Source organism: Hipposideros armiger, unplaced genomic scaffold (assembly GCF_001890085.2).
Source record: "Hipposideros armiger isolate ML-2016 unplaced genomic scaffold, ASM189008v1 scaffold_505, whole genome shotgun sequence".
Classification (NCBI taxonomy): Eukaryota; Metazoa; Chordata; class Mammalia; order Chiroptera; family Hipposideridae; genus Hipposideros; species Hipposideros armiger.
The window spans coordinates 590,804-662,736 of NW_017731855.1; the positions used below are offsets into that span (position 1 = coordinate 590,804).

At 41.8% G+C, this 71,933-nt stretch overlaps 3 protein-coding genes across 4 annotated transcripts; all 3 read right to left on the reverse strand.

Annotated features, from left to right (window-relative positions):
• Positions 1-5,256: 5,256 nt before the first annotated feature.
• Positions 5,257-34,203, reverse strand: VGLL1 (vestigial like family member 1). 2 transcript variants are annotated; one of them, XM_019667777.1, is made up of 5 exons: positions 34,155-34,203; positions 26,258-26,476; positions 13,183-13,608; positions 11,354-11,413; positions 5,257-6,494 (listed from the first exon to the last, which is right to left on the reverse strand). In XM_019667777.1, the coding sequence occupies exons 1-5, from the start codon at positions 34,171-34,173 to the stop codon at positions 6,454-6,456; spliced, it is 765 nt and encodes a 254-aa protein (XP_019523322.1). In that variant the 5' UTR covers positions 34,174-34,203; the 3' UTR covers positions 5,257-6,453. The 2 variants fall into 2 exon arrangements, with proteins under 2 accessions (XP_019523322.1, XP_019523321.1); XM_019667776.1 differs by having other exon boundaries at positions 26,243-26,476.
• Positions 34,204-42,439: 8,236 nt separating this feature from the next.
• Positions 42,440-59,996, reverse strand: HTATSF1 (HIV-1 Tat specific factor 1). Its single transcript, XM_019667810.1, has 10 exons — positions 59,817-59,996; positions 59,367-59,588; positions 56,906-57,086; positions 56,205-56,252; positions 55,582-55,736; positions 53,490-53,653; positions 51,803-51,902; positions 46,306-46,395; positions 45,263-45,400; positions 42,440-44,646 (listed from the first exon to the last, which is right to left on the reverse strand). The coding sequence occupies exons 2-10, from the start codon at positions 59,550-59,552 to the stop codon at positions 43,420-43,422; spliced, it is 2,289 nt and encodes a 762-aa protein (XP_019523355.1). The 5' UTR covers positions 59,553-59,588; positions 59,817-59,996; the 3' UTR covers positions 42,440-43,419.
• Positions 59,997-65,694: 5,698 nt separating this feature from the next.
• Positions 65,695-70,109, reverse strand: BRS3 (bombesin receptor subtype 3). The gene is made up of 3 exons (XM_019667779.1): positions 69,536-70,109; positions 67,657-68,008; positions 65,695-66,292 (listed from the first exon to the last, which is right to left on the reverse strand). The coding sequence occupies exons 1-3, from the start codon at positions 69,967-69,969 to the stop codon at positions 65,882-65,884; spliced, it is 1,197 nt and encodes a 398-aa protein (XP_019523324.1). The 5' UTR covers positions 69,970-70,109; the 3' UTR covers positions 65,695-65,881.
• Positions 70,110-71,933: the final 1,824 nt, after the last annotated feature.

Here is a 71,933-nt window from a genome sequence, read left to right on the forward strand (position 1 = left end):
CAATTCCCCAATAAAAATCTTTAAAAAAAAAAAGGTATTTGATACATTTTGAGTTAGTTTTGGTATATGGTGACAGATAGCAGTCTAGTTTCCTTCCTTTGCATGTGGCTTTCCAATTTTCACAGCACCATTTATTGAAGAGGCTTTCTTTTCTCCATTGTATGTTTTTAGCTCCTTTGTCAAAAATTACCTGTGCATTTATTTCTGGGTTCTCAATTTTATTCCATTGGTCTATGTGTCTGCTTTTCTGCCAATTCCATGATATTTTATTATTATTGCTTTTTAGTATAAATTGAAGTCAGAGAGTGTGATACCTCCAGCCTTGTTCTTTTTTCTTAGGATTGTTTTGGGGTCTTTTGTAATTCCATACAAATCTCGGGATTTTTTATTCTATTTCCTGAAAAAAAAAAGCCATTGGGATTTTGATGGGGATTGCATTAAATCTGTATATTGCTTTGGGTAATATGATCATTTCAACTTTGTTGATTCTTCCAATCCATGGACATGGAATATCTTTCCATTTCTTTGTGTCTTCTTCAATTTCTCTTAATAATATCTTATAGTTTTCAGTGTATAAGTCCTTCACATCCTTAGTTAGGTTTATTCTTAGGTACTTTATTCTTTTAGTTTCAATTACAAAAATAATTTTTTTCACTTCTTTTTCTGAAATTTCATTATTAGTATATAGGAACACAATGGATTTTTCTATATTGCTTTTGTATCCTGCAACTTTACTGTATTTGTTTATTGTTTCTAATAGTTTTTTGGTGGAGTCTTTGGGATTCTCTATATAAAGAATCATGTCATCTACAAAAAGTGACAATTTGACTTCTTCATTCCCATTTGGATGAAGTAAATATTTTTTAAGTTAATGGTTCTTTAAGAGACTCTTTAAGAGCTCAGGTCATTGTAGATTGTTCCACATGTAGATTATAGGTGCAAGGAAATGATCAGCTCCCTCACCCTGCTGTTATTATGAACTCTGTGCCTTGACTCTTCACTTTGTCATGAGTACAATAGATTCACATCTGTAATCTGACAATTCTAGGTCTGCATTGACTACAAGAGTAAGAGTAAGCAACACACTTACTGTTAGAACAAAGAACATAACGTGTTCATCCTCTCTCTCTCTCTCTCTCTCTCTCTCTCTCTCTCTCTTTCTTGGACTTTGTTTCAAAGTCCCCAGAACTCTCTAAGAATTGTTTTTATTTCACATGTGGTAAAAAGCACATAACATGAAATTAACCATCCTATTTCAAGTGTACCATTCATTAGTGCTAAGTACATTCACATTTTGTGCAGCAGATCTCTAGAGGAAGAGAGGGGAGGGAGATGGGGGAAGTGTTTCTTATCCCCAGAGACTTGCATTCAGTAAGTCTAGGGCAGAACTCAAGAGTATTCATTTTCACAAAGCTCCCCAGGTGATAATGATGCCTCCAGTGGGATTTTGGGGAATCATTGATACAAACCCCATAGGTCCGCACAAGTAACCATCTTCTGTTATGTAGACTCATTTGCTGGCCTGGAGGATGGTCCAGGTAGGTGACTGAAGATGTGGCTGGAACTGACCTAGGGCTCCACTCTGGCACCAACCTTAACTCTATCTCCTGTGTGACAGTGTCAATCGACTTCACTAATCTGACCCCAATCTACCTTTCCAACTTAATTTTCAAATGCTTATCAAACTGAATGCTTCACTCCAGTTGGATTAGTCTAATCACCATCTACTATTCCATGAGTCTTGAGATTTCTGCATCTTTGCTCTTAAATGTTGCTATGTTTGTCAGCTGGGTCCTCCAGGAAGCAGGCACTGAGAGTTAGGGGTATGAGAAGTTTATGGGGGCTTGGTGAGAAACACCCATGAACGATAAAATGGGGAGGAAGCAGAATTAACCGGGGAGAGATCCAGTCCACAATGCAGAGTTGGCAGTTTCAGACAACTCAACAGAAACTGGATCATATATTGCCCATTAGAGGAGTACTGTGTTGGGCAGAAATGACCAGGCCCTCGTACCCTCATAATGCTTAGTCACTGGCTGGGGGCTGCCCGCAAAGTATACGGCTTAAGCAGATCCTAAGGAGCTAACAGGTGAAGGCACTCAGCTAACTTCACTCTTTACAGCTGAATGGCAAATCCAGGGCTGTCAGTTCCTCCTTCTGTTCTTCAGTTGTCCAGACACTGTCTGTCCTCTTCTTTGAGCCCAGTATGGTAACTGTTGATAGGCCTTGTCATAACTACTACATTTATTTCAAAATGCAATTAGAACCTTAGGGATCATCTCAGTTTATAGAGAAATTGAGACCCAGGGGTGTGTGTGTGTGTGTGTGTGTGCGCGCGCGCGCGTGTGTGTGTGTGTGTGTGAGAGAGAGAGAGAGAGAGACAGAGACAGAGAGAGACACAGAGAGAGACACAGAGAGAGACTCATTCATGATGACACAGCTAGCTAGTCGCAGAGCCGGACTGAACTCAGGTATCCTAACTCAGTTCAGGTTTGCAGTGGTATTAAGAAAACACTACTCATTTTGAAAGATCAGTGTGTGTGTTTTTTAGTCTTCATCTAAAAAATAACTGTAACTGCTGTAAATACATTCAACTTGCATCCAGGCATGCAGAATCATTAAAATGAAGAAAAATATAACAAAACTTCTCTTTGAGATCTTTGAGGCTTATTTTAATCTTTTTTGTTTTGTTTTGTTTTTTTTTTTAGCTGACCCATCCTGCTACCTGTTGGCAGCTAAGCGGCTGCTCAGCTCGGGCTGGACTCGAACTGCTGTTGCTCAGAGCTCAAACTCTTGAGCAAGCTCTTAACCAACTGAGCCACTCGGCTGGCCCCTGAGGCTTATTTTAATCTTAATTAAATTTATAAAGAAATAGTGAGGGCCGGCCGAGTGGCGCGTTGGTTAAGAGCTGGCTTTGGGACACTGGAGGGCCCAGGTTAGGATCCCACATATAAGGGCCAGTGACACTGCCCTCTACAGGTAAGATGCTGAACAACAGCTCAACCTGGAGCTGGGCTGCCGTGAGTCGCCGGCGACGGCGTAGGCTGCAGCCCCTGTGGCAGTGGGTTGCCATGGGCTACCGTGTGTAGCCAGCAGCCAGCGTGAGCGGCCAGCAGCCGCAGTGAGCAGCCGTCCAGAAGCCGGTGACTGATCTGCCTCGCCCGGGAAGGGCGCAATGATGGTGCCAACTTGAGCCAGTGAAGCAACGTCCTCCACAACTAGACTGAAGAACAAAACGACAGCAACTCGTCTGTTCCCCTTCTCCCAATTCCCCAGCACTGTTCCCATCCCCCCAATTCCCCAATAAAAATCTTAAAAAAAAAGAAAGTGCTATAGCCCAGTTCATTTACATAAAAATTCAGTGACATACTATTTTAAAATCTTACACATTAAAGGAATTGAAATGGATCATTGTATTATTACTTCACATTTTGAAAATACATATGGTTTACAAAATTATTTTTAAGTAATTATGTCAAACTAGGGAAACAATTACGAAAAGGGCAGAGCTTATTGTTTATATGGCAGAAAGATAGCTGTTATATTCTAGTTAACATGTATTTGTGGAGGGAGGACTTTAGTGTTACATGTAATACTGATTTTTAGAATGGGAAAGTGTTTAAACACAAGTCTCCACTGGATCTACAAACATTCTTATTTGAAATTCTTAGAAGATAGTCTGCTACCATAAAAAGGATATTGTCACTTTTTTTTGCTTCTTCAAGACAGGAAAATCATTCAAGTATGTGAGTTAACAGCCCATATAAAGCAATCCTCATTCTTCTAAATTGTAAAGTTCAGGAATGAGAGTGTGTTGGGGAGGATGAGGGCAGCAGCTGGTGAGTCAGACTCGATTAGGCTATTTGTCAATTTCTCAAAACTGTGGAGAAAGATGTGAATGAGGTTTATGGGTTCCTGCCCACCTGAGCTCCAACTTTCCTGTTTCAAACCATCATTTCCAGTTTCAAACCTTGATCGATCTGCTAATTCCACACCCCCCTTCAACTAGTATCATCTCACAAGATCATCAACTAGGCATGTAGATGAAGCCATGCAGACAACACACAGGGGCCAGCTACCCCACCTTTGTGTGTGAAGGGTGGCACACATCTTACAGGGTTTTTTTAAAAAAAATTTTTATTGAGGATCAGAGGGTTTCCCAGGACCCATCAGCTCCAAGTCTAGTAGTTCTCTCAATCTAGTTGTGGAGGGCGCATCTCAGTGGCCTATATGGGGATTGAACCGGCAACCTTGGTGTTATGAACACTGCGCTGTAACCACCTGAGCTAACCGGCTGCCCCACATCTTATACTTTTAATTGCAAGAGTAAAATGTCAAAGAAATGATTTTCAAGTTAGCTTTTTGGAAAGTGAGGTGGGAAAGGAAAAAAAATAGGATATAGAAAGCCAGAAATCTAAGTCTGGGATTAAGTAGTTGATCTGGGTAGGGATTTACCTGTCAGAGGAACAGGGGTCTCTCAGAGACTGAAGGCCTTTCCTTCCATTTATTAAAATGGAAAAGTTGATTACTGCCTTCAGCTTAATCGAGAGCTTCCATTCTGAGGGATTTGCAGCAACTGTTATGAGATTACCCAGGCTACATAAGATGTTGGCCCTCTTGGAATCACTTCTTTTTCCTAAATAGTATATTAAGAGTTCAATTCTGATGGTACATGTTATCTGCTTACACAGATAAGTCTGTCTAGAGTGAGCCATGATAAACGTTCTCTTGTATAATTGTGTCACAAGTGCTAGAATCAGCCTTCACCTTGACTATTCCCAACCATCACCTAAAAAAGAACAGGGTTTTTAAAGGTAAATAACCTTGAGAGGAAATGTACCGGAAAATTTCCTCTTACTAAATCTAGGAAACACACATATGTAACACACTGGAAAAACTGTTTGAGATAGGAGAATTACTGTATTACTGCCAAAGTCACCAAATCACTCATGCAAGAGCTGCAATCTTTATTTACATAGCAGATGCGAGGGAAAAAATCTAAGAGCTATCCTTATGTTAAGTATTATAGTGGAGAGAAGAGCTCTGAGGTCAGAGACCTGGCTTCGGCATTGGCTCTGCTCTTGCCTGGCTATTTACCAACTGGGAGCCTCAGTACTCACAGGTATTATGTAAAGATAATAATGCCAATCCCAGGGCCCTTGGGAACTTGGCATGAGATCACGATGGAAAAGAATTTAGAATCATGACCAGCGTAATCCAGAAAAGTGAAATTTTATTATTCACCCTGAGCTTTTATACAGGAGCAAGTGGGATGTGAATGGGGAACATTGACAGCAGGGGTTTCTGGGGTTGTCACAAGGTAGGTACCAAGCTCACAGTGGCCACAAGGCTGTCTACTAGATTGGAGAGGTAAATGAGTTTGGAGAAACTTGTCATTTTATCTGGAGCAATCCGCAAAGAGGTCCCAGTGCCATGTCTTGGACCAAGCCTTGCCTTTCATCTCTAAATCATCTAAGATGCTGTGGGCGATCCACATGGGTGGCCCCAACGGTTCTGTGCTGAAAAGAAAGTTAATATTTCCCAGATGTCACTAACAGTGAAAGAACTAAGTGAAAGGTTACGATGTTTATGGAAGCCAGGTGGGCCCCTGTGGAAGGCTGCAAGGTGCCGCCAAGATCCAGATGAACACGTGTGGGGTGTCAGATGCCAGCATCCCCACCCTCAGAGTGAGGGCAGACAGTAACTCATGGAACTAAAGCTAAGCAATGCTCTGGATACAGAACTTATTCTATGCCCAGTTTGGAATGAGGCAGTTTGCTTACTAACTAACTTCTAATAAGTTAGTTCTCAGATTTCTCAGCAATTCTGGTTGGAATCATTTTTTCAGAATTAAGGAATCACATTTGCCAAGCAAAAGTATTTCATTCATCAGGGCCAGCCTGAGATCTTTTCGGCTTCTGTCCAGAATTTAAGGATGCAGCAAAAGCCCAGCCTCAACCCCTTCTCAATGGGTATTGCCCACCCCATTTTCACTGATTTTGGTAGAGGCAGGAGTGAAGTTGGCATCAGTCTGGTGGAGGCTGGAAAGCTTTTCAGCTGGTCCTGGTATTTCTATTCAGTTGGAAAGTGGGACAAGCCCATAGGATACTCCACAGTCAGTTCTGGTTTGAAGGACCCTGCTGGTGGAGGATAAGGGGACTATGATTTCTAAGTAGGGGAGCTGTGGGTGGGTGGCAGGGTGGGATAAGCAAGCAGGTGGGCCTCTATGCTCTCAATCCCTGAACAATTCTTTTTATACGCTGGGGGTTCACTTAACAAGATTGAAACCCCTGCCATAGGGCATAGAAATCAAGGAAGAGAAGTATACAATTTTAGGGAAAACAGAAACTTGCTCCCAACTCAGTGCTCTCTAGTGGCAAAAAGAGAAAAGGACGCTGGTGTTGCTAGACCATCTGGATTCACAGTAGAAAATCATCTTCTTCAAAACAAAGTTCAGTAAAAGAATAGATCTTTTTTCTCTGAAGACTGGGTTCCTGAAAAACAGGATAAGCATGATGAGGAAGCAGCTGGCTCTGGGGTCAAATGAGCCCAGGTTCAAACCCTGACCTCGCCACTGCCTATCTGTGTGACCTTGGGCAAGTCACCTAGCCTATCTGGGCCCAATTTCCTCATCTATTAAATAGGGGTACTAATGATACGTACCTCTTAAGCTTCTGGTAGGGATTAAGTGCGTTAAACACACATAAAGCCCTTAAAACAGTGCTGGGCACATATATGCTCAATAAATGTTAGCTATTATTTTGGCAGAGAGGCAGTGTCTTTATTTGAAGTAGAGTGGAATTACTGTGTGGTCACACTGCAGCTTAGCTTAGTGGGTACCAAGGACTTTGAAGTCAGAAGACAACAGACTGGCACTTAACTCACCTTGATTTTGGGCAAGTTACTTAATCGCCCTAAACCTCCATTTTCCCATCTGTAAATAAGGATAAAAATAGCACCTGCGTTGTAGGTAGATACTGGTTCTTATTTTGCTTCCCTTCCATGATTCTTGTCATCTCCTCAACTCCAGTGACCTTTTACCTCACTCTATCTCAGCCAGACACTGCCATGGTCACAGGCTAGATTTTGTCATCACCTACACAGGTGGCACCCTTGTCATCTCAATTTCAAACATCCACTCTCCAACCACCACCTCCCATGTCATTGACTTAAGAGTCTTATTACTGCATTTTTACATAACCTAATCCTTCATTCCATTACTTGCCCCTACCCATTGCCCTTCACCAGTCTCCATTTCCTTCTCTGTGCAGCTTAGATACAATGGTCCTTGATGATACTCACTTGCAAATACCCTCAACTCCTTTTCCTCTTCACCGTGCTCACCCTGGTTGAGCCTCACCATTTGCCTTCTCTGTGCACTACCTACACTAACCTATCAGCACTGATGAAAATCACACAACCCAGCTGACCATTTCCACTTGAAACATGATCTCAGACTTGAGCTCAGCACTCAGAAATCCTGCTCATGGTTGTCTATGAGAAAGCTCGCTTTTCCAATGCCCAAGAAGACTGACTTTCTCATACTTTCCCACCCTCGTCAACACCCCATATTCTCACTCTCAGCTGATGATCTTGTCTCATACTTGACTGAGAAAATAGAAATCATTTAATTAGTACTCTGTACTAATGAACAAGCCTGCAAATTAATTTTTGTTTTGTACGTGTTCAGTGTTAGAATGTTCCCTCTTCCTAGCAAATGTCAGTGCTTCCGTACGTCCCTTCCATCTTCTCAAAGACTTCACCCATTAAGTTATCCTCATCTTCCTCCATCATCGAGCTCTTCATCTTTGCTGGATCATTCCCATTACCATACAAATAGTTCTATCATTAATTTGCAATAAAAAAAAACAAAAAAACTGCCCTACCCTACTAGTCTCTTTAGCTCCTACCTCATTTCTATTTACCCCTTCAATGATAAATTTCTTTAAAAAGCTGCTGGCTGGGCCAGCCAAGTGGCTCAGTTGGTTAAGAGCACGAGCTCTGAGCAACAGGGTCGCTGGTTCAATTCCCACATGGGCCAGTGAGCTGTTCCTGAGCTGAGCTGTCAATGGGTGACAGGATGTCTCAGCTGGTGAGAGCACATGCTCCTAACAACAAGGTTTCCAGTTTGACTCCCGCATGGGACGGTGGGCTATGCCCACCTGCAATTAAGATTGAACACGGAACCTTGAGCTGAGCTGCCTTGAGATGCCAATGGGCGGCCGGATGGCTCCCACATGGGACAGTGGGCTATGCCCACCCGCAACTAAGATTGAATACGGCACCTTTAGCTGAAGGGCTGCAAGCAGCCAGATGGTGACTGGACTTGGAGCTAAGCTAGCTGTGCCCTCCATAACTAAGATTGAAGGACAACAACTTGGCTGTTCCCCTTTCCCAATCCCCCAACACTCTTCCCCTTCCCCAATTCCCCAATCAAATGAAATAAAAATTAAGAAAACAGCTGGCACTTACTATCTCCCTTTTCTCATCTCCCATTCACTCTTCAACCCACTCCAATCTGGCTTCTGTTCATATCACATAATGAAAACTATTCTTAGTAAGGTATTCAAAGTCTACGATGCCAAATCCAATAGAAATTTCTCTGTTCTTCTCTTATTTCATCTCTTTGACAAAGTTGATCACTCCCTCTGTTTGGAAACATTCTCTTTTAGTTTCTGTAACACCCCACTCACCTGGTTCTCCTCCTACCTCACTCACTAACTTCCTTATTTATATCCTCTGTTGGTCCCTCATGTCCCCAACCTCTAAATACTGGCACCTCCCAGGACTCTGTCTTCTGCTCTACACCCTCTGCCTAGGTTATCATTCAATAGCGTTACATGTCATTTACATATCGATCAACCTCAAAAGTTTACCCAGACTTCCATTCTGAACTCCACACTTACATATACAACTGTTTAAAAGATATGTCCACTTGTATATCTTATAGGCACCTCAGACTTAACATGGTCCATTTTCCTCATTTTGATACATGTACCACTATCTACCAGTTGCTCAAGCATGAAACCTGAGAGCTAGTCTGAATTCTTCCTTTTCCTCACCACTCCCATCCGGAGTATTAGCAAATCCTGAGTTAAACCTCCCAAATAGATCTCAAATACATCTACTTCTATCTCCCCAGCTGCTGCCTTGCCCAGGCTATCATATTCTCATGCTTCTTGCCTCCTAACTGGTCTCTTTATTTCCATTTTTGCCTTTCTCCAATCTATGCTCTCTACAACAGCCTATGAGACCTTATTAAATGCACACTGGACTTAATAAGGGCATTCCAGGGATCATCAAGTCACTTAGAATATAAAATCCAAACTCTCAACATGACCCATAAGACCCTGTGTCACCTGGCCCGTCTACCTCTCCAGTCTGGTCTTGTGGCACACTCTCCCTTTCTCACTACACTCTGGCCACACTGGCCTTTTTCCCATTTTTCATACACTTCCGGGACTTTTCAGATAGACAGTGAACCCATATGCAGTGAAACAATCTTACCAGTTGCTAATTTCCACTGTTGTGCACTTGATTTAAGGTGGAATTGTTTTTGATGATTTCTGTTTATTGTAATTTATGATATTGATGATTTTATGACACAGAACAGAGAGATAACACCTCTGCATTGGCTGGAATCCTAAGGCAAGTCCTTTCACCTGTATGAGATTCAGTCTCTTCATCTGTAAAATGGGAATATTTATTCATTGATTCAATCCCTATTTACTGAATGCCTAATATGTAAGGCGCCTAGGGTATGCTCACACACATATCCCAAGGTCATTGTGGGGACTGAGCAGGTTGGTATGTGGGGTATCTGGCTCATAGTCACCACCCATACATGTCGTTGCTGTTATTTTTGGTCTATGAACAACTGAAAGCCTCAAGTTTTCAGTAATTCCAAGGCTTACAATTTTAAAAAATGTATAAACTATTAATAAAGATGTGGGAGACTTTATAGTCCTGAATTTCATTAATTAGAAGACCAGCAGAGCTCATTCCCTTGGGCAGAGACTGATATGAAGCCAGACTCAGCCATGCTAAGCCTCTTGAACCAGCCCTAAATCTATCTTCTCACTTGGGCATGGCCAAGTGATCACTGAGGCTGGTTTGTGGCTTGTTTGCCTGTCTTACACAAGGGCTTCAAACAAACAAATAAAAATTGTGCTACATTGGCAGATATATTTGTATCACTTCCTTCTTCAATATCTTTATTGTTTCCAGCATTCACTCATTCATAAAATATGTGCTGACCTCTGTGCCAGGCACGGTCACAGGCACCGGGGATGTGGTGGCACACCCCTCAAAGTCCCTCAAGGAGCTGACATTCTAGTCCGCTCCATCTATTGCCCTTCCCCACCACTCCACACTAGACTAAAGTGACTGTTAAGACATCAGGGTGGCAGCCGTTCCTTTTGTTCCTCTCAAACACACAACACGGAACACAGTCAGAAACACACAGGATACCCTTCAAAAAGGCACTTTCCGATGGTTTACTATGTGCCAGGCTTACCGTGTGTTTGGTGGCTTAATTTTCATGGCTTACTGTGGCTGATTTACATTAGGATCTACATTCTAAGCATTTACTTACATTATTTCACTTAATCCTCACAAAAACCCTATGAGGTGGACCCTATGTTAAACCTCAGTTTACAAAGGAGGCAACTGAAGTATGAAGAGGTTAAGTAATGGAATCAAGTTCCTGAAGCCAGTAAGTAATGAAGCCGCCTTTGAACCCAAGCCATGAAGAGCTTCATGTCATTTCACCCAGATTGTCCTCATTTGGAAGTTCCTACTGACACCATTTTCAAATTGAGTGTGGACCCCACAGTCCTGGCCTGTGGCCTCCAGTGGCATTTTCCCTGACTGCAGAGTCCTGGGGTGGCCCTATGTTCTAGGCTGAAAATTCGACATCTGGGACAGAGCAAGCTAATCCTCATGAACTTGTTCACTTTTCTGAGTAACCTCAGAAAAAAATCAATAGGGTTGCTTGTACGGCAAAAGAAGAAAATGGTCAATACGTTTTAATAAGATACTAAGTGCATAAGCTCTTCGAGACTAAGATGAAACAAATTATAACTATAGAAAACTAAATAATAGAAATGAGGGTCTTTTCAGTTGTTGGAGATCCTGATTTTTATGCTACAAACTTCTCAACTTTGTTCTCAGGACACAGAGACCCACTATCAAAAGCAGAAGCAGGGCCGGCAGAGTGGCTCAGTTAGTTAGGAACTTGCTCAAGAGTTTGAGCTCTGAGCAACACCAGTTTGATTCCCGGCCCGAGCTGAGCATCCAACTGGTGGCAGGATGGCTCAGCTAAAAAAAAAAAAAAGCAGAAGCAGACACTTACTTTCACTTGCAAGGCTGGTACTAGCAGGTCCACGATCTGGGGGGAAATATCGTTTCTTGCCTAGAAAAGAAACATGATTGAAAATGAAATCGCTAGGGCTGGGTTAGTAAGTGCAAAGTTGCACCCCAGGGCCCCCCAAACACTGGCCCATCAGTTTGTGGACACCTGGCATATGTTCTTAGATGTTACGGAAACAGAGAAGCTTCTGTTTTTAAGCCCCTTGGGCGTTGTTCCCATCTTATAGGCAGTGCTCCTGATTAAGGGCTGCTAATTTCATCAGCAGATCCTGAGCCATCAGTCGCCAATTAATATGACTAATGTCAACATTAATAGTAGGGTGTGAAAGAGTTTGCAGCAGTCAAGACTTCGGTGATAAACATTTGTTTGACAATGACTCTAGAGGTTTTGGGACTAGGATAATGCCTGCATTATAGTTTTGCCATAATGTACCTGGCATACAATAGATACTAAATATTTGCTGATTAGATTTGAACTATATAGAGTTGTTATGTTTGGGAAGGGATAATTTGAGCCATCTGTATTGTAACCCACTGTTGAAACGGAGATCTGCTGTGTGGATGCACAGGGCTATATACAAACACAGTTGGCCTAATTTTTCCCTCTGAATCCAGTAGGAGCAGATTTTTGAAAAAGAGTACAGGGTAAGAATTTTCATCGGTTTCCCAGGCATGACATTTTTATGATTTACTCTTTTAAAGTACATTCCTAATCAAACTCTGGAAATGATGGAGCGGTACTTTAATGGGAAATTTGTTTTCAACATTAGGATGGAACACAGTGCCTGGCTTAGGGAGGCTATGCTGAACAGGCCCTTTGTGTACCATATACTTAGCTCAGAGTCAAGGCAGTGTCTAGCAATTTCTTTCAGGCATAGGACACTAGAACCACAGATATGTTATGGACTGCGGAGCTATGAAAGAAAATTCACCCAGAGCACAGAATGCCAGAGGATGTACGTTTGGCCCCATGAAACTGTAAAATACGTTATTACCAATATTTCCTATGAATGGCACATCTTGTAGTACAGTGGGTTCTCTTTTGGTGAAAGCATACCTCAGGTCAATTCTTCCGCATCCTTTTACAAAGAAGGGAGTCTTGTTTTTTTGATGGGTATTTTGTATCTAGTAGGCACTAATTAAATATTTGTTGAGTGAGTGAGTGAGTGAGTGAGTGAAGAAGTGTTTTAGTTCAGGGGGACGGGTGATGGTCAGGGAACAGAAACCCAAGGGAAAGCGCGCACGAGGAGCCCAGTGTGCAGGCGCGAGCCACATATAGCCAGGCACTGTGCCGATCTCCAGGCAGTAATGGGGCTGCCTCTACAGTCGCTTTGAATTTTAATGTGTGGAGCAGATGGCTGGTATAGATTGCCCTTGTTTTTGCCCAGGAGCCTGGCATCATTGCAAGTTGCCAACCTGTTTGGAGGATAGAGTTTGAGCCTGTAGGTATGCCACTGAGTTCTGTTTTACAAATGGATTATTTGGTGGCTCACAGGAGGTGAAATGCCCACCCTACAATTGTAGGCAGCAACCCATCATTTTTATAGGATAAGTCCAAGTCAATAGACTGGGTGAATAGTCCTGGCCAACTCCATCGATCTGGCTCTCTACGTAACCCTTTAGTCATTAAACTGTGAATGTCAATGAAGCTTAGTGAAGATATATGGAACATTTAAGCAGAACATTCTGTCCCTCAGAAGCCGCACGTCCAGAGTGGCAGCAGTTAGTCTTGACACCCCATCTCATGCCAACTCACTCTCAACCCCAACCAATCAGAGGCAAGTCCCCAAGTATCTGGAGGCATTTCCTTACAGTGGCCTGGGCTGGAAGGCAGGTTGAAGGGAAATCCCATGCTTCCAGCTATCTGGGCAGAGTCGCAATTCTCCCACATGTCCAGTTGCTGACGATGGGCTACACATCTGTCTTGCTGGAGGACACTTAGGAGGGGCCCATGTTTCTCATCAGGCTGGTCCTCTGCAAACAGTTGCTCAGCAGAGAAGGCATGAGGGTAGTCAAAATCAGGCTCTGGGGAGCTGGGGCTGGCTGGGGAGGAGAAATGCCACAGCTCTCCTGGCTGAACAGAGGAGCTCCCAGGCAGGGGCAGTGAGTACTCATCCATAGCCATGGGATCAAACCCGTTCATGCTGCAGCTGGCGGCACCATCTGCAAAGGACACTTCTGGCTCTGGCTTTGTCCACTGAGAAGAGAAACGCCACTGATTTGGAGGCATGTCAATATCTGGGGAGGGAAGATTTAGAAGACATATTACGTGTTTAGTGTTTTTAAAATGCAAGTAATGTTTTTCTGGTTAATACATACTATATTTTTTAATGTGAAGAAAATGTAGAAAAGGTAAGAAAAACAACAACAACCAAAAGCACACTCTAATCATCATATCCAGAGACCACCATTGTTCACCTTTAGGTGTGCTCCTTTTCTAGGATTTGTTTCTGGTCATGTTAACATGTTTTCACACTATTTTCATACTATTTTTAAGACAGCTTTCGCATCATCAGAATATCACAAGTATCCTCCCCTAACAATGAATAGAGCCAACACTAGTTTTCTAAGTGGCTGCACAGTATTCCATCAATAAGGAGTACTGTGACTAACGAACATGGTATTTGTAGGCAGCTCAGTTATTTCCATTTTTCTATTATATTAACAAAATTACAATGAGCACCTTTGTGTGTGTATACATACACACACACACACACAGAGGGTGCGAAAAAAATATATACACATTTTAAGAAAGAAAAACTGTATTAGGATTGTAATACTGGATATATACTGGTAACAGAAGATGAATACAAGTCATGTTTGACTTCTGCAGTTACAAGAGGTGCTCAAAGTGGTTATCATCAGTGTCCAGACACTTCTGATTATAGTGAGCTACTGCTTGAGCAACGTTGACCAAAGTGTCCACTTGTATACATTATTTTTTTGGTGCTCCCAGTATATCTTTGTACCCTTGTCCAACTAGCCCCTCAAGGAAACATTTCTAGAAGAATTGCTTGCTTAAAGGTGATTTGTGATTGATTGTTGCTGTTGTTTGGCTTTATTTTAAAGCTGGTGTTTTGAGTACACAGAATAGGAGGATGCCACCAAACTTTATAAAGGGTGTTAACACTTGCCTTTATAAAGGGTATATCACTTCGGTATCACTCACTGAAGTCTAGGGATCGAAACCCCATTTTCAAGAGAGATCTGGGGCATGGGGTTATTAAGAGACTGCACCAAGTTAGCAAAGTAGGTTAGCCAAGTAGGGATCTAAGCTAGAGTGATAAGAGATGGGGTGGGGAAGTTGTTCTTTGGACCTCTTCCTGCAAAAGCACAATGCTCAAGGTCAAGCAGTAACTCCGTTTCTTCTTGCGAAGTTCTTATGGACTGGCTAATGGGATAGAGTCTCCTTTGGTCTCAGACACTATTTCTAATTGTGCCTATAGTACTGGCTGAATCTGAGTTCTCAAGAAGTCTAGGCTAGTTCATGTCACAGATGGATGTTTTCCCCATTCTCAACACTCACTCAGGCAAGAGGGGAGGAGGGAGAGAGCTCTGGCAGATGATACTTAAAGCCTAGAGCCTCTCATCTAGCCAAGAAAATGAGGGGTGGGGGGCTTGGGTGTACAGACAAAGGAAGATGGTCTGGTCTCCTCCTCCTCCAGATGTGCCTCTCCTAACTCTCCTGACTGTTCAATTTGCCTGGATTTGGCACATGATAAAAATGTCAGAGAGGTCTGCCCAGGGATACTGGTATGCCCCCACCCATCACCATAGCTTCTCACGTCATACAGATGATAAGAGCAAAAAAAAGAAGCCCTAACTTACGTGGCACAGACATTCTGTCCAACACTTCACATCATTCACAATGAACAACGGGTAATGGTTGGCCTCTTTTAATGAAATCAAGAGCAAGGAAACATATATTAAGATTTGTTCCTGGGGATGCATGCTACTTTTGAAAACTGATTATCTGCAGACCAGTAGCAATTCAGGGCACTGTATAGCACAAATAGAGTTAATCAGCTGACTTAGTATAATCACTGTCCATGTTTCATATTCATTGAGGGTACTGCATGTCCTAAGTACAAATTAGAAACAATGTCTAGGGGTGACCGGTTAGCTCAGTTAGTTAGAGTGCCGTGCAGATAACACCAAGGTTGCCGATTCGATCCCTGCAGGGGCCACTGTGAGCTGCACCCTCCCTGAAAGAGTCAACTATGCTATTGTAGCATGAAAGCAATGTGTAACCAGTGACCATGGCTGGTCCCCAATAACATTTTTTTACAAAAGAAACAATGTCTAGCCTCTGACAACTGGGCAGTTTCCATCTGAACTGGCCTTACAGATATGCATATGGCCTAGGCACTGAATGCAGGTCCCCAGTGTGTTTCAAATATTTCTTTTAACTGCTTCCTTTCCAGAATTCTCTGATTGAAATGTTAAGGGGAGTGGGTTGTGAGCCACCGTCCAAGGTCCCATTTGGTCACTGAATGCACCAGGGCACAGTTTGGACAGTACCATGTGGGGAGGCACAGAGTATCCTAATCCCAAACTCACAGGAAGCCAATAATGGGCCTTGGGAAAGCCACTTTTCCAGGCCAGGCTTGGGTGTTGGTGTCCCGTGGTGCCCACCCTGAATTTGTTGGGTCACTCTTTCTGAGGCTTCTTGAGCCCACTTCTCAATCATGCCCCTCTACCCTGTGAACCAGTGAAGGTTTCCTAAACCGCAGCCTGGACTGGCTCAAGGTTACTGCTGCTGCTACTAGAAGTGGCCCTGATGACACTTCCTTATCCAAGTTTCCCCTCTTAGTTACCTCTGGAGATGAGAGAGGGAGTCCCAGGAAGACTCTGCTGCCTTCTAAAACCCCCAATTACATTCATGAATGGAGAACAGGTAAGGAACACTTTGATTCTAGGACACTTGGGGCAGGGTGGATTTTTCTTTCAGTGGGAACACAAAATGTTTCCACTCCATAGACTGCACCTCTTGAGCATCTTGACCCTGCATCTTAGTCCCATCCAAGCCTCTAGAATTCCGGAGGCCTCTGGTATGAAGACCAGGTCCTGTTCAGAGAGTGCTAGTTTCCATTTTCCACTCTGTCCCTTTAGGGTAAAACTGGTCCCCTGCCTAAGCACACCCAGGGGCACCACCCATTCTTACCCATATACATATCAAAGAGCTCCAGAACCTTCTAGAAAGCATTTGTAGGCACTGAAAAGTTTGTTTCTACCCCAGAAGACTGTCTCTCCATTCTATTCCTTTTGTTTGTTTGTTTTGTTTTGTTTTTTTGTTTTTTTTTAAGATTTTATTGGGGAATTGGGGGATGGGAACAGTGCTGGGGAATTGGGGGAAGGGGAACAGACAAGTTGCTGTCGTTTTGTTCTTCAGTCTAGTTGTGGAGGACGTTGCTTCACTGGACCAAGTTGGCACCATCATTGTGCTCTTCCTGGGGGAGGCAGATCAGTCGCTGGCTTCTGGACGGCCGCTCACTGCAGCTGCTGGCTACACACAGTAGCTCATGGCAACCCACTGCCACAGGGGCTGCAGCCTACGCCGTCGCCGGCAACTCACGGCAGCCCAGCTGCAGGTTGAGCTGTTGTTCAGCATCTTAGCTGTAGAGGGCAGTGTCACTGGCCCTCATATGTGGGACCCGAACCGGGGCCCTCTGGCATCCCAAGCCAGTTCTTAACCATCACGCCACTCGGCCGGCCCTCTCCATTCTATTCTTGCATGGTGGCCCTGCCTCCCTATTCCAGACCAGTTTCTGGACACATAAACTGAAACGTCAGCCCCTCAGAAAGGCTGTCCCTGAACCTCCAACCTGAAGTTTGTTATCCTGCTGCTCCCTGTGATGGTGCTGTTTATTTGCTTCATAGCAGGAATCCTAATCTGTAATTTCTTCATTTCCTCATTCATTCACTCACTGCTTGTCTTCCCTGCTAGCCAGTAAGATTTCAGAGGACTGAGATCATTTATCTTTTGTTTGCTATCACATCCTCGGGAACTTGTAGTGGCTAGCACGTAGTAGGCCCCGACTTAATATTATTCTAATAAATACACACACATGCATGCATGCACTCACATGTGCACACATGTACTCACACACATATATGTACACACAAACATGTACGCACTCTCAAACACATGCACAAACACACCCCTACACGATAAACCTTTCTATATGAGGAGAGGAGCATGCAAAGTGGTTAAGAGCAGACTGTGAAGTCAGATAGGGTTGAAGTCCCATCCCAGCTCTGCCACTTTCTAGTTGTGTGACACTGAGCACGTCCACTCCCATCTCAGAGCTTCTTGGGACTGTTGTAAAATTAAATGGGACAGTCCATGTAAAGGGCTTAGCACAGTGCCTGGTACATAATAGGCACTCAATCAATGATAGCTATTGTTGTTATTATTATGAATCATTGTTTCGGTTTATAAATCCAGTTTGAGCTCACAGTCATAGGTTTTCTTCCTAGTTTGCAACATCCCATGTAATCAACCCAGGAAAAAGCAAAATGGTAATGTATGAGGCCTGAGGAGCCTCCCTGCCATCAGTCACCCAGTGCCAAGAAGGGAGGGGAGGAAAGGAATGAGTAGAGGAGCCCAACGCAGCAGCACTTCAGGGCTGATGTGAAGGCTGGAGTAGACACTGGCTCTAAGAGATTTCAGTAACCTGTGCTCAGTGTGTGTCCATTCCCAGGGAAGAACACATCAATGCTGGGCAGGAATGGCTGTAAATCTAGAACAGCTTTGGTTTATTGAGCACTTACTATGGAGGCGGCACTTTGCTGAACACTCCACATACATGATCTTATGTGATCCTCAAAGCAACCCAGATGGAGAAGACTCAGAGTGGTTGAAGTCACTTGCCTAAGGCCACAGTTAGCAAGTGGTAGAGCTGTCTGATTCCAAACCTCATGCACTTACTGGCTATGCCTCCCCAGCATTTCAAGGAGGTAGTATGCTTTCCCCACACTACTGGGGTTCAGGGAGTGGCATATGGGCATGACATTTCTGCAAAGCAATTTGCCAGTAAATGTCAAAACCCTAAAATTTGTGCATGCACTTTGATCCAGTCATTGTATTGATAGCAATTTATTTTAAGGATATAATCAATGATGCATGTAAAAATTTTGCTACAAAGATACTCAAAGTGGCATTTACAAGATAGTAAAAGATTGGCAATAACCTAAATGTCCAAAAATTTTAATACATCTATAAAAAAGGGCACTCTTGTGCTATTAAAATGATGTAGAACATGTAATGGCATGGAGAGATGTACAACTATTGTCAATTAAAAATATTTACAACCCATTTGTACAAAATAATGTTATGTTGTAAAAGTTAGTATGCGTGCATAGATGCACACGTGATTTTATGTCCTGATTCTTTGTTTTCTAAAATTTTTAAAAATTAACACATTATTTTCCTCATTAGAAAAGGTTATTTTTAAGTGAAAACTTAAGAAATCTCTTGAGGGCCAGCTGAGTGGCATGTTGGTTAAGAGCTGGCTTGGGACGCCAGAGGGCCCCGGTTCGGATCCCACATATGAGGGCCAGTGACACTGCCCTCCACAGCTAAGATGCTGAACAACAGCTCGACCTGGAGCTGGGCTCCCGTGAGTCGCCGGCGACGGCGTCGGCTGCAGCCTGTGTGGCAGTGGGTTGCCATGGTCTACCATGTGTAGCCAGCAGCCAGCATGAGCGGCCAGCAAGCTGCAGTGAGTGACCGTCCAGAAGCCGACGACTGATCTGCCTCTCCCAGGAAGAGTGCAATGATGGTGCCAACTTGGGCCAGTGAAAGTCCAAACTTTGGCCTTCCCAGTCTACTTGCATTGACTCTCCCCTCTCTGCCTTCTTTGTATTATACTGGGGGGGTGCCAAAAAAATGTATACAAGTGGACACTATGGTCAGCGTTGCTCAAGCAGTAGTTTGCCTTAATCAGAAGTGTCTGTACGCTGATGGGAACCACTTTGAGCACCTCTTGTAATTGCAGAAGTCAAATGTGACTTGTATTCATCTTTTATTATCGGCATATATTGAGTATTACAATTTCAATACTTGTTTTCCTTTCTTAAAATGTGTACACATTTTTTTGGCACCCTCTACATTCTTTGTATTAGCGGAGGTCAAAATAACACTGGAGGGCTGGCCGAGTGGCTCAGTTGGTTAAGAGCTCGCTCAAGAGTGCGAGCAACAGCGGTTCGATTCCCGACCTGAGCTGAGTTGCCGCTGAGCTGCCAACAGGCGGCAGGATGGCTCAGCTAAAAAACAAAAAAACAAAAACACTGGAAACAGAGGGCCAGCTTACAGGAGAGCCTCACCTCCTCCTTCACTCACCTCCCTGCGGTACTTAGCCTTCTAATGATTATCCAGATTCCTTTTCCCAACTGAACATGCAGATGAAATACAGAACTTGTGCTAGTATTTCAAAGTGGCTAAGAGCTCAAGATCTGGAATAAAGCTGATTCGGTTGTGACTAGCGGCCCCTTATTAGCTGTGAACAATTCACTTGACTCTCTGAGTCTCAGGTTCCCTGGGCGGAGTAAGAGTTAAGTTGGTGTGAGGATTCGGTGAGATAATCCACGTGACCCCCCCACCTCACCTTACCCCCATCCCACCCCCCCACCCCGGCTCACAGGAGTCTGTGCTTGATAAATGTTAGCCATTGTAAACAGCATTAGCGATAGTCCTTGTGGGCCATATTAACGTTCTCGCTAGGGTGTTGTCAGGATCACAAAGGCAGGACAGTGAAATAATTAAGAGACTGGCTCTGGAGTCTGACTGACCTGGGTTTCAGTCACTATCACTCACGTGCTGTGTGATGTGCCTTGTCATTTACCCTCTCTGGGCTGCAGTTTCCTCCTCTGTAAGTGAGGATATGAATAACCACTGTAAAGTGGTTTTGTGGAGTACAATACGCATGCAGGAAAACGTACCAGTATAAAGTGTGCAGCTGGGGAATTTTCACAAACCGTATGCAACAGAACAGGACCGCCACCCCAGAAGCCCTCCTCATGCCCTTGTCTAAGCCCTAACCACCCCATCCTCGAAGAAAACCACTCTCCTATCTGCTAATACCATAGATTCGGTTTGCCAGTCTTCGACCCTTACAAACCACTGAAGTGGATGGAATAGTTGTAGCCTGGTGTCTAGCATCCATTAGGAGCTTAATAAGATGTTGGCAATTTCCTCACCCTGACTGGAAAGGAAGACACCAAGTGTTTCCAAGGGCCATAAACAACTAGCATGACTATCTCACATAATATTGACTCTAAAGAAGAAACAGATATAGAAAAAAAACTGTTGGCTGTTATATGGGAGGGGGTGGGGTTGGGAGAAAAGGTGAAGGGGTTAGAAAGAACAAATTAGTAGACACAATACAGTCATGAGGATATGAAATACAGAATGCTGAATATAATCAACAATGTTGTAAAGATCATGTAAGGTGCCAGATGGGTACTGGACTTATCAAGGGGATCACTTCATACACTGTGTAGATGCCTGACCAATGTGCTGCACACCTGAAGCTGAAGTAGAATATTGTATGTCGACTATAAGGTGGAGTACAGCATAAGAAAGATAGTCAATGGTATTGTAACAGCTATCTAGATGTCAGAGGGGTAGTAGCTTAGGGAGGGTCATCACTTTGTGAGGCGTGTAAATGTCTAACTGTTACATTGTTTAGTACACCTGATACTAATTTTTTTAAAGAAGAAAAAGAAGGGCCGACCAAGTGGCCCATTGGTTAAGAGTTAGCTTGGGACGCAGCACTGAGCAGCAGGGCCCGGGTTCGAATCCCACATGAGGGCCAGTGACGCTGCACCCTCTACAGCTAAGATGGTGAACAACAGCTCAAGCTGGGCTGCCGTGAGTCACTGGCAATGGCGTAGGCTGCAGTGGGCTGCCGTGAGCTACCGTGACCAGGAGGCAGCTGGCGTGAGCTGCCGTGAGCCACCGTGAGCGGCCGTCCAATGGCTGGCGAACAACTTCCTCACCTGGGAAGAGCGCAATGATAATACCAACATGGGCCAGTGAAGCGACGTCCTCCACAAGTAGACTGAAGAACAAAAGGACAACAACTTGCCTGTCCCCCTTCCCCGATTCCCCAATGCTGCTCCCTGCCCCCAATTCCCTAATAAAATCTTAAAAAAAAAAAACAGAAAAAGAAACAGTGTTTATTCCTCACTCTCACTAGATTACAGAGGAGGGGAGAAAGGGGGTGGGATCCTTTGAGACGACTACAAAAGAACTCTGGCGGCTCAGGTGTACACCCTCACCTTCTCAGCAGCCCCTGAGCAACGTTGCCAGGCCAGCGGCTGGGCTTGGGGCTGCAACAGGAAGAGTATGGGGTAGGCTGTGCACCGGGACTGTGTCCCCCAATGGTAACTACTGAAGCTTCGCCAGTTATCTCCTCTGAATCACCAATGTCCTTTTTTAAAATGGAGGTTAATTCAAAGATACTTTCAGCTTGTGTTTTCTGAAGTACAGCCAGTATAAATTATACATAAGTAAAAAAAAAAAAAACTTTGATTTGGGACAAGCAGCCAGGAACTTTGATGGCATTTCCTAGCCACACAGGTCTGTGTTTGGGCTTTGCACATTTGGCTTGACAGAGTGCCCTTAGACTGTGGGGCACTCAGCGCTGGGAGACCATGAATGCGAGCCTGTTCTAGGCATGGCTCAGGGGCTGAGGACATGCTAACAGTCAGTCAGGAATGGCCACTTTATGGATTTCCCACCATTTTTGAAACTGCATGTATCTCGTAAAACACCTCCAGTGAGAACTACTGGGAGACCGTCTTCGTTCATGGGGCCCTCTTCTGAGGCAGCTGAATTTATGAGAAACTTGACTCCTCTCTAACTGTGATAAGAGAGGCCCTCAAGGAAGACAGGCTCTTTTGCGCAACCAGCCAGACAAACATTTGCCTAGCCCACATCACACACTGCAAGGGAGACATCTTCATAGCCAAGGGATCTGTGAGATTCTCACAGAGAGAACACTACAGCCAAGGTAGGTGAAGAAGAAAGCTGCCTTTCTGTTTGTTCTGGGAAGGCTGATTTGGGCAAGAAACAGGGCCATGTCCAAGTTCCCTTAGTGGGCCAGGGCTTTACGAAATAGAATGAAGTCAGAAGGCATGGGAAGGGCTGGCCGAGCGGCGCGTTGGTTAGGAGTTGGCTTGGGACGCCAGCTCTGAGCAGCAGGGCCCTGGTTCGGATCCCACGTTAGGGCCAGTGATGCTGCGCCCTCTACAGTTAAGATGCTGAACAATAGCTCGACCTGGAGCTGGGCTGCCGTGAGTCGCCAGCGATGGCCTAGGCTGCAGTGGGGCTGGTCAGCAGCTGCTGTGAGCTTTTATGAGCTGCTGTGAGCCGCCCGGAGCAGCCATTCAATGACCAGCAAGCGACTGCCTCACCCGGGAAGAGCGCAATGATAATACCAACATGGGCCAGTGAAGTGACGTCCTCCACAACTAGACTGAAGAACAAAAGGACAGCAACTTGTCTGTTCCCCTGCCCCGATAAAAATCTTTAAAAAAAAGAAGGCATGGGAAACAGTATAGCTGCCACACAGCAGAAGCCCCTGGAAAACCTGGAGGTTTACAGGAGGGGCCTGCTGCTGTGTGATAATAATGTTTTGAATGCAGGCCCTCATATCCACTCTAGCCATTGAAAAACACATGACAAGCTTTGGCACCACCACCGTCAAAATAACTAACACCTATATGGCTCTTACTATGTGCCGCTTGACATGCATTATTTCATTGACTTGTCCTATAGTTAACTAATACTGAACTTTAGAGATGAGGCAACTGAGGCACAGAGAGATGAAATGATATGCCCGAGATCATATTGTTAATAAGTGGTAGAGCTGGCCTGGTCCCAGACTGCCTGGTTCTAAAGCTGTACACCACATAATACTTCCTCTCTCTGCAGTGACTCCATCTGTGGCAGATAGCAATAGCCCCTAATCCAAATCCCAATCTCATCCATTCAAGCAGTAGTTATTGAGCGCCTTCCATGTATCAGGCGTTGGGCTAGGTACTTGGAAAGCAGCACTTAACAGACTGAGTCCCTGTTGCCATGAGATTCAGAGTCTAGGGGTTGGAAGGAGGCAAGAAACACATCAATATAGAATATGTCCAGTGGTGACAAATGCTAAGAAGAAATAAAACAAGGTAAGACAGAGGGTGACAGGTGGGGGTTCTATTTTTTAAATATTGGGTTGTTGGAAAAGTCATGATGTGTTTTTTCTGTTTTTCGTTGCAAAAATGCGTCATGACTTTTCCAACCACCCAACAGATTGTTCGGAGAAGACCTTTATGAAGAGAGGGCATTCAGATGAAGATTTGAATGAAGAAAGGGGAAGTCATGTAACTATCCAGGGAAAGAGCATTTCAAGGAGAAGGGGGGGAAACGGGCAAAGGGCCCGAGGCAAGATTGTAGTTGGCATGTTCTACAAATGACAAGGAAAGCTAGACTGGAGTGAGTGAGATGGGAAGTTGTAAGACATGAGATCAGAGAGATAACAGGGGCCCAGACGAGGTAGGGCCCCATTAAAACCTTTGGATTTGATTCCAAGTGAGATGGGAAACTATTGGAAGGTTTTGAAGAGTGCTGTGATATGACTTTATTTTAATGGTGTCACTGCGATTGATATCTTGAGAATAGACTGAAGCGGAGGAAGGGAAGAAGCAGGGAGAGTAATTAGGAGGCTACTGCAAAAATCCAGGGGGTAGATGGTGGCTTCTTGGACCAAGACGATAGCCGTGGAGATGGGGAGAAGTGGTCAGATCTTGGACATATTTTGAAGGTAGAACTTACAGAATTTTTCGAAAGATTTGACATCAGATATGAAATAAAGAGAGGAGTTAAACATGACTCCAATTTATTAGAAGGATGCAGCTGCCACTTTCGAGTCTTGCTACAAAATGAAGCACAGAAATGGGTCAATAGGCCGAGAGTTGGTTTTATCTCGGGTTGGGTTTTACCAGGCAAGCAGGATAGAGAAAGTGAGCGACTATGGATGGATAGTACTTACAAGAGTGATTGTAACCACCCCGAGTCAGTGCATTGAGATCCAAATCAAAGAGTTAAAGAGCTAAAGTTGGCAGAATTGTCTGTGCATGAAGAGCCTGGGGTTTTGACTAGTCTGAGAAGTCAGATAGCTCCTCTGAATCCCACTTACCAATGCAAATTCCCCAAATGACTCAAGATCAGTCATTGCTGCTCCTCCTCTGAAGTACTCAACACGCTCTTGGACATCACCTCCCTCCCCACCTCCTTGTGCCCTTTTTAACAAAATCTTCTACAGCATTTCCTTTAGTATGTGCTGCTACCACACCCCCTCCCACATGTTTACTTAACTCACAAGTCTCTGAGAAAATCACGTCACATGACTGGAAAAGGAATTTCTAGGAGAGAAGTAAATTCTACCAAGTTGAGTACATCAGATATATACCAATTCCCCACTGAAAGCCCAAAAGGAAAGCCAGAGTGATGGAATCTGGAAACGGGTGAGGTCTTCTTCCCCTGTAGGCAGAGGCCCTACTTGGCTGCCATGTACACAGTGCCCCACTTGGAAGCCTGTGCATCCTCCAATGAGAGCAAGGCATTCAACATGTGCTCTCAGAAACCGCAATAGAGAGCTCTTAAAATCAATCGGACCCTGGTCTATTTGCACATTTCCAAAAGGTGATGAGGAGCCCTATCAATGCACACCCAGCTGTCAGGGTGACTTCTCCATGAGGCACAGCAGGCCTAGGGCCCACGAATATTTTTAGGAGCCCATGAAAATGCTGTTCGCTTCTTTTAAAATTGTAAGAAAAATGAATAGTGATGAAAAGGAATATCTGAAAATGACTCCAGCTTGGATTACATTTGTTTTCAATACCGATGCAGTCACAAAATGTTTTTTCATATTTTTCTGGGGGAACGGGCCCATGATGGCCAACGTGTCTAGGCTCCATGAAAATCACACTGCAGACCTTGTCAGCTTAACTTCTATGGCTTTCTCCAAACCTGGATATTTTAATGAGCATATTTTGACATAGCTCTTGAAATAATTGTTTTGAGATAGAAGACTGCATCTTTTAAAAATAATACCTTAAAGAATATAGTCATTAGTATTGTAGTAACTGTGTATGATATCAAATGGGTACAAGATTTACTGGGGTGATCATTTTGTAAGTTACATAAATGTCTAACCACTATGTTGTAGACCTGAAGCTAATATCTTGTATGTCACATGTAATCGAAACATAAAACAATTATTTTTAAAAATAAAAAAAAAACAAATAGTGTACGCAATAGACAACCCTGATATTGTTAAGGGAGGGGGAGAGGGATGTGGCTAGACTTCATCTATCAGTCTCTGGCCCCGCCCCCGATCACCAGGTCATCCATATTGGTTGAGAGGAGGCTGGTATACCTACATGGGACATGCTTTATCATATCACAAATCCTTTGGTGCTCCTGCCCTTGTCGGGCCAATAGTAATAGTACTATTGGGTTGTCGGAAAAGTCATGACGTATTTTTTCTGTTTTTCATTGCAAAAATGTGTCATGACGTTTCCGACAACCCAATAGTAGTATTAACAGTAATACTGTTAATGGTGATAATAGCAAACAATTGTGGCACTCGGATTGTGTATCAAGCAGTAACCTAGCACTTAATGCAATGGAGTAAACAATGAAATAGGTGAAGAGCTTTGATTAAACAGTGTTCATTTTCACATTAAACTTCTAAGAAAGGGGTGGCAGCTTCTTACTCGACAGTGACTTGCCTTCAGCAAACATGATCACTTGTCTAAGTGTATTAAGAGCATCAGAGCAATGTCTTTCAGTAATAGACATAGGGAACCCCACCTGCAACATGCTCACCATTCCTCAGGACCACATCTTCACTCTGGCTCAAAGGACTCAGTTCCTGGGGGTTCTTGATATTGCTCAGAGCTCTGGAGAAGTGTTCATCCACGACGCTGCTGATGTCCCCTTGGAAATAGGTGAAAATGACACACCGGGAATTCCATTCAGTCTTTATAGGCCTCTGCATCGAGCCAGCATTCATCTTCATTTCTTCCATTGAGACACAGGTGATTGCTGCAGATCACATGCAAAATATTACCGGCAATATATTTCCAAGGGCCGTGGCTATAGTGGGCATGGGCAGCATCCTTGGGGGCAAGCAGTTTGCTCCTACTGAGTACAGGCTCAACAACCACGCTTGCTGGTCTGAGGACAAGCTAAGGCACCTCGTCTGATCAGTGTTCAGGAAACAAGACAGCTCTACAAAGTGCTAAAGGGGCCCTTCCAGACAAATGAGAAATATTATCAGTTAACATGATTGAAGATCATCAGAAAATGGAAAAAAAAGGACAATGAGGCTGAAACATGGAGTCACTTCCTTCAGGGGAAGCGCCTTCCTCCCCCCAGAACTATATGTAAATCCCCCTGAGCAAAGGGGTGAGCTCCCCTGTAGAGCTGGCTAAGTAATCCAGCAGGTATTGACAATTTCTGTTTTCATAGGAAGTACTGCTTTCCATCTTGACCACTTCCATGCCAGATAATAAAACACACCAAGTTCTCCCTGATGCCAGAATCTATGTGAGAGTGGCCTGCACCTACTCCCTGCCCCTTCTTAGAACCAGTGATTACAAACCACACTAGTCCTAAGGCCTCCTGACAGAAAACTGCTGAACCAAATGCAGATCTCAACACACACACACACACACACACACTTTTTACACTTATATATTGTGGCAGCATTGGTGAAAAGCACCTGAAAGATTGTCAGCTCTGCTCACCCACCATACCCTTTGCGCCCAGAACAGGGCCTGCAATACAGTAGATGTTTAATAGCTGTTTGCTGAATCGCCTTAAACCTGGCCTCCATCATTGTATCTTACCCGTGAGCTCCTTGAGGGGAGAGGCTTTCCTTTTGCACCCAGGCCAGAAAACGGCACACACCAGGCACTCGTGCTGTGACCTTCCTTTAACTAGAGAAGCAGTCCAACTGAAGCTCCTTTACCTTTGGTCACCCAATCTGACTTTGCAGTGCTCCAGCCAGAGACACCTTGAATCTATTTTTTTTTTCTGCTTCATGTACTTTATTTATTACTTTTTTATTGTTAGTTTCAGGTGTACAGAACAATGCAATAGTTATCGTTTTCACCCTCACAAAGTAACAACCCCCCTCTCCTCATCTATTGCCCTCCCCCCCATATCATGCTTATCTATTACAATTCCATTGACTCCATTCCCACTCTACTCCATGTCCCGTGACTATATGTATATATAACTATAGTTGACATACATTATTATTCAACATCAGCTTCAGAAATAGTAGATTGGACTCCTTGAATCTATTAAGTCTTGTGAAAATGAATAGAGTTGAATAGCCTGACTCCCTTCCTAGTCCACAGATGCTTCAGGATGTGAGCCATTTCTTATTCATTTCTTTATCCCTAACACCTAGCACAATGCAGATATTCAGTAAACAATGGCTGAATACCATAATGCCTTTCATGCAGAGACAGCACAATGCAAGGAAATTATACCAATTAGAGGAGTCAGAGGGTCTGGGGTTGACTTTTGTGAAACCACTTGGCCTCTGGGCTTCAGATTCCTCGTGGGTAAAATGAAGAGGTTAAAATACTTGAATTCTGCAGCCTGTTATTTTATGGTTCTGCTAGAAGCATCAACAGATTATGATGGGGACATTAGAAAGGAATCTGGCTGTGAGGGGGGGAACCTTTCTAAAGCGTTCTCCTTTCAGAGTCATTCTAGCCCCAGTCATAACTGGACAGTGTTGTCTCCAGAAGCCTTTGAGCACATCAATCTGTTTCCCCTGGCTGACAGCCACACTAAGTATAACCAGGCACTACCTGAAAAATGACTCCATTATATCCTTATTGCAAAAAAACACGTGAACAAACCACCTTGAAAAACTCTTTGGCAGTTTCGTATAAAGTTAAACATACACCTACTACATGACCCAGCAATCCCACTTCTAGGTACACAAAGCCAAGAGAAATGCAAACATATGTCCGTACAAAGACTTGTATGTGAATGTTCATAGCGGCTTTATTTATAATAGATGCGTGGTCTCATAGCACTGAAGAATGGAGACATGGACCAGAGAGGTCAAATTTGCAACAGAGTACAGTTTATTAGTGCAGAAAATAATAGCTCTCAAAACGAGTGGGGATCCCGACTGGGGTGCCCACAGCTGAGGCAGCAGCTTTATTTATAATGGCCCCAAAGTGGAAATAGCCCAAATGTCCATCACCAGGAGAGTAAATAAACTAGCTGTGACATTTTCACACAATGGAAAGTTATTCAGCAATAAAAAGGACCAAGCTGCCAGTCCACACAACAGCATGGAAGAATCACAAAAACATTAGGTTGAGTGAAAAAAGGCAGACACAAAATACCACATATTATACGATTCCACTTACATGGAACCGGCAAAAATAATATCTGGTGATAGAGGTCAGAACAGTGGCTGCCTGCGGGGCGGAAACTGTGAAGAGGCAGGAGGGAATCAGGGGTGTTGAGAATGCCCTGCATCTTATCTTGCTAAGGTAAGGGGGAAGGTTGTATGTGGATGTATACCTTTGCCAAAAGTCATCAAGCTGTACATTTAAGATCTGTGTGTTTGCTGCAGGTAAATAAAATATTCCTCAATGAAAAAGCACATGACAGACATATTCAGGTACTCAGAGTTGAAGAAATAAAGCACTGGTGTTATTCTAGAGCACATGCTGAGATAAGTCAGAGAAAGATATATACTGTACGATATCACTTATATGTGGAATTTTTAAAAGCCAAACTTATAAAAACAGAAAGTTATATGGTAGGTACCAAAGGGTGGGAGTGGGGGAACAAGACAGATGTTACGTAAGAGTACAAACTTGCAATGAGTAGTACATAAGCCCTAGAGACCTACTGCATACTACAGTGAATACAGACAACAATGTTGTATAATCATCGTCAACCTGCTAAGAGACTAGAACTTAATTATCCCAACTACTAAAAAGAAAGGATTACTGTGTAACAACATGAGAGGTGATCATTATGGCTACAATGAGAATCATATTACAATATATAAATTTACCCAATTAACATGCTGTACATCCTAAAGTTAGTTATATGTCAAATATATTTCAAAAAATAGCAGAACATTAAAAAAATAGCAGAAAATAAAGCAGAGGTGTTATGAATGATAAAGTAACAATAAATGTGGAAGCAGCACTTTTTCTAAAGCTACGGTTTACTGAATAATTACTTTGTACCAGAAAGTATACGCACATTTTCTTCAATCTTTACAACCCTCAAAATAGGTTTTATTATGCTCATTTTAGAGATGAGCAAATTGGGGCTCGGAAAACGTGAAATAAACTGCCCCCTGCCACACAGCTAGGTGGTGGCAGAGCTGAGACTTGCACCCAGGTCTCTCTGGCTTTAATGACTCTCCTTTTTCCACAGCCCCTTAATGTCTACCAGGTGGAACTAATAATGCCTTCTGCTCCGTGGGCCTCAGTCTCCCCATCTACCAAATGTGAGAGCTTAGCCTTTAATTTCTAGGGGACCTAAAGCAAGCCCCTGGTTTCCTGTAGTGAATGCAGGCAGAACATCCGTGCACTCCCTCGGGGCTTCTCCTTGAAGCCTCTCCCTGCAAGGGCTGCTTACCGCCTTTATTGGACCCTTATTCTCAAAACTGCCCATGGCCACTGCTCTAGGCTTGACACAGCTTGCAATCTATCTTTGCTAAGTTTCCCTGAAGCCATGAGAGAAGCGAGAAGCAGCAGGCCAGGACACTTGGGACCTTAGGGCCCTGAAACACATCCTAGTCTCCTTGGGTAGAAACCACAGGCCACCTGGCCACAGCCAGGAAAGGGTAGAGATAGAGAAATTCAGAAGCAACATCTTAGCCCCATCACCTTGGAAGGCTCAGACCGTAGGCAACTGGGGATCCTGAATAAATCACAAGGATGCCCTCCGCCTCCTTTTTCCTATCCAAACGCTGGAAATGCACTCGAAGGAAAGCCCTGGGCTACTGTAGGTCCCCATCCCCCTCACAAGCAGTTCTCCAGGCTGTGTTCGGTTCTCAGTGGACAGGATCTGCATTTGAGGGATGTAAAAATTCTGAGAACTGCTAGTTGGCTTAATCCTTTGCAGAACTGCATCTCCCTGCACCTCTGGAGAAACCTGAGCAGTTTCCTCCTCCAATGGGCCCTCTTTGGAGGTCAAAGTGGATCTGGCTTAGAGGAGGATGCTGCCAAGTTGGAAGTGAGGGGTATCCGTGAGGCTTGTAGTAAAAGCCTCTTGGGAACAAAACCCCAAGGCCAAGCTTTGCCAGCTGTGCAGTGAGAACAGCGTAATTGCAAAAGTACATCGTAGCTTGCAATTTCCCCCAACACACAAAATATACAGACACCAAGTGCTCCAAGCAGACCTTGAAATATTGCCCAGTCATCTGGCCAAATATTTTAACATCGAATCCAATACCAGCTGTTTGACCTCCACTCTACCCCAGTGCCTGCAGGGACACACTACCCACACTTCTGCAAAACGGTAACCAGCACCGGGGGATAGGGTGGGGAGTCAGAGAGGTTGTCACCACGATCACTTGGAACAAAAGCCCCAAAGGGACCAGATTGTATCTCACTGAGCAAAGCATGTGATGCTCACCGTTCCCCCACCCCCGCCCCCATCCCGATTCCTTCCCAGTTGAGTTTCCATCCGTTCCCCTCCCAAAAAAAACAGTCCCCAGCTTTTCTTACCTTAATTCCCAACCATCAGCTGAAACAGAGCAAGATGCAGCGGCCCAAGCTATGGCTGGGCAGAGGTGCGTTTTGATGGCCAGAGCCGTCTGGCCCCCTTCGGAGCAGCTCAGTGCTCGCGGAAGCAGAGGTTGGGGATTTTGTACCCTCCCCTCGCTGCTTTCTGCCCCTCTACAGGGCTACAGGACACATTTCCTGCTAGCTATCTATTAAGAATGCAGAAAATGCACTCCAACAAGTCAATCGGGTTGGGCACCTGCAGGAATGAGGAAAATAGGTAGCTGTTTTTTATTTCTTTCTTTTTGCATTAAAAAAAAAGGACTTAGCGATATTGTCTCTTAAAATAGGCGGTCAATTGTTTGCCCGGAAACCACACAGAGAGTCAATAACAAAACACCTGAAACATCAGTTGCGGGGTTGGAATCAAGCTGATGTCACTTTGCATCTCAGGAATTGAGAAAGTCAGCTTAATTCATCACGAGTTTCTCTCTCTCCGTGGTAAGAGAAGGGGCGCCCAGACCCCTATGATTATGGACTTGTCACAGGCCTCTCTGGCCCCAGAGGGAGTCAGGACATCTCTGAACCCGCAATAGACAAAGCAGTTCAGGGACTCCAGCTGGAGGTTTGGAGCAGGGGGGTCCACATCCTCATTTTGAAAAATCTTCAATATTACCTAAGGCAGTGACACCATCACTCAGGCCCCAAACCCTGGAGCCAGTATTTGCTCCCCTCATTCTCTGTTTCAATAATATCAACTTAACAAATATTTATCAAATACCTACTGTGTGCCAGGCACCTATTCTGGGAGTTCTGTTCTACAGTGAGCAACACAGAATACATCCCTGCCTTCGTGAAATAAATACACACATGCTATGCGTTTGTGTGCACATATACATATGAATAATATATGTATATGTAGGATAGCAATAAGTACTACAAAGAGAAATTGATTCAGGAAAAGTCAGCCTAAGAGGAGAATAGGGAGTGTGGGGTGGGGTGGGGGGTGATTTATATGGGGGGGGTGTCAAGAGAGGATTTTCTGATAAGGTGAAATTTGAGCAGAACCCTAAGGGGGGGGGAACCAACAAACTATGTTGATACCTGCTGTCCTGATATCTGAGAATATCAAATGCAAAACGTGGGATCATGCCTGCTCTGTTCACTGATGGATGGGTGAGGAAGCCAGTGTGGCTGGAGAGAGGAAATTAGGGGGGGAGATGGGGGCCAGATCACATACAGCCTCATCAGCCCTGCTAAGGCTTTTGACTTTTCCTCTAAGTGGGCAACCCTCCCAGGCCTCTCAGATCTCAGCTGGAGCATTATTTCCACAGAGAAGGCTCGATGAAGTCAGCGTTCCTTATCAAGAGATTCTCTTAGTAGCAGATTTAATTACTGCTGCAGTTGTACATTTATTAGAGAAATTACGACGTTAGTAATTTCTCTCTCCACCACTATTCATTCATTCACTCACTGATTTTGACAAGTCTTTCAGCCAGCTAGGAAGAGATGACAGTAGTCCGTTAGTAAGGAGAGAAGTCTGAGTTGGAGATATAAATTCGGGGGCTGAAGGTATATAGATGGCTATTGGAGCCTTGGGCTCTAACTCACCCAGGGAGAGTAGAGAATGAGACATAAAGAAGAACTAAGACCAAGTCTTGTGGGACCACAGCATTTACTGGCCAGGTGGATGTGATGAGCCAGCAAACCTTAGGGAAGTTATTTCTCACTTCTTTGCTCATTTTTAAAGTGAGAGTGCTCTATTAGATGATCTCTAAGGTTTCTTACAGCTGTGCTATTCTAAGCAAATCAAGAGAATGTGGAATTTTAAATGGTAGAAAATTAACAAACTGGAATTTTCATTTTTATTATTTTCAAATGCAAGTGCTCACTTTCAGTTCAAGGTGCTATAGACTGAGCCAATGTATGTAATCTCATTTTCCTTCCAAAACCCCACTAAAATGTCAGAAGAGATATAAAAATAAGTTGGGAAAAATCCAGAGCAGTGCTACAAAGCCAGAAAAGGTATCAGCAGCAAACAAGAGAAACATAATGACTGGTAGTTAGTTATTCAGTGGACTCAGAGGACCAGCTACTGCACTAAACAATGCACATGCATTAAACCACTTAAATAATTCCACAAAACAGGTACTATTATTAACCAATGTTAAAAATGAGTAAACAGTGTCACAGAGAAGTTAAGAGCTTGTCCAAGCCATCCAGTCTGACTCTAGAGTCTGTCCGTTAAATCACTGCTATGCAACCTTTCAGAAACAATAAGAAATTTCTGTAAGTTATAATGTGGAACCCACAGCCTGCTAACACAGGAATAAGAGAAGGATATTGGAGAAATCATTATGAATTGTCCAAACAGAGCCCAAGAAAAAGCTCAGAATTAGTGGGGGCTAAGAGCTAGAGTGAGTCGTGGAGGAGAAAGCAGGGAAGTTACTTAAGGGTCTGCCAAAGAACTGGGCCATTATCCAACTCTGTGCAGAGTGAGAACGTCTTTCTCAGAAAAGTACTTCTTGGGGGCCGACCGAGTGGCTCAGTTGGTTAAGAGCTCACTCAAGAGTGGGAGCTCTGAGCAAGAGCGGTTCGAGTCCCGGCCCGAGCTGAGCTGTGGCTGAGCTGCCAACAGGTAGCAGGATGGCTCAGCTTAAAAAAAAAGTACTTCTTGGGCACAGAGACGGAGCCCGGTGTGGACTTTGTCATCGGAGAGAGAAGTAGGGAGTGCCTGGGTAATTTGGGAACCACCATAAGGATATGGAGACGAAAGGCATATTGACACAGCCGTTAAACCCTCTAAAGCACTATACAGCTAATAAGACACTTTCTCAACCTCTGACTGTGGTCTGTTCCCTATCCCTGCTCCATAAACGGGAATCGTCTTGTTGGCACAACCCAACCACTAACCTGCACAGCTGTGTCACATTCAGAGAAAGGTTGTCAAGTGACTAAGGGACCTTTACAGCTGCTGAGGACCCCAAACCACTTACCAGAATGTAGCAGTCTCATCCTTCATATAAACGGTCAGTCACCAGAGACACTTAAGGGAAACCGAAAGCATGATAAACACTAGGGCGAACAAGCAAAACAAATGACTTCCGAGGCAAAAGTTAATGTGGAAAATGTTTACAATTTCTAAGTAGTATCTTGGGAGATATCTGAGAAAATATTGCACTCATGGAACAAAATTAGTCTGCTATGAAAAGAAAGTAATCAGAGAATAAGACAGATTTATTCCAAGTTGAAAAAAAAACAATTGCTGAAATAAAACAGGTAAGTAGCAATGGACATAACTGAAAACTGTCCCGGTACCTTGGAAGCCCAAGTCATGAGAGATCAATGGGGCAGATTATAAAGTACAAATAGGAATTTCATATTAAAGATTTCAAATCAGTTGGAAACAGATGGATTAGTCAACTCATGTTATCAAAATAACTGGCTATTCCCATGGAAACAAATCAAGTTAGAGGCTTATTTTAAACCCCAGTTATCCCCTTTCTCTCCCACTTCAATTTCTCCATCTCTACTGAATCATTTCTGTCATCATTCAAATATGCCCACGCAGCTCCTATTTTTAACAACCCAACCACCTCCGTGTCCTTTCCTCTGTTGCCCTGCACAGCAGCACTTGAACTTGTCCATGGTTGGTCACTCTCTCTACTTGTCACCTTTCCTTTCACTCCTAAAACCACTCCAGTGGGGCTTCCATTTTCACCACCCTGATGTCTCTGCCCTTTTGAAAGTTACCATTCACTTCAGTTGTTACCAAACCCAATGCTATCTCATCCTACCCAACCTCTAGAGGCATTTAGCAGGATTGATCCCTCCCTTTTATTCTTCCAACATTCCCTTGGCTTCTTCCGTGGCACCACTCTCTCCTGTTTTGCTTCGACTCCACTGGCTCCTTTCTAATCTCCTTGGCTCAATTTCAAAATCTTGGATTGCCTCAGGGATTCAGTAGTTCTGGTCTCTCCTTTGATTCTATAATCTCTCCTTTGATGATCCCAGTCCCAGAGTTTTGAATATCTTCTATGTAACTATGACTCACAGATTTGCATCTGCAGCCCAGACCTCTCCTCTAATAGGCATCTCAAACCTCATATGTCTAAAAATGAGCTCTTAATTCCCCCACCCCAATTTATTTCTCATGTTTTATGCAAAGGTAAATATCGTAAGGGTTAAAGATATAAACGTACAAATATAGAAATGTATAAATGGGAAATATACTACAATACATACAATATTGACCTGGGGAAGGTCTTTCCAAGTACGACACAAAGCTCAGGAGTTATTTTAGAGAAAGATTTACCAATTGACACACAGAAAACCTCTGTGTGCCTAAAATCAACGTAAAGTTGCAAGACAAAGGGTAGACTAAGAGAAAGCTCTTGCAGTGCCTATGACAAATGGTTATTTATAATATAGAAAGAACTTTTACGAATCATTAAGAAAAGGCAAACAAGCCGACAGAAAACTTGACAAAGTCTATGAATAACCAAATACAAGGTGAAGAAATGCAGATGGTCAGTAAACATTTGAATCCGCTGCTTAACTTCACTAATTATCAGGGCAATACAAATTCAAATGGGATGCCACTTGCAATGATCAGATTAGCCAAAATGTAAAAGATGCATAACACTTACTCGTCACAAAAACATGGGGACAAAAACACTTAACACATCTGTGAGGGGTGGTATGAATTTAACATTTGTGGAGGGCAATTTGGCCAAATTGATCCATTTAAAATACACCTGATTTATGATGCAGCAAACCTACTTTATGAAACCTACTTTTAAAAAATACTAAAAGATATTTAAAATTAAACTGGCGTCCGATTTATAACAAGGTAACTAGAAGTCAGCTGTGAAGTTTCAACATAAACACCCGTTCGTCTGTGCAATCCTCCAGAGAGGCTGATAACACTGTTGGCATTTGCTTCATTTAAAAACAAAACTAAGCCAAACTAAAGAATGTCAGTCTATAGAGAGGTACAGCAAAAAAAGTCTCTCTTTATTGGATGCATAGAGCATGTGGCAATTAAATGAAGCAAAGTTTTCCTGAGGAGGGGGCGAGGAAACAGGAGGTGCCCGGTGAAAGGAACTGCTTCGGTAATGTGGTGGTGAGGTGTGGGGGAGGGGAGGCATGCTATAGTCCCGAGCTTAGCGCTCAGTCTTTCAGTGAGCATGCGCGCCTCCGGAACGTGAACTTCACAGGCATTTCTCAGGTTTTTGTTTCTTTTCCCTTCCCCCTTAGGTGGGACAGGCTAGCTAGAGGGGGGCTGGAGTTGGGTATTTCCCGTCACCCAGATCAGTTAGGCTCTGATAACGTCCCACTAGGTTAGGCTCTGGTCAACTAGTTTCTCTTGAGGGCAAGGCCTTAAGAACAGAGCGCTCTGGTATATTTCAGAATAGTTCCTTTTCCCCTGCACCTGCTGGAAGGACGAGGGCATTTTTCTCAGATATTCACTGTGAGAACCTGGTCAAGCCTCCCGGAGGGAAACTCACCTATGACTGGGTCTCCTTGGACTTTCTCTCTCAGGCCGGTCCATATCCAGCCTCCAGCGGGTTGTCAGTTACACGTGGTTTTCCTGCCCTGGCGTTGCTTCCCTCAGAAGCATCCAGTAAGTTGTCATTCTCTCTATTCGTGTGTGAGTCTCTTCAGTTTGGGAGTATCAGTTTGCCCCGTGACGGGCCTTGCAAGAAATGTTAAAAGAAGCTCTTTGGAGTGAGGGAAGATGGTATGGGTCAGAAACTCGGATCAACATAAAGAGCTTCTGCAAAGGAATAAGTGAACGTTAAAAGAACCTTTCCCTTAACTTCACGTTCTCCTCCAGCATTTGCCCCATTCTCCGCTTTCCTTCGCAGCAAAAGTGCTCAAAATATTTGCCTCTAGTTGCTGGCTCCACATTCTGGCCCCTCCCTTCTCCTTCTCACCCTGTCCCCGCGGGAGCACTGCTGAAATGGTTCTTACCAAGGTCACCAACCAACCACCTGCAATCTGCCAGATACAAATGATCAATTCTCTGTCCTCATCTTTACCTCCCTGCAGCATTTGGCAAAGTTCACCACTCCGCCTTCCTGAAACACTTGCCTCTCTTGGCGTCCAGAAACCCAGAGCTCCCCTTTTTGCCCCTGTATCGCTGACCACTCGATCTCTTTTTTTTTCTCGCCCCTTCTCCTCTGTCTCACCTTCAAATGCTCACATGGCTGAGGGGTTGGTCTGGTCCTCTCCTTTCTGTGCTTTAAATATCATCTGTGTGCTGTGCCACCAAATTCTACTTTCCAGCTATGACTTTGTCCGTGAGTTGTGGAGTCATATATCCAATTGCCTGTCTGACATATCCCCGTAGATATATAGACATGCCAAACTTAATATGGCCCCAAACAGAGATGAACTCTACCTGTGAGCCTTGTATTTTCAAAACCTCGTCTCATTGGTTTTATACTACAGATCACTACTGGGTTGTCGGAAAAGTCATGACGTAGTTTCACAACAAAAAAACATAGAAAAAATACGTCATGACTTTTCCGACAACCCAATTATTACTCTCCTTCCCTTGCCCTGAATTCTGCACATCGCTCCAACAATGTGGGGCTCCTTACAGAATATACCTTTCTGATGATTATTCCCAACGCTGAGAAAGTATTTAGTGGTCTATTCTGTGCCAGCCACTGTTCCAGGCCCTGGAGAGACAGCAGAGATTAGGAGAAAGCCCTGGCTATTACGGAGTTTGCATGCTGCCAGGGTGGTGGAAGGATGGGGTTGGGGGACAAATAAGCAAATAAACAAGATGATCTATTGCCGCAAAGAGGGTTCAATAGTAAGCAAGAAGGGAGACAGGTGGTGGTCAGGATTCCTAAGCAGGTGATACTTAAGCAGTCCGAAGGATGAGAGCGAGCCAGCTTGGCTGGGGAAAGAGCATCCCAGGCTGAGGCACGTGCAAAGGTCCTGAAGTAGGAATGGGAAACCCAGATGTGGCACGCTAGGAAGAGTCCTGAGGTGCGACTGGAGAGGCAGGCAGGGCAGGATCATTCAGCTTTGTGAGCAGGCCATAGTAAGTAGTTTGGATTCTATTCCAAGTGCTACTGGAGTGTTTTAATATTGAACGCCATAAGGGCATTTTAGGCAGTGATTTCTTTAAATCGCCCTGGCTGTCATTAAGAAAATTACTTGCAAGGGGACAAGAGTGGGAGTGTGGAGTCCAGCTTGGAAGCTCTTTGAGAGATGACAGTGGCTTGTACTGCTGTGGTGCGAGTGCACATGGAGAATATTCAGATTGGGAGTGTATTTGGAGTTAGGGCCAACAGAGCTTGGGGTTGGGAAGTGAAGGAAAGAGAAATGAAAAGATGATTTCAATTTTGGGTTTGGACAGTTGGGTTGCTGAGCTGGTAAGACTGGCGGAAAAACAGGACTGTTTGATATTTAAATCATCAAGAATGGTAATGAGGTAGTGGTGAAGCCAGTAAAACCTCTTCAAATGAATGGAGTGTGCCAATGTACCCACAGGGTAACTTCATTCGTTCTACAAATATTTATTGAGCCTATTATGTGCCAGGCACTGCTCTAGGCTGCAGAAGCGGTATTGCTGAATCAATCCCAGATTTTTTTTGGCTGCTTTGTCGCAACTTAGATTACAACTGCTATCTGAGGTGGGCTCATGCCTCACGCTGCCTTTACTCTCACTGTCCCACCTCACTTAGCATATTTTGGGCACACACCAGCCCAATCCATATTTCCTAATTGACTGAACCAAATTACACTGATTCCATAATGAGTGTAAATACACTAAATCAATAGTCTAATACTACTATTATCACTATATTCCTAGCAAAAGGTAATGGGAAAGTATTGAATGACATACGAATTTTATTATCCCAATCTAAAAAGAATTTAAGAATCACCTGAAAACCAAAGTTTATACTATTTAAAAGGTAATATAAAAATACTTTAGATATCACATTTTCAAACTTGAGACGTAGTTGAGCCTAGAAATTTTTACATGAAGGTGTTGGAGGTTTATCATCATTAGTTAAGTCTAATTTCTAGGAGAAAGCTAGAGATGGCAAATTAAAAATGCTTTATTCTTAAGAGCTTTACTCTTCTAATATCATTGCTATTTCAGCAGAAACTTTTTTTTTAGCACAGCTGTTCACTCCCTCTTTATTTTTTTATTATAATTTATTTTTTTTATTGTTAGTTTCAGGTGTACAGAATAATACAATAGTTACCCTTTTCACCCTCACCAGGTAACAACCCCCCTCCCCCCATCTATTGCCCTCCCACCCCCGATATCATGCTTATTACAATTCCATTGAATCCGTTCCCGCACTCTACTCCATGTCCCGAGACTATATGTATATATATAATTATAGTTGACATACAGTATTATTCAACATCAGTTTCAGAAATACAATGCGGTGGTCAGGCCTCTACATCGACTATGAAGTGGACTCCCCAAAAGGACATGGGTCCATCTGTCCCCCTAAGAAATACTTACAACATTATAGATTATATTCCTCGGACTGTCTTTTTCTATCCCTGAGGCCATATTACAATTACCAATTTGTATTGTCTCATCCCTTCCCCTTCTCCTTCATCCCCACCCCCTCCCAACTAACAACCCTCAGTTCTTCCTCTGTGTCTCTGAGACTATCTCCATCCACTTCTCCCATTCATTCAGTTCCTTAGAATCCACGTATAAGTGAGATCATATGATATTTGTCTTTCTCTGACTGACTTATTTCACTTAGTATAATGTTCTCTAGTTCCATCCATATTGTTGCAAATGGTACTATTTTCTTCTTCTTTATAGCTGAGTAATACTCCATTGTGTAAATGTACCAAAGTTTCTTAATCCAGTCATCTACCAATGGGCATTTTGGTTGTTTCCAAGTCTTAGCTATTGTGAATAACGCCGCAATGAACATATGGGTACATATATTTTTTCGGATTAATGTCTTGAGATTTTTTGGATAAATACCTAAGAGTGGGATTGCTGGGTCATAAGGTAGTTCCATTTCCAGATTTTTGAGATACCTCCATACTGATTTTCATAATGGCTGCACCAGTCTGCAGTCCCACCAGTAGTGCACCAGGTTCCCTTTTCCCCACAGCCTCGCCAGCATTTGTTGTTTGTTGATTTATTGATGATAGCCATTCTGACCGGGGTGAGGTGGTATCTCATTGTGGTTTTAATTTCAGCAGAAACTTTTTAACAAGTGGTGCAAAAAGCCACTTTTGTGCTGCTGCTGCTGTCCTCACTTTTTAAAAAAATCTGGCCCAGGACTTAATACCGCTGCCTGTAAGTTCTACAGAAAACTAAACTATAAACACAAGCCAACCTGCTCGTGCTTTCTATTTGAGACTAATGCATCTGACATCCCATAAGATCAGTGTCCTCTTGGTTCCAAATGAAAAGTACAACTTATCCGTAGGCCTCTGAACACCTAAAAATAAAATTTAAATATAAAGTATTTTTTTTCAAGCAATCAATCCCTGTGATAAACTTTGGGCTATTTGCAATATCAATTTGTGATTTTAGGAAGGAAACATTTTAACTTTTTAAAATTTTTTTTATTTTTTAAATTTCTCAATTACAGATGACATGACAATATAGTATTAGTTTCAGGTGTACAACATAATGATTAAACATTTATATACCTTATAAAATGATCCCCCTGATAAGTCTAGTACCAATCTGACATCATACATAATTATTACAATACTATTGACTATATTCCCTATGCTGTGCTTTACATTCCGGTGACTGTTTTCGTAACTGGCAATTTGTACATCTTAATCCCTTCCCCTTTTACACCCATTAACATTTTTCTTATATCAGGTATTTTACAGAGATGTCAACAAAGCATGTCATGTAAATGAGGTGTGATAAGAGGCAAAATTCGAGCAAATGGATTTGAAATGAAGTGACTGTCTTTTAAAAAATGGCATGGTTTGCATCTGAGAGGCCAAATAAGGGAAAAACAAGCTATAAGAATATTAACAAATACTGAAAGGGCACATTTATAAGCCTTCAATTGCTCTCCAAGCCATGATTTTATTCCAACTAATTAAGAGCACTTCTCAGCATTAACACTGAAATGTTTGGTTTACTTTAAAAAACTGAAGATTCACATGATTTGAGAAAGGGGTATTCAGACAATTAGCAAACTCCTACCTTTTTTTTCCAAGTCTCAGAATCACCAGATAATTTACATCAGGAAAACAGATCCCACTCCAAAAAGGAAGAGGTAGTGGCCCAAATGGACCAGATTTTGGCCACTCGGGTCTTCAGGAAGAGCCCAGAGCTATCATTACTTGAGAAGGAAAACAGAGGTCCTTGGAATGAATTACTCCAATTTAGCCTTGTTACTTTCTTTTGTAGAAAGCAGTCACAATTTCAAATATTTCATTAATATTGGCAAGACAAATAATTTGTTCTTCTAACAAAGTTGCAAGTTTGTTCCTATACAAGGTACTTGCAGACTCAGCAGGGCATTCAAGCCTTTTAAGAGGCATCCCTGAAGCCACTTCTGGGTCACACATTCAGGGTTAAAAACATATATAATCTTAAGGAGCCTTCCATTTAGAAAATGCCAGGTAATTGTTGAGCATTGCTATACTTAAAATCCACCCTGTATTTTTCTTTTCTTTTGATAACTGGATGTATTTTTGCCTTGCAATACATTTCATTTTCAGGACCAATAAAACCTGGTTACTTAGAAAACAGGTGACTGTGTGTGCTTCATGGCTTTTTTTTAATTAGTTTACTGGGGTGACAACTGTTAGTAAAATTAATGACTCTTATCAATAGCACCTCACACATTTACCAATTTCTAGCTGTTTGCCACTTTTACTTCCAGGGTGTTTACATGAAAAGAATATGAGTATTTGATAACAACCAAATTAATGAGCCGGGAAAACAAGTCAGAATGAAAAACAGCCCTCCCCCCAATGGTCTTAGAGCTCATTTAAAAGTTGTAGTTAGTATCCCAACCATTGTATATGGAAGATAAAGCTTTCTTTCCCCTTCATTTAGAAAATCAACGTTCAAATAAATTTAAATTTAGGTGCTTCTGACTTATCTTTAAAGGGAACTCTATTTTGGTTTGCAATTTTTCTCTTTAACTTTCTTCACCTCTTTTACTGATTTATTCTGGTGAAAATCCAGATCTGAAGAAATCCCAGACATCAACTGAAAAATTCTCAGAAAGCTGGCTTGATGTACAAGAACTCTTTTCTGCCTAAAGAGGGTAATGAATACACGTACAGACAGTAAAATGAAAAAGCTTCAATGCAGTTTATTTCAATGCTTCTAATTTATGAGTAACTTCTTAAAGCTACACACAAGTCAATCATTGAATTTGGAAAGCACGAGCAAGAAAGACCCAGTTTTATTGGAACTATACAATTTAGCACAGTACTAGGCACAATGATTCTAGGAAAAACACAAAACTGAAAGTATTCATGGTTAAAGACATTCTTAAACTCCAGGGGATCCATGAACCTCCCAAAACTGTATAGAAAAAGTTGTGTAGTGTGCGCACTTATCTGGGGAGAGGTCCCACAGTTCTAATCAACTTCTAGAGGGGCCCAAACAGTACGCATAATTCTAATCTTCTCTATATATTTTCAGTAACAGAAGCAGTTCAGGAAGTTCACTCTTGCACATCTAATAGTCAATTTTCATGGAAAGAAGGTAGAAAAGAAAAACAAGTTACTCGCAAGGACTGGGCAAGGAAAAACTCCAAGGTGCTGTTTACAAGTTTAGTAACATGTTCTGGTGTAGAGAGAGGAAATGGGGACCTAAGTGGTAACATAAACTGGAAGCAAGGAGACGCCTACAGGATTTTTCAAATCCTTAAAAAACTGAACTTAAGTACGAAGAAAGCAATAGCAAGAACTTAATATGCAATTTAACTCAAGTCCAATTTTCAGTTTCTGTATATTAACAACTTAGTTTTACTTTTGAGTATCATAAATTTCAACCAGAATACTTGAAAAATATTATTCTACATGCAATGAACAAATCTGACAAAGGACGAGTATCCAGTTTATTTGCATGACACTATGAAGTTTTAACTGGACAGCCAATTTTAGATTTAAAACCGGTAAGTACAGGTGACAATGGAAACGGCAATGCACTAATCTGATGGCATCCTACCACTACGCACACGTTCATGTTACACTACCAGTAATTACCCTGGAGGCAAAATGTAGATGGAGGCATTGCCCTCAAAAGCCAAGTTTAAGGGGTTAAATATCATCATCGCCATCGTCGTCGTCATCACTACTGAGGACAAAACTGCTGCCAGTGGACAGGGGCCCTTCTTCCTGAGCATTCCCCAAGCTACCCACAGTCCCTCTCTCGTCAGAATCATCAAACAACTTCTCGCTGGAATTCTCGTCGAACAATTTCTCGTTGGAGTCATCATCTTCGAACATCTTTCCATCTATATCGTCATCCTCCTTTGCATCTACGTCTTCGTCTGAATCGTCAAACACCTTTTCATCTGCATCTTCTTCTTCCTCCTTTTCATCTCCATCTTCAAGCCCCTTTTCATCTGCATCTCCTTCATCCTCTTTTTCATCAGATTCATCATCAAAAACTTTTTCATATGCATCTTCCTGTCCCTCCTTTTCATCTGATTCTTCATCAAACTCTCTTTCGGAGCCTTCCTCATCAAATACTTTATCAGAGCTGTCATCTTCAAATTCTGATTTTCCAGAGTAATTTTCTTCCAACTCTTTTTCGAGAGCGTTTTCATTGAACTCCTTTTCAGAGCTATCCTCATCGAACTCTTTTTTGAGGCCATTTTCTTCATATTCTTTTTCGGAGCCATCTTTCAACTGCTTTTCAGAGCAGTCTTCCGATTCTCCTTCCCAGTTGTCTTCTTCAGACTCCTTTTGGGGGCTGTCCTCTTCTTCAGACTCCCTGTCAGGGCCACCTTCTTCAGACTCTTTTTCAAGGCCATTCTCTTCACAATCACTTTTGAGTTTCTTCTTTTTGGATTCTCTTTCGGGGCTATTCTCTTTGGACTGTTGTTTACGACTCCCCTCTTCAAATACTCTTTCGGGACTGGCTTCTCCAGGCTCTCTTTCAGGGTAGTCTTCTTCCCGCTTTCGTTTGGGGCAGCCTTCCTCGGGCTTTCTTTCAAGGCAGCCTTCTTCAGCCTCTTTCTCAGGGCCACTTTCTTCAGCATCTTTGTCAGAAGCATCTTCTTCAAATTCTCCCCCATCTTCTGATTTTTCAAACTTCTTTTCATCTATAGGGTCTTCGAATGCCATTTGAGCTGCGGCTTCTTGAGCATTCATGTTAGATGTACCAGGGTGCTCCGAAAAATGCCTCACTCTAGAAGGCCCTGGCCTTTCTGGGGCACAGATGGAATTTGAACGCCGCAGCCCTTTATTGGCCTCTGGAGTATTGAGGAAAACCTCCCAGCCTTTCAGCCTTTCCTCCCTTTCTCTTGTGGTCTCCTCCACCTGTGCATAAATGGAAACTAGCATTAAAGGAAGTTTTGGACAAAAAGAAGTAACAATGCCTTTCAGCATTTCTAATATTGACAAAAGTACCATGACTTTATAAGGCACCACTTAGGAAAGTAAAGCAATTCTCTATCTTCAGTTTTCAAAACTTTACATCTTGCTTTACTAGAGTTGACCTTAAGATCATTTAAATAAATGCCCTACACTGCAGTTCCGCAGAAATGTCTCATCCACTAAGAAGTTAATACTTGAACTCTGCCTATACTTTATAACACAGAAAGAAAGAGAGACATTTTGGTTTAATGTATTCTTTTCTTATCACTACTCTAAGCAAGCCTCAGATTTCAGACTTATAAGCTGAAACGCTGAAACATTTTTCTTTCTATGCTCTCTGAATGCAAAGTATTGGGTTGTCGGAAAAGTCATGACGTATTTTTCCTGTGTTGTTTGTTGCAAAAATGTGTCATGACTTTTCCGACAACCCAGTGTTATTTAAAAGTACTACTATAATTACACAGATTAAACCAAATTCAACACTTGTCTGAAGAACTGCTAGATCAGTATTTGTTGGTAATAAAACAACTCATGTGCCCTTGACAGTTGCAGAACTTACCTGATAATCTGTCGTCCCGTCCCACGCTTCGGCAGTGATCTGACGGCCACCAAACCACCGTCCATCAAGGGTCTGAATACAATAGTCAGCTTCCTCGGGATCCCTGAAGGACACTGAGGCCACACCGTCTGGGTGTCTCTATAAAGACAAGGAAGAAAAAGGAGGGACAAATGAGAAAATTCAAAATAAATCATACACGTTTGACAAAGTACGTAAGTAGTGTTCTTTCTGATAACTTGAGCTAAAAGACACTATGTACGAAGCCCTTGTTCCCTTTTACCCCAGCCAGTGACACACAATTCGCTGCTTCTTTAGCTTAATCTTTTCTAGAAAGAGCCAGGCACGATGTCCTTGGAAATGTTTGTGCTGACAACACTGCCTAGGAGAGGCAAGACAGTATATTAGTTGTTAAATATGGACTCTGAAGTCGAACAGCTCTGGGATTCAATCCCGGCTCTTCCACTCAGCAGCTGAATGACCTTGGGCAAGGTGCTCAATCTCTAAACTTTCAGCTTCCTCATCTGTAAAATGAGTATAAGAGCACCTACCTACCTCTAAGGACTGTGAGGATTAAATGAGACAACATGCAAAGTAGTTTGTAGTATGCAGTCAATAAACAACTCTTTTCATTATTATTACATATCAATTTTGGAAGTAGAAAAGAAGTCAGAAGGGGAACATACAGTGGAATACTTTTCTTGGTTGTTCTTCTCCAAATATGGAGGAGGAGAATCATTCAAGAGGAGGAAATGTAGGCAAACAGGGAACCGTAAGGTTTCATATGTTTGTCTTGTCTTTTCTTTACCTGATCATATCATCTAGAGTGATGACAAAGGGAAATACTCATGGTGTACCAAGTCTATCAGAGCCTTGACTTACAATCCATGTTCATCTAATTGTTGTTAACAGATGATTGGAACTAGATAGCACGCCTACTATATAAAAACATTAATCTAAAATTTGGGGCATACTAACATCTGGTAGTAACTTTTAACCGGAAGAATGACTGCTTCAGAAATCCTCTGTCCAAGCCATGAACTTACATCAAAAAGAAGGAGCTTCCTAACTTGTCCAAACTTTGAGCACTCTACGCGAAGGTCTTCTCTGATCTCATTCAGCACCAGTGGGTCATCCTGCAAAAATAGGCATGATTCAGATGGGTTTGCCCCTCTCTTTAAGAACAAATCGTGAGAATCAAATTTCTTCTTTGACCATCCAACTAAAAAAAAAGGTTTTACTTAAAGTTAGTTACATCTGTATTCAGTCTACAAAATTAAAAAAAAAAATCAAAATCAAATAAGGTTAAACTTCCACAGCTGCTGTTGCTACTACAGGTCTGCCCTGCTTTTAAGACAGAGGAAATGGAGAAAGAGAGAGGGCAGCAGGAGTGTGCCCTGGCAGAGGAGCGGGACTGGAAATCCCAAATAAGGCAGCTGTATGGGCAGGAGAAGCCCTGTGGCACATATTAAGCCTGAGACGGCTAATTCCTATGTGCTGCCCAGCCATGATGACTGTGAGAATAAGAGCCCTTTACTTTGGGTTTTGTATAGATTCCTATTTAAGAAATGTAATGGGGAGAGATATAGCCCTTTCATTGATGAAGTGTTCTAAGATTGTTCTTTGTGCTTCCAAGATTCCATTTTAACTCACAGGGTAAACCTCCCTTATAAGGATTCCTGTTTATCTGGTCGCCTATCACACTGCAAAAGAACCACACAAATCAGCTGTTACAGCACACAATAACGCTTGTTCTTAGCTGGTGCTTTCCTGCAATGACGTCTATTAGGAACACTCAAGCACTGCCGCTTAGTCACGTGGACACCTCCTCCACGCCCTAAAACCCAAAGGATTTAAGATTTCCTATGAGAATTAACAAATCTTTCTCCAAGTTCCATTGCATAAAAAGGCTCATAAAGTTACAGTAACAACTTGAATTGCAACTACATGCAAATATAAACAAGGGTATCCTATCTATGAATTTCTATTGAAACAGACTTACACTTTTTAGGAAACACAAAATTCATCTATCTCACAGGTTTTTATCTTCCTCACCAACTAAAGAGGAACTGCAAAACAGAAGAAAATACAAAAAGTACCTCTTCCCTTCTGAGGTTCTCTCAAGAGGCAAAAAAAAACAAACCTGGTAGGCATTTACTAAAATTAAGTTTAAAATAAAAAGTATCCTATAAATCCAAGACTTCTAAAACTACAGCTGACAATACAGATGATGTATTATAGAATTGAACCCTTGAAAGCAATGTAATTTTATTAACCAATGTCAGCCCAATAAATTTAATTAAAAACAAAATAAAAAACAGTCGTGGGGTGAAAAGCATAGCATAGGGAATATAGTCAGAAATACTGTAATAACAATGTACGGTGCCAGATGGGTACTAGATTTATCAGGGTGATCACTTTGTAAGTTATGAATTTCTAGTCACTATTTTGTATACCTGAAACTAATATAATATTCTACGTCAACTGTAATTGAAAAATACAAAATTATTTTTAAAAATTAAAAATAAAACTACAGTTGGCAGGACTCTGGGTTTCCCCCACTTATAAAATCTAATTTTGGAGAAGATGCCAATTTGTTTTATATATAATTATCAGACCTGAGAGGAATGGGGAGTGAAGCATAAAAGTCATTTGGCAAAGTCACGATGTGGCTTTTCAGGATGTGTGTGTGTGATTAGGCTTCTATCAGACTGCGTGCTTTCCAAAGGCAGGAATCTTGTTTGAAGGTGTTTCGTATGCCTCACAGAACACACCAGTCTTTTACACAGAGTGAAAAGTCAATAAAAGCTTTTTCAAGTTCCCAATACTTCTACTTCATTCAGCAAGGGAAATCAGGATTATATTAAAAACAAACAAAAATTGTTTCAAAATATTTAATAAACTTCAGTTGTGATTCCACGGTGGGGGGAGGGGAGCACCTTTTTTTATTTCTGTATCAAAGCCCCAGTGCTTTTCCTACGAGGATATCAAATTTTAGCCAGTCTTCCCAGACCTCCATTTTCTTTATACCAGTTTAAAAATAATTCATGTATCTTTACTGCTTTATGATATCCTGAAGCTTAAAAGATAATAATCCCCTCCTCTAGGAAATCTCTAACATATAGCTAAGCATGGAAATTTTCTAAAGACAACATTTTGGAAGCAATAGACCCAAGACTAAAATCAAGACTGATGCACTGAAACCCTCTATAGTCAATGCTCATAATTTTCCAGGGTGGTGTTTTATTTACCTAGGGAGAAACAAATCACATTTCTCATTCCTTTCTTTTTTTTTTCCTCTCATTCCTTTCTAATCTAAACTTACACTGTCGAAGATGATGGCCACTAATCACATGTGGCTATTGAGCGCTTGAAATGTGGCTAATTGAGGTGTGATGCAAATGTGAAACGAACACTGCATTTTAAAGATTTAGTACCAAAGGGGGAAAAAAACCAATGTAACCTAGCTCATTAATAATTTTAGGAATGTGGAAATTATATTATTTTGAATGTATTAGGTTAAATAAAATTCATTATTAAAATTTCCCCTTTCATGTTATATCTTATTGCAGCTACTAGAAAATTTTAAATTAAACATGTGGCTCATGTCGTATTTCTACTGGACAGGGCTGGCCTACACAATGAGAAACCTGCTTTTGCATCTGAGTTTTGATTATTCACCTCTTGGTATTCAAATTTGCCAGGCATACATTTTTTCTTTGAATTAAATACTGAAAACCCTCTGAAGTTACATTAAAAGTATAAGCCTTCACATTGTTCACCCTGATACCAAAGAGTATTTTGAGGTATTTTGCTTCCTTTCTGGTCATCTACTTGGAATAAAAATATATTCCACTCCCTGAAAATCTGATTTCTTTCTGATACCTCGGGTAACCTGAGAATTCAGTTTTTGTTTTCCCTATAAAGCTCGATGCTAATGTCTGTTCTTCAGCTTACTATGGACTCTTCAGTCAAATCAAACATTCCCCCAAAACATCCAATGAGGCCGGTTTTCCTGTTGAACACCTATATCATGAGTTCTATAATGTCTATGCCAGCGTCGGCCGGCAGAACTGCCGGTGGTGATAGAAATGAATATACTCATTATCCAATACGGTAGCTACTAGCCACATGTAGCCAGTACAGCTGATAATTGAATTTTTAGTTTTATTTCATTTAAATTTAAATAACCACACGAGGCTAGAGTCTACTATATCAGACAGGTGTATACTGATACACTTGGAGGTTCAGGCTCACAGAGACACTGAACAAAAAACAAGATTGTGTGTAGTCCCTCTGACTGACAGACTCCCCCCAAGCTTGGCAGACCACACCAGACCAGGCAGGTGGACAAACATGGGCAACACCAAAGGTTTCTCCACCTGTGAACTCTGAAGCCCATTACTGCCTTTCCAGCCTTGGTGGCACAAGTGTCTGAAAAGAACACTTTCCTTCGCTTGTAAAGACGCCAAAGAGACAATGTTTTATCCATTAAGTGAATGGAAAGACTGCCTTGTAACAGGAGTTTCACTCAATCATTCTTTCACTTTTTCTTCACAAACATATTGGGGGCCTATTAATAAACATATATCGAGGGCCTACTATGTGCGAGGCACAATTCTAAACACGGGGACTCTAGCAACAAACAAGGTAGACTGAGCTCTGGTTCTCACGGAGCTCACATTCTAGTAGAGGAGACCAAGTTAGTTCAGATAATAGTAAATGCCACGAAGGAACCAACGCAGGGTAAGAGAAAAGCTCTATAACTCCCAAGTAAAGCTTACATTAAACCAATAAGGGTGTTGTTTTTTTTGAAACAATCAAGAATTTACAGTACAAGCATGAAACTTCTATCCTTAAGAATATTCACTAGAGGGAATTTCTAGGAGTCAAGGAAGAATAAGTGTGGCTTTTTGGAGAAAGAATCATTGTTAAGCTAGGAAAAACTATGTCTGGCCAGGGTGGTAGCTAGACTCAAACAAGGTGTCTCAGTGAACAAGGAAGGAAGCAGAAACAAAAACAGATGTAATTATGCAACAGGCTTCTACTTGCAGAGGTTCCAGGAACTTGAAGTTCACATTTACATTCATGTTCAAGTGTTAGGAGTACGGAATGCGTAAATCAAGGACCTCAAGTCTTAGACACCAACAGGTCACCTAATAAAAAAACCAATTGTTTACAAGGGGGATAAAATGTGATGAAGGCAATTCTGGAGTTGTACTTAGACTAGATACCATGATTCATCTACGCATTCTTTTCAAAACCCCTCCTGGCGGGAACAGTGTTTCAAAAGCATCCAGTATGCATGTGTACAGGTGTTTTTCAAACATACTTCATTATCACTGCAAGACTCAAGCAGCTCTGCTGTATTTCCAGATTCTTCAGGATTTCAGTTAGAAGAGACACCAAACACCATAAATAGACATTTATCTTCGCAACGACCTCGAAAGACATGCAGCCTCCATAGGTGCAAAGTAAGCCCTATCAACATCACTATTCGCCCAGATGGAGCTCAACAGACAATACGGGGGCCCCTGTCTCTACGGGGGCTAAAATGATATTGGCATTCTGACTGTTAAAAGGCACAAAAGGAACAAGAGTGGGCTTTGGTTGCAACGAGATCACCTGTAAACCTGGAATTTTACATATGAACATTTATTTCTTATGAGTCACATCATTCATTTCAGAATCCAGGCAGATACTAAAGAATTCTTCTTCCACGAATAGTCCCACTGGCCTATGCCAAAAGATGGAGATAAGAGCAAGAGGCAGAATGCAACACGTGGTACTCTGATGGCAATTAACATTCCTGAAACCTCTCCAGTTGCTCTCCTTCCTTCATTTGCTTTTATTCGCCGTTCTTGGAATTTTACATGGACCTTAGTATTATAAAGTCTTCCTAAAAGCCACGAAACAGTTTTGTTAAAATTAGGTCCTGAAAAACAACCTCCATTACTTCAACATCAGAGGCTGTATTTCATTCACCGAAGGAGCTCTGCGGACCAAACTTTTAGTACCAAATGACGTTTTCAATTCCAAGTGTGAACACGGTCCCGCCCAACAAAATCAACCTGCACTTGGTAAATTACACTCAAAATCCACAAGCAGCTCCCAGAAATCTTTGAATGATTATATTTTTCATGAATTCCCATACCAAATATACCCTTTGGGGCCACAGTATGGGTATTAAACAGTCTCACCTGGGATAAAATTAAAAGAACACTGGGCTAAACATGGGAAAATCAATTGATTCTTGGCTCTGTTTTCCTACCTTTATGACTCTATGAATGTGCAGGATGCGAAATGAGAGGCTATAATAGTAATGCTTCTATCTCCAAACAGCGCTCTTATCTCATTTAAGCCCCGTTGTGTTACAAATGAACACCCCAGAAAATGAAATGCTACCACTGCCAAATCATCCTCTGGGTACGGATTACTGAAGGTTCCTGATGACCTAATGAGAAAGGTGGGAGGAGGCAAGCTTTGGGCTCCCTTGAAAGAAGGCATCTCAATGTTTCTAGCGGTAACAATATTGTCTCCTACCTCAAAATCCATAGGATGAAACATATTTTTGATGATGACAACCCGCTCGTGGCGCATTCGGGCTGGCCCAGGTCTTCTCTCAGGTCTCCAATCCAACTGCCTAATGCCATAAAGTAGAAATAATCCTTAATGGAGTATTTGATAATGATAATAATTTGATTCTAAAACAAAAATGTATATTTTAGTCACAATTCCATGCAGAGAACTTTCTGAAATAAAAGTGGGCAGGTGGAGGATGGACCCAGTATCTGAAATCCCCAGAACACATATTTTTTTTCAGAACTGCTGTCTGGTTACAAATATTCCAATGAGATTCCTGAAAAATTGCTAATTATTACCATGTATAATTATCTAAGACGATACACTTCGAAGCCAAACAATATGTTCAAGTAGCATTGGTTTTTAGGCATTTTATGATTATGACAAAGTACACTGAAATACGAGGTATGATAAAAAAATACAGTGACTGTTTAAATAAAAAAAACTTATTACAGTAAAACACACATTGCCATTAATACCCCTCAAAATACTCCCCCTTGCTTTGAACACACTTATCCCATCGTTCTTGCCACTTTCTGAAGCAGTTCTGGAAATCCTCTTTCATGAGTATTTTTACTTCATCTTTTATCATGACAACGCTCTGTGTCACACATTGCTTCTGGTATGACAATTTCTGTCAAATAAAAAGATTATGGTGTGTCCTCATCCACCTTATTCACCAGATCTGGCACCGTGCGACTTCTGGCTCTTCCCCAAAGTCAAAATGGTTCAGGACATCGAGGCAGCCATGACACCGCAACTAAAGATACTCATGCAAGAGGACTTCCAGAACTGCTTCAGAAAGTGGTAAGAACGATGGGGTAAGTGTGTTCAAAGCAAAAGGGAGATTTTCAGGGGGATTAATGGCAATGTGTCTTTTACTGTAATAATTTTTTAAAAATTTAAACATTCACTGTATTTTTTATCACACTGCATCGTATGTAGAACTAGTAATTCTATGATACAGTGTTAAATTTCACTGATACTGTTTATAAAATTTGTAGGTATCTATTTCACTATTCCTGTACAAACCATAGGACATCAAAACTAAATGCTTTTATGATCATTTTATCAATAGCTTAAGCAGTGTTAGAAGTGTTATTAGATCTGACAGAAATACTTATTGTTTTGGCTAATTTCTTAAAACTAGCATATTTCAAAATACATATTAAACAAGTGGATTAATAGACACTTGATGACATGTATATACTAAATACAACTACATAGTAAATACAATGACAAACCCTATCATTCCTAATTTCTAATTCCTACTACAAACCTGTATGTCAAAATCTAGCTCCTGCTGTAGCTGATTTCAATTGACACTGAAAATGAACTAATGGCTCTGGTATACAAGCCTAAATGATCTTATTTAATCTGACGTTCAATATTTTCTGAAGAGATAGCACTCTTATCTCCTTTAAGCCCCCACTGTAGCACAAATGAATACCCCAGAAAATGAAACACAACCATCACTGCCGAATCATCCTCTGGTACAGATTACTGAAGATTCCTGATGAACTAATGAAACTCTTTTAAAATCATATGTAGGCATATTTGATGGAACAAAAACTAGGTGGCTACTATCAAACGCATACTCTAGGGTATTTATATGAGATCTTTCAAAAAGGAAAAAACGAAGACCTACTTTTGTTGCAGAGACAGCTTTTTCTTGTAGTCCTTGCACTTCTTCCTCTTCTTTGAGGCATCGTACTCGCCCTTTAATTGAAACTTTGCCACTTCGACATGTAATTTGTAGCCTCTGATTTCATCGTCATCCAAAAGTTTTAATGCGAGTTCCACAGATTCCCTCTTTAGAAAGGTAAAACAGGTGAACAGCCAGTAAGGTACACACTGAAAGGAAACTTCAGGAGGCTTTTAGAAGAATGATGACTATGTATACAATAGTGATTTAAATATAACCACCTACTTTGGGATAAAGAACTCTAGAATGACTTTCAGGAAACCCGCGTTTGAGACAGCTGCTCCCAACCAGCTATGTGAACTTGGGCATGGAATTCAAGCTCCCTGAACCCCCGTTTCTTCATCCATAAAATGGGAATAGTAATACTTTCATTGTAGGGGTCTTGACAAAATTAAATGGAATTATACCCATAAAGGATAGTGACTGACATATGGTAGTTGCTCAATACATTATATCATTATTAGATAGTTCTGCTTCTTGGCGTCTCAATTTCTCAAGTATACAAATTGGCAAATGAACTTGCGTGATTTCTAAAATTTTAGAAAATGAGAATTTTAAATCCAGTTTTAAAATTCTAAGATATTCCTGCTTTAAAAGACTGGATGACTCAAGGAACTGAGAATAGCATAGCTGGCCTTTAATTTAGTAGTTAAATTAAAATGTAGGTCTGTAACACAGTGGGAAGTAGAAGGTGATTATCTGGCAGCTTGTACATTAGATATATTTGTGGATTCTGGGTCCTATACAAGGGGGTAGTTGTCCTTACAGAGTCAAAAATCTGAGGACCTGAAGAGAACACAAAGACAAGTGAACTCAGCTGCACAATCAAATATGGATCCTGGAACAATTAACTATGTTCTTCTGGAATTCAATTTACTGTTTGCCAATCTTACATTTTTATGGGTCATAACTTATACACATGAAGTTTCTCAAAAACCCATTTTTTTCTTTTAAAATCCAATTAAACCCTTGAAGAACCTGTTCACAGATTTTTCATAATCCTTGAAGAACTTGTAAAACTCTCAAATTTCCTTTCATTTGAAAATGACATAACTGGGTCATGCCCATGTCCCATTCCCATCATAGTCAAGAACCAGGTCAAAAACCTATCTCCCCAAAAGCTGTCAGCTTAATCCTACCTCCTGATTTCATTGAAATACTGCACACTCACAACACACCTGCGGTGTTGGGAGCATTGTTTTATTGCTTTGATTTTACTTTGTAATTATTTTCAGGTTCTGTGACATAAGTGTATGTCATCATTATACCCATTTCTTTCGTACCCTGCAATAATGGGTAGCACCTGCTCCTAAGATGATAGGTGTTCCAGAAATGAAGACTGCCTTTCTCACCGAGCTGTCCCTGTGCAATTATGTTACTATGAATACGTAAGTTTCTGCAAATTCTGTTAATACCATCCTCTTCTCTCCCATTAAAAAGATATTTTGAAGCAGTAAGCATAGCTTTCATCTCCTTTATGATCTAATTCAGGGGTCAGAAAACCTATGTAGATGGCCAGTCAGTATCTTAGGCTTTGTGGGCCATGTAGTTTGTGCCGCAACCACTCAATTCTGTTGTTGAAACATGCATAAATGAACGAATGCAGCCATGTTCTAAAAAGCTTTTTACAAAGACAGGCAGTGGGCTGGAATTTGCCTATCTCTGGTCTAATTCATTCCAATGGGCAAATAAAATGTTACTGGCTTTCCTTTCTTTGTGGATTTTTAAAATGTGTTCTGAATTGGTTATATACATACACTCCGAAAGAGATCTTTACAGTGAGAACTCTTTTAAAACAAAAGAAGCACTTTGGTCATATAACTTACATAATATTTTGACCTGATATTATATTTTCTTAGAAAAACAAGTGAATAACCTTACCAATGTGACACACACAGGCAGAATCTGAAATTTTGGTTTTCTTCTCGCCCTGTTTTGAATAGTTCTGTCTTAGTTATCATCTATACAAAATTACAGCTCTGGTTTCTGAGTTAGAAATGGAGATAAGAAAAACTTATCTGACCACATAACTGACCTTCAAATAACAGCAAAGCCCATCTCCTTTAAGATTTCCTTGATTATCTTTGTAAAGCTTGACCTTAAATTCTTCTGTTTGAGGATCTCTCATAATAATGCCAAACTTGGACATGACCTGTATAAATTCATCCACTGTAATGTCTGGAGGCAAACCTGTAACATTAGTGGGGGGAAAACATTTATAAAAGCATCTAAATAGAGGTGGAGGTTTCTTAGCATTCTACAAATTAGAAAGCTGCAACTTCGACGAGCAGTTTTGATTTTCTAAATGTATGTAAAAATATCACATCTATAGAACTGAGAAATTTCGTGTTTTAATATATTCAAACACACATTTAAAATTATGCTTTGCCTAGACCTCATATCAATGAATCGGAAGGGGTAAATTACCACAAGTTACCTAAAGCAGACAAAAAGGATAGCATGCAAACTTACATACACTTAATTTTTCTTAGTTTTGTAATAAACAACACACATATTCCTCCCTGATGTAAACAGTTGAACAAAGAATGACACAACGATAAAAAACAGACTTTAGAGAAGCTGAAAACTAAAAATCACTTTGTGAAAAATATCAAAATCAAATATGTTCTACCCTAAATTTTAGAAAAGTATACATACCAGACACATATACATTGGTATTTCTGTCTTCTTCAACATGAAACCATCCTAAAAATCAAAATGAATAAATAAAACACATGCAAGAAAAGATAAAAGTCACATCATGAAATCTTGACAAAGTGGCAGTTTCTCAAAACTTTCAGGAACTTTTTCTTACCCTTAGAACACAACAGACTAACTCAAATCACTGTGCGACTTTCAAAGTATTTGGATCTTTTAATAGAAAATTAGTTTCAGAGCCCTGTATGAAAAAAGAGGGCTAGTTTATCTTGGTTATGATTCCGATTCTACCTTAAAAAAACTCATCCTTGCACTGAATTTAGGCTTTGGCATGAAACTGCTTCCAGCTCCAATCTACTGGGTTAGACACGGTCAAGCTGAAGCAAAACTGAAGTGCGTTCAACTTAATTAAACTAAAAAAGTACAAGAAAATCACCTTACAAACAGAACTTTTGACAATCCCCTAACAATGGTTCTATTTTGCAAAGGGAGCAACTGAGGCATGAAACTGAAACAGCCAACCCAATGCCCACAACAATTTAGTTTGAGAGCCAACTTATGAACCCAAATAATAATTTAAAAAACTCGTCTCTCCGATTCCTTCAAAGCCATTATAATTCTCAAAAAAGTAACTGCATACACACACACACTCACATTTCAAACATCTTTACGCTCATGTTTTGCAAGCTAAATCCACTTGCCTGATTCAGCCCTTCTCTTTTCTCCCCTCTTTTTGGGATCAGTGGGCTCCGGGGTCTTTCTTTGTGTTGGTTCCTCTGCAGGCCTAGCACTGACATCCTGTACATTTGCAGTGGAGCTAGACGCACCATCATTACAAAAGCCATAATTGGCCTGATACGTAGCAATGAAATCTTCAGTTATCTGAACAAGAAATTCAAGACACACATACAAATTCAAAACTGATTTCCTCCTGTAAAAAGTTTATACTGTGTCAAATTACAGCATATTCAGTTACACACAACTTAATATAGAAGTGGGTAATAGTTGTAGTAATAAAGTGTAAATGCAAGAATAGTTACCTTACATAGAAAAGTGTGCATAAAATGATTAAAAAAAATAAGACACGGGTACTTGGATTATCAACACAAAGGTCTGAGATACTATCAAGGTATTTTAAATGATACTGGCATTTTTTCTAGTTGTTTCATTTATAAATTACTACCTCTCCACAGTCTACTTGACTAAGGCTACAAGTACATATAACAAAGGAAGTACCAGATAACAGTAAAACAGAACAAAAAACTATAGTCAACTAGTAACCTAACAACAGAATCATTTTTTCTTTAACAATATAGATGCACAAAGTATAAGTACACTAAGTACTTAAATGTGTGCATGCAGAGAGCACACGGAATGCAACTTTGATTTGGTATATGAAGCATGAGGCCAACAATAGTAAAACCAAATGCTTGTTTTGACTTTATCGTGAATTAAATCACATTATCATTTAGTGCCATAACAAATTAAGAACAAATGCAACTCACATCTATCCTCCTGGCTTTTAGAGAAAAAAAAGCACAATTGCACAACGAAAGAAATGTAGTTATATCTTCATACCAATCAATGTTAGACACACAAAGGAATGGGAAAAATTTTAACTCAAAGTTTGAAGAGTTCTGAGCCTCCATAACATTAAAAGGTAAGTCGCAAATGAACCCATTATCAGACTATTGTTAAAAGTACTCAGAAGGCTGAAGAAGCGAAATCCGCACTCTAGCTGGCACTACCAGGACAGAGGTGAAATACAGTTGACCCCTGAACAACACAGGGGTTAGGGACACCGAACCCCCTGCAGTCAAAACACTGTGTATAACTTTTGTCTCCCCCAAACTTTACTAATAGCCTATTGTTGACCAGAAGCCTTACTGATAACATCGTCGATTAACACCTATTTTGTATATGTATTATATACTGTATCCTTACAATAAAATAGCTAGAGAATAGAAAATACTATTAAGAAAATCATAAGAGAAAACACAGTCACAGTACTGTACTATATTTATCAATACCATAAGTTTATGTCACCTGCACACAAGACGGAAAAAAGCTGTGTATAAGTGAACCCATGCAGTTCAAACCCATGTTGTTAGGGGATCAACTGTAGTAAATGTAACAATTTGGAAGGGTTGCAACATACACACAAACACAAAACAGGAAAGAAAGAAGCTGAAATAATTTTCAAAGGAACACAACGGAGACACAGTTTGTTATTACAGGTTTGAACGTCAATTAGTGTGCTATTGGAATCCTTTTTTTTCCACCCATATGAGATTTTGATGAACAGGGTACTTTTACGGAAAAGTTTACAGAACCAAGTTTAACACGCGTTATTTTACTTCCAAGCTGAAATAAAATACTTAACGATTTCCAAGTACTCTAAATAAATATGCACAGACCTTTTCCATCCATATATTCTGTGCACCTCTAGTCATATTTCTGAGGCACCATAACATAAAAAGGTAAGTCGCAAATGAACCCATTATCAGACTATTGTTAAAAGTACTCAGAAGGCTGAAGAAGTGAAATCTGCACTCTAGCTGGCACTACCAGGCCAGAAGTGAAATACAGTTGACCCCTGAACAACACAGGGGTTAGGGACGCCAAACCCCCACGCAGTGTAAAATCTGTGTATAACTTTTGATTCAAACAGATGTGTCTAGGGACAAAATTGAATAGGAAAGTTGAGAGGCACAAACAAAATTCAATCAGTAAAGATATACAAATGGCTAGCTTTTTGTTTTTTAACCAAGAAGCTGCATTTTGTACAAAGTACACAAGCTAAACATCTGAATTCCTAGGATCAGTGACGGTGGCTCCAGGAGAGTAACACCGACTAAGTTTGCTCTTGGTGTTTTTCCTTTTTGCAATAAAAAGCACTCACCAATGTAATAACCAATAGTGACCTTCACAGATAAAATAAGGCATAGAAAAAAAACTTAATTCAATTACATTTAAGACATCTCCCTAAAGATTTATGTTCCTTTCCACATTGGTTCTGCAACAGACACAACAACAACAAAAACGTCACTATCCGTGGGGGCTCCAACTCGGGACCTCGCAAAGAAAACGCACAAGGAGCGTCCCGCGAGGCTGGCCAGGCGGGCCCGCTTTGCAGTGGCACTGGTGGTGACACACTCCTACCTTGGGGAACCAAGCCTTCTTGTCCAGGTCCCACTCGTAGGGGGTGTCATCTGGTGGCTGCCCGAAAGAATTGGTTTCTCCGCCGAGATCTTTCTGGGTGTCTCCGTCCTTGGTGTCTCCGTACAATTCTTGCATTCTCAACTGCTCATCAAAGTCGTCCTTCCCATCCAAGTTGTTGTCGCTCATGTTGCCGACTTTGCCCAGGGGCAGGGTCCGGGCGAGCTAAGAGGGAAAGATGAGGGTGGAGCAGAACAGAGAAAATGAGGTCTGTAGCTCTCGGCCCGCGCCCTGCCGCCCCCCGGCGCGCCTCCCCTTGGCGCCCCAGCAGCCCCCGGGAGGTCGGGCCACACAGCGGCCGCACCGCCCCCCGCTCCGCCCGCCCGCCCGCCACGAGAGCGCGCGCGCGCGAGCGGGGGCCGATGCTCCCTGCTCTGCCGCGCCGCTGCCCACCTGGCTCGCCCCGCCGGGCCTCGGCGCCGCCGCTCGATCCAGGGCGCTTCGGGAGCGCGCACGCGCGCCGCCACCGGGCCGAGGCGACAGCAGCTCCCGCGGCAACGTCAGGAAATGACTTGAGAATGGAGGCCCGCTCAGACTGACGCAGTCGCCATTGATGATGCGACGAGACGTCGCGGGTCGCGCCGACACGCCCACAATGTCGTCAACAAGCGCCGACGCGGCCCGGGCGGCGCGGGGCCCAGGGGCGGGGCACTACGGGGCGCGCGGCTGCCACGCACCGGTTCCCACGCGGGCCGCCTCGGGGCGGCGAGAGCCGTGTAGTGCAGGGGCCGCAGCGGACAGCGCTGCAGGGCGGGCCGGCAGCCCGAATGCGTGGGAATGGTCGCACCTGGCAGGCGGGTGTCGGGGCGCCGCCATCTTGGGGTGCATGGGGCAGGCGGAACAGGTTTGGCGTGCTGAGGAAAGGCCACGCCCCCTCCGTCCAAAGGCTCCTCCTCCTCCTCCTCATGGGAAACGTCTCTCTTTTTTTCTGATTGCTTAGGGTAGGCGCTGAATCGGCTTCATCTTGACAGCTTAAGCTCCTAGCAGGGGGTCTGATGTGAACGAGTGAGCGAGTGAACGAAAAAGCAAGGGTGAAAGGGCTAATCTTTTCTAAGCCTCAGTCCCCTGCTTTATCTCTGTGGTACCTGCCTCAGGCTGGAGATGGACTCTGGAAAGGGAGAGACGGTAGCCGCTAGTTGCCCGCCTCTTGTACTTCATGATTCAGAGGTGCTCAAGCTCCAAACCTAAAACATAAACATCCAAGTGTAAACACCAGCTTTATTGGCCCAACTAACTTGGCTGTTTTTTCTTTCTTTTAGAAAGACACAGAATCCTTTTTCTCTAAAGAACTCTTTTTCCCAGAAATGGTACATGTAGCTGACAATGAAGAAGTCTACCATTTTTTTTCTTTTTAATTAAATTTATTGGGGTGACAATGGTTAGGAAAATTACATAGGTTTCAGTTGAGAAGTCTACCATTTTTAATTGGACGGATATTTATTGAGCTCCTGCCAAGTGCCAGACACTATGCTAGATAAGGCTCTGGCTACACAGCAGTCAACAAGACAGGCACAGCTCAAGGGGGACACGCTGATAGTGGTTGGGAAATGATAGGATAGAAATACTGGATGCTGGAGAACAGCGGTTCTCAAACTTTCTGGTCTCAGGACCCCTTTACACCCCAAAATTATTGAAGACCTCAAACAGGTTTTGTTTATGTAGATTATACTTACCAGTATATGTCACAAATGAAAGCAACCATTTAAAAGTACTTCTTAATCCCTTTAAAATAATAAAAACCCCATTATGTGTAAACATAAACCCAGACGAGGGTGGGGGAAAGAGTCCCTGAAGAAATTATTTCTACTTTTTCCTTTCCTTCTAAACATCGCAGTTGAGTATGGGTTCTAGAAAATTCTCAGTCCCCAAATTCCAGCATTGTGACTATGGTTTCCACCATAACAATGATTGTTAAATAGTATCTTGGGTTTTCTTCAGTTGCGTTTCTTTGTATGAAGCCGTTGTGTTGGGAACTGTTGGAGAACTGAACTGGCATGCATTTTTTGTAATATAGATAACATGAGTTTTATTAGGCTCATTTAAGCATTGCTAAATATTTCTTCCTGGAGCCCAAAATAGTACACAGCTGTTTTCAGCAATGTGTTATTGGTCTCCCATTTAATTCCTGAGTGAATTCACAGCATCGGTGATGATATGCTACACAGCCCTACTGCGCATGACACTCTGAGTGCTTGCTGTATCTGCAGGCCCCTCTTAGTAAGTAGTCAAAAGGGCTCTTTTTGCCTACGTCCCATGTGACCCAGCCAACCTGGCCAAACGGCTGTCCAGAAGCCTGCGTTCTAGACTGAATTTGGTGAACTGAGCCAACAAGAGCCTCTCCCAGTGAGAGGAATGAGTATGGAACAGACAGGGACATAGAGTAGCACAAAAGCAGGGAGGCCCATGTAGAAAAGGTGATTAGCAGAACAGAGGCCTACAGTAAAGTTCCCCAGAGGTGAGAGAAGCTGACACAGTGACAGAGGGTCACTGAGTTACCATAATAGTGGAGTCGAGAGCTAAGCACACTTGTAGCTACAATAACATTCTATTTTACCATGAGACCTGACAGTTGTGTTTTTAAACAATGCTATTGTCTCTATGAGGCCTGGTTCCTGTTCTTATTTCCCTGTGTATTTGTAGAATTAACTCCCTAGTAACCCTGAGGTAATCTGGAAACTTGTCTATTTTCGTAACCTGTCTTTTTCAAGATTCTTTTGCAAGTCACAGAAACACTCAAAGTAACAAGCAAATAGAGGGGACTTTTATTATTATAAAGATAGGGACTCACTCCTGAAATTCCAGGACCAGAATGTAGATGGGCCGGCAGCTGGACCCAGGAAGCTGAACCAGTCTTGGAACCCAAACAGCCAGCTTCTTTCTGAATATCTTCTTCATTCTCTCTCTGAACTCTGTAAGGAGTGATCTGTATTGGACTCCTGGTTTGATAGGCCATGACATTCTTGGTGGATAAAAATACATTAACCTACAAAAGCAAAGACTTCTTGGCCAGAGAAGTAACCTACCTGGTCTAGGAACTCTTGCTGGAAAATTACTGAGCTATACCAAATGAGATTTTTTTTAATGGCCTATTCAAGCTAACTCTATTTGGGAATTTTCCTGTCCCTACTTCCTTTAATCTCAAGACTTAGTGGAAATAAAAGTAACTCCTTTTGACAAAATGATTGATGGATCCCTGACCTAAAGTGGTCATAACTGCAGAAATTCTTAAACCCAAATTTGCTATTTTCAGTAGATATGCCAGTTAAATATTTTGGGGCACTTTCAACTTGAATGACAAACACTTCTCCATTGGACGTTTTGGTCATACCTAAGTTTGTGATTTTGTTTTCCCACTTTATACAATAGCATATTATTAGGGTCCATTATTCCCAGTCTTACGAGGTCTGACAATTAAGTTCTCAAACATGTTGCAATGATGTTGCTAACCTTTTTGGATATCAGAGGGATTATTCATTATGAATTTGTACCAACTGAATAAAAAGTTAACCAAGTTTACTATTTGGAAGTGCTGAAAAGGCTGCGTGAAAAAGTTAGATGACCTGAACTTTTCGCCAACAATTCATGGCTCTTGCATCACGACAATGCACCAGCTCACACGGCACTGTCTGTGAGGGAGTTTTTAGCCAGTAAACAAATAACTGTGTTGGAACACCCTCCCTACTCACCTGATCTGGCCCCCAGTGACTTCTTTCTTTATCTGAAGATAAAGGAAATATTGAAAGGAAGACATTTTGATGACATTCAGGACATCAAGGGTAATATGATGACAGCTCTGATGGCCATTCCAGAAAAAGAGTTCCAAAATTGCTTTGAAGGGTGGATTAGGCACTGGCATCGGTGCATAGCTTCTCAAGGGGAGTGTTTTGAAGGTGACTGTAGTGATATTCAGCAATGAGGTATGGTGCACTTTTTGTAGGTTGAGTTCATGTACTTAATTATCCTCATAGATCAGTACAGTCCCAGAGCAAAATTGAGAAGTATACAAGGTTTGTTTTTTATTTGTCTCACCTCTCCCTCCTGTTTACAACCCTCTCCAAAGAAACACAGTCTTCCATAGTAACATTTCTGGCACAACAACAATAGTAAGTGTGAAAGAAATTGTGGATATTGGGGCCTATTTGTAAGGTTAGTCCTGACAAGGAAAATCTATTTTAAAGAGAGAGAGAGAGAGAGACAGAGAGAGAGAGAGAGAGAGAGACAGAGAGAGAGAGAGAGAGAGAGAGAGAGACCACCTCCTCCAAAAAAATCAAAACAATTCCATGAATTTTAATCCCAATTCTTTTAACTCTGGATGGGAAGTTGATGCCCTATAAAACTAATCAGGGAATTATTTTATATCAGATCCCTAAGTCACTTTGGGATTACTTAGAATGTAGAAAATGAAAGTTCTTTGAACTCTAGTTTTATGAACTGCCAAAATTCTGTCTCAGCTTTTTGTAATCTGGTACTTTTACCAAGTTATCTCTCAAATGTTATATCCTTAGGAGAGTAAAGATGTGATTTTTACCCAGAATGAGGAAAATAGTAAAATAGTTGGGAGCTTTGTGACTTGAAAGTAACTTAAATTTTGGGATTAAAATGGGTTCTTGGTTACATTCTGTCAGAAGTATTGTTTTTAGAATACAAAGTTACACAGTCATTTGAAACTTTAATATTTATTTGTTTTTCCCCACTTATTACAATGCCCGACTTAAAACAATACTAACACAATATTGGCACCCCCACTCAAGTAAACCAATTTTACAGAAATGTAAAGTCTAGTGTTAATATATATCCCCTTTTTGAGCCATATCTTTAGCAAAAGTTCACAACTACACACGCCATTTAAAGAAAGCTCAATCAAAACTACCAAAAGCACGCCCCCAAATCATGTTTTTGAAACTACAAATTTAGCTATCTCTAGTGCCAAACATATGCATTAAATTGCCCCCAAGGAAACATTTTCTGAATCCACCAATCTCAATCTGACAACTACTGACAACAGTTGTTTGAAATAACAATTATTAACAAGCTTATAGTGTTAGCCAGTAGGAGCAGAGGATAGGAAACCAGAACCATCCATCTGATTTCCAAGGGCAGAGATTAATCAGGTCATATACTCTTACAGGACTTAGGCACCCCACTGGGTTTAATGAAGTCAAGCAGGAACATATCTGATTACAACTGCACACCTAGGTGTTAGGGATTTCATGTGGTACTTCTGCATTTTTTAGAAAGAGGGCACTGCTTACTAGAAAGATGAATTTCCTTAAAGAATTTCAGACAGCAGCAGGCTTGCAGATTTTTCAACATGGGTCCTTCTCTGGGTCCTTCAAATGATGCCATAGACGTGGCCACTAATTCTGCCTGTAAATAAGGCAAGTTCTCAATATTTGTGAAAGAGAACGTTGCCCGGTAATCAATGGTAGTTGTAAGTAGAACTACATTAATTCCATAAGTGTTGACCGAATAAGGCAAGCTCCCTGACCCTGATCCTTACTCATTACTTTATACTCGCTGACCCCAAAACATTTTCATTGTAATGGGACAGCTGTAGTTATAAATGGAATAGAGATTAATGGAAACCTGTGAAATTTTAGTTTTCAACTTTGTTTTTAAGAAAAGTGCAGAAGAGATGTTTTTGATCCCCTTTTCATATGTAAGGTATAATCTCTAGATTTGCACCACTTAATAAACACAAACAGTTTTATGCCAATCACAGGAATATATAAGAAATTAGAAGCATTATATATGTGATGAAACAAATTGGATTTTTAAGTATCATCTTGTTTATTTTTCCTTTCCTCCTATGCAACCTCCCTTAGGACCCACTGATTTTATATATATATATATATATATATATATATATATATATATATATATACACACACACACACACACACACACACACACACACACACACATGCACGCACGCACGCACACACATCTTTCTACACCTAGTGGGACTCCGTTTTATTTAGAAAGCCCAATAGCATTAATGTTTGTACATTGAAAAAAATCATGGTTTGTCTTTCACTTGTTAGGGTCCTTCACTCCTAAGATCTCAACACAATTCACAATCAACAAAAATCCTGACTCCATACACTTCTAGAAGTAGGGTTGCCAGATAAATATAAGATGCCCAGTTAAATTTGAATTTTAGATAAATATGTTTAGAATAAATGTGTTCTAAAAATGGCATGGAACACAATTATACTAAAAAAGTACCCGTTATTTATCTGAAATTTAAATGTCACTGGAGAGCCTGTATTTTTATTCGCTAAATCTGTTGATGTTCTCCTACCCAAAGAAACAGTTATATGTGACCAAATAATGAAGTGTTATTCAAATCACCGAATGCTGAAATATGCAATAAGTGTCATGGATAGTTGTGTCAGCTACTTACACATGGTTCAGAGTGGGAGACACACGCCGGGAGGAAAAATACCATTTTAACTTTAGACTCTCTCATCTTCTTTCTTCGCACTACCCCCAGTGAACAAGGTCACACTAATTTCAGACACCTGCGTGCTCCCAGGCCCCGGGACCCTTCCCATCACAGCCAGGCTGTTAAGAGGGGTATCAGCAAGAGGGCCAGGCAGCTCGGCCTTGCAACAGAACAACTGAGCTTTAAAATGCTGCTGGAAGGTTTTGCTCAGCCAGTAAAGAGCAAAGGGATTGACACAAGAATTGCTGAAAGCCAGAATCCGAGACACAATGGTCACAACAAAATGAATGGCAGAGGGGTCCACGTAGGTTTGATAAGCGAACGAGCGGTACAGATACAAGAGGTGATTCGGCAACCAGCAGAGAGCAAACAGAGCCACTAGCACCAGCACTGTTTTGGCAATTCTCTTCCGGGATGCAATCTATAAGGGGGAAGGAAAATGGCAAAAGGAAAAATCATTTAGCTGGCAGAGATTTTTACAAGCCATTCTCTAGCTGTACATAGAAATTTACAGTTAACAAGCCGGCGTCCATTTGAACATGCGGTTGTGAGGCTGGGACATGTGGGAAGGCAGCCTGTGGCTATAGAATACAGCAAATTAATTGGCATGGTAACCCATGATCTTGGTCTCATTAGCTCTAATTCAGAGACTTCCACCCCTGGTTTTGAGGTACTCTAGGATGTCTCCAATTATCTCAAGGACTGTGGAATTCTCAAAAATTTAATTAAAAAATAGGGATACAACACTTTGACCATATCAGCAGACACTGATTGGGTTAGAATATTCTTCTGGGATTTATGAAAGTTGCCAAGTTGCTACTAAAAATGGGTTTTAATCTGTAGGAATTCTATTGATACAGTCAAATGAATAAAAACCAGTATGCCTCCTTCATATATGAAAATAATCCTACCTACACCTATTAATCAGAGACATGAACCAGATGAAGTGGAGACATTGCCTGTGGTCACAGATAGAGCAAAGATAACTGTTTACATAGGCATTAAATATGCAACTTGAACCTCATGAGCACTGTTGTTGAACCAACCAATAGAGCAGCTTAAAAAAAAAAAAGGCACTGAGCTCTGTGTGTACCGGTCAAGAGGTAAATGGAACCATCCCTCTCCCCACAAGAAAGACAAATCCTGTTGGGTTTTCAGAGAATCAAATGGAACAATATTTTGGCAACCTTCTTTTTATTCTGTTCACATTTATGAGAGGAGCTCACACCTGGCTCTTGTAAGTCTTAAGCTCCGTGAGTCACTGTGTTCTCTTGCCACCGGCACTTCATCCCTGGAGACCTCAGGTCACTCACCTGTGTGTAACTGGTTTGCGTCCTGTGCCTTTCTATCGTTCTGCTACACTTTCTAAAACAAAAGATGCTTCACTTTGTACTCTCACCTTGTGCAATGTTCCTCACTATTCCATGGGGTAAATAATTTTGACAGCTGCCGAACTGCAGCTGCCCCCTTTCTAATAATGGTAGTTCTACCATTTATTGAATGTTTGCTATGCACCAAGAACTCTGCGAAGCATCTCATACATATAGCATCCAGTCCCCACCTTCATTTTACGGATGAGGAAACTGAGGCTTAGAGAGGTTAAGTAACTTGCCCAAGATTGCTCAGCTAGTATGTGATAGAGCTGGAATTAAGTTCTGGATCTGACAGACTTAAGAGGCCATGACCATAACAAAAACACTCTACTGTTATTGTATTTATTGCTCACAGGTGCTAACGTAGGAATTGCACTTCTAAATTCACACACGAGTCCTGATTAATACATACCTGCTTGCGGGCGTGCCTTTGTTCCTCAGTAGGTATGTTCAAGGTGCTTTTGTAAAGCGTCCTAGCAATCAAAGAATAATAGACAGAGATAATAGAGAGTGGAATGATGTAGAACACTAGGAAGCACAGCAGAGAATGGATCTCTTGCAGGAGCCTCTCAGAAACAGGATAAAAAGCACATGATTCAAATGTCATATTTCTGTTGGGATCTTGAAAAGTATATACATTTGAAAATATAGCCTCTGGTAGAGCGATGATCATAGACACAATCCAGATGCAGCCAGCTTTGGCACAGGTCTTCAGGATGGCATTGGAGGGCTGTCGCTCCAGTGGCTTCACAACTGCCTTGTATCTAGAAACGCAAAGGCATAGGCAAAGGTCAAGTAAATATGGAAATTGCAGAATCTTAGGGTTAAAAGAGGTCATCCAGCTCTACCTCCTATCTGAATGTACATAATCAAGTCAACATTAGCCAACTAGAATTTGTTCTGGTTTCAAATATATATGATACATCCCAGTCTTTTTATTTATGCTAATTACCTCTTCTCTTATGCACCCATATGAGATAGTCCAGGTTTGCAATTTTATAATTTAAGTGTGCATCCTCCATTTAGGACAAATAAATATTTTTTCAGCATGATTTTGTGTGTGATTGAGAGCAATTCATTCCCTGGGTATTACCTTAAGTGTTCTAAAAGAATTCCTTTTTATATAAGTGACTGATGTGAAACCTAATTCTCCTTTCTTCATAAATGAGCAGTCATCAACCTTTCTAGAAAAGGATTCCCTGAGTTTATGCAGTAAAGAGGAGAGGGTTAATGTCTTTTCCATTCAAAAGTGCTAAGTTTTTGCCCAAGCCGATGTGTAGATAGATTTAGTGCAAGGTAAGAGTGAAATCGTTAGCCCTGTGCCCATGCAAAGATGCCTCTTAATTCTGACAAATCCACCTTAAGATCTACAGCCATTAAGCAAATCTGCTCTCAAATTGAATATCAAATGAGTAAAAGAAAAGGTCCATAAAAGACATAGAGAAAGCTTTTCTTTCTCTCCCATCCCACAATCTGAAGAAGCTATTCCTTCTGATACTGCCAGGCATTGATTACTTGCAGACTTCTTGCAGACTTACTTAAGCATGGCTTTTAACATTTAGAGCCTCAATTCTTTCATGCTTTCAGTGATCATTCTACACTAGGAACACAAAAAAACACGGTACTTGAACTGAAAAGATCCTAACAGAGCCCAAACACCCTGACTGTCAGAGGTACTCAACCAAGATTCATTTATTTCTCTGGAAACGAGAATGTCATTGGATGCCTATAGAGAACAAACACAATTAAGAGATGGCATTACACTGAGTTACCAACAAGCTGAAAATCTCAGCGTTTTCCTGCCATTCATTAATTTGATGAATTTCAAATAAATTAGATGCATGTATCTTTTTGCCATTCTTCCGGTAGCCGGTAATGCATATGTGGTCAATTTCACACTCAGGCTGATGTTTTAATGTTGACAATATTGCACCACTAGGCAGCACTAACGTATAACACATGAATTGTTTTTCTTTTACACCTGGAACAATTTGCCTTACTTAATAAACTGGGGAGTGGGGGGCCGACACTGTTCAAATATTCTTTTAAGCAAACCATCATACTTCAAAGACAATAGATTATCCCTAAAGCATACAGTTGAAACCTCTCCTCTGACACTAACACAGGCATTTTAACATCATTACCCCAACTTTTATTTAAATGTCCCCCGATTTTTCAATCTTACACCCGGGTTACATAGTGTGAGAAAAGCAGAATCGTAGACAGTGAATGCTAAGTACAAGCTTTTCTTTTTTTCACATCCTGGCAAATATAATAGAAAAGAAACCCACCTGTCAGCGCTGAGAATTGTTAACGTGAACACTGATACACCAACAGAAGTGAGCCGGATGAAAGAGAGCACCTTACAGCCAATTCTTCCGAACAGCCATCCTTCTGCAAGGTAGTGAGTTGCATCCACCGGCACACAAGTTAGCAGAAGTAAAAGATCTCCAAAAGCCAGGCTGGTGATGAAAATGTTTGGAACCGTTTGCATGGATTTGGTCTTGAAAAAGACTTTGATGAGAATAGCATTTCCAAGGATGCCCACTGAAATGATCACAGCATACGTGATATAGATGGCACATAATGCTTCTATTCCTGGAGAGTTGTCTGTGGTCCATCCTTTATTTTTTGTACCATTAGGAACGACAGAGCTGGATGATTCTGTATCATTTGTGATTGAAATGAAAGTCTGATTAGGTGACTGAGGCTGTCTTTGAGGCATTTCTTCTGAAGACTATGCCTTTAATATTCTTCTGCTCAGCTCAAATGTAGTTGATTATCACGTCCAATGCCCACGTCTAGTAATGAGATGATAGAGGAACAGAGCAGAATGGCAAGCAAATTCAAGACATCCAGATACTCCTTTCCTTCAGTTGTACTGTGTCTCCCAGCATGCTTGGCTAAGTGCTTACGGATCTGGCACTGAAGAGTGGGAGGTGGAGGAGTTTTATTGACGTTTCAGTGACAGAAGGAGGGGGGTTGGGGAAATGCTCTGCAGTTGCTTGTTCTTCCCTGTTGGGGAATCTTATGAATACCTACATAGTACAGGATAACACCTATTGTTTATTAGAATTGCTCTGTTCCCATATCCAACCAGGAAGCTCTACCTAGATCTTGTCACTTTTCTCCTGGAACTCATTCATTTTTCTGCAATCAGAAGGGGTCCAATGCACATTTTTACTTGATAAATAAGCATGCGTGTCCCCGGAAGCACAGACTTGAACCCACTCCTCTAGATTTCATATCAGTAAGGCAATGAAGCAACAAATCATTCACATTTGTATGAGGCTGATGTCACTTCCAAGGAAGATTAGGTAGGGCGACCTAGCCCTGACACACGGTAACTCCCGGCTCTGTGCATGTTACTGGGGCTGCACTGCACAATGGCACAGCAACCTTTAAGAGATGAAAAATCCAGGCAAACCACCAGTTGCTTTGTCTGTAAATGTCCCAATAAAACAGCTTTTACTGTTGGACTGTCTATTTTAATGCCATATATTTTAAAAATGCGGTTTAGGGTTTGCCTCTTTAGAAATGATTAAAATGAGCTTGCCTTGTTCCAAAACAAAATAACACCAAACACGGCTTGAGGTTCTGACACGAAAGGACTTGTAAGAATGAAAATCATTATTTTTCAAGTAAGGGTATGCCATATGTTGCTCCCGAGATGACGGACATGACGATGATGTTTACATTAACCGAAGGGAGCAGAAAATTCAGACAATTACCTTAGTACCAGCACGAAAAGCCCTTTGTTCCAGAAAATGTAAGTATGAGATGTATGTGTGTCTAGGTGGGATGGGGGGTGTGGGTGGGTTTGGGAGCGGGAAGCCAGCAGTTTGAAGGCATGTAATAATATAACCTGCTGCGAAGTCTTCTCTGAAATGATCAAATTCAAAGGGTAATCTCTCAGCTAGGAGAAACTTTTTGTAGTAAGGTATCTATAAATATATCCATATCAGAATTAGGCTGGGAAGTCAAATGAAAAGCAGCAAAGTATTTGGCTAGCCAATGAACAGGAGGGGCAAACAAAAATTGCTCTTTATACTGACAGAATAGGTGCAATAAATTTGACGGGGAAAGTGAATTGGATGGATTGAATCAATGAACTGGTTAATTTGAGTCCCCTAAACCACACCTATCCTCTACTCTTTATGAAATTATCTCCAGAGCTTGAATTGCTTGGCTAAATCACTGTTTTGATGGGAATGGAGAGGAGAATCCCTTAGCTTTTAATTATTAATGTATACACTCAAGTAATTTCATGCACTGGGCTGGCTCTTTAAGATGTCTCTACAGAAGAGGGCTCTATGTGGTTCTATCTGGTTCTCACAAAGCTAATGATAAAAATCTCTCTGGCATTCCTGCATATCATTTAGCAAAAAGCAAACAGTATCTCCCAAATCACACCTTGACTGATGGCCACACAGCAAGACAGCCCTGCGTGTGATTTCCAAAATCATCTAGATTCCAAAGGCCTCAGGCATGCCTTCATCAGGCTGCAGCCACCCACCTGCCTTTCCTCCTCCGTCTTCCTTCTGGTCAGGAGAGGTCAGGAGAGAGCAGGGCTGTCGGGAGGTGGGGGGTGGGGGTGGGGGCAGCTGGAGCAGTGGTGCTCTCCTCTCTAGAATCCCAGAATATCAGAGATGGAAGTGACCTCAGAGATGATAAAATCAAACCCTCTAT

Bases quoted from the DNA above. Each gene is read 5' to 3' on its own strand.
- VGLL1 (XM_019667776.1), bottom strand. The intron at 13,609-26,242 runs GTGGGGTTCCCT...TTCCCTCCCCAG, and splicing joins GAATGGTGAGCATGTTGCAG to ATATTGACATGCCTCCAAAT. The intron at 6,495-11,353 runs GTAAGTGTCTGC...CCTGTTTTTCAG, and splicing joins TACCAGCCTTGCAAGTGAAA to GAACCCAGTCTTCAGAGAAA.
- BRS3 (XM_019667779.1), bottom strand. From the start codon at position 69,969: ATGCCTCAAAGACAGCCTCAGTCACCTAATCAGACTTTCATTTCAATC. The intron at 68,009-69,535 runs GTGGGTTTCTTT...TTGCGTTTCTAG, and splicing joins ACAATTCTCAGCGCTGACAG to ATACAAGGCAGTTGTGAAGC. The intron at 66,293-67,656 runs GTATGTATTAAT...TCCCCCTTATAG, and splicing joins AAAGGCACGCCCGCAAGCAG to ATTGCATCCCGGAAGAGAAT.
- HTATSF1 (XM_019667810.1), bottom strand. From the start codon at position 59,552: ATGAGCGACAACAACTTGGATGGGAAGGACGACTTTGATGAGCAGTTG. The intron at 56,253-56,905 runs GCAAGTGGATTT...TTTGATTTTTAG, and splicing joins AAAGAGAAGGGCTGAATCAG to GATGGTTTCATGTTGAAGAA. The intron at 51,903-53,489 runs GTAGGTCTTCGT...TTATGGCATTAG, and splicing joins AAGCTGTCTCTGCAACAAAA to GCAGTTGGATTGGAGACCTG.